The sequence below is a fragment of the Alligator mississippiensis genome, chromosome 1, assembly GCF_030867095.1.
Source record: "Alligator mississippiensis isolate rAllMis1 chromosome 1, rAllMis1, whole genome shotgun sequence".
NCBI lineage: Eukaryota > Metazoa > Chordata > Crocodylia > Alligatoridae > Alligator > Alligator mississippiensis.
The window spans coordinates 484,253,972-484,305,062 of record NC_081824.1 but is presented as its reverse complement, the minus strand read 5'-3'; the positions used below and the strand labels follow the sequence as shown (position 1 = coordinate 484,305,062).

Below are 51,091 nucleotides of genomic sequence, written 5' to 3'. Positions count from 1 at the left end.
TTGAGCTGTCCATGTTCCCCCCCACATACACGAGTGCTGAATATGCAAGCCTTGTACACTAGCATTTTGGTCTTGATGATAAGCTTTGGGTTGTTGCAGGTTCTTTTAGTTGGTCTGCTGAAGGTGGTGCCAGCCTTTCCGATGCGAACATGAAGTTCTTCATCCAGTGAAAGGTTGGTGGTCACTATGAAGCCTAGGTAGCCGAACTCTTGGACTACTGCTAGCTGGTTCTCATCAATGATGATTGATGGATCTTCCCTGTCCTAGTACAGTGGTTTTCTTTATGCTGATGGTGAGAGCAAATGCCTGACAAGCTCTTGAGAGGCAGTTCATGAGTTGTTGAAGTAGGTCTTTGTCGTGGACTGTAAGGGCAGCATCATCAGTAAATAGAAACTCCCTGATAAGCACCTTTCTAACTTTAGTCTGCCTTAATTTGTGACAGGTTGAAGAGTTGCCTGTCCAATCTTGTGTGGAGGTACACTCCACCTTCCATGTCTTTAAATGTGCAATTCAGGAGTACTGAGAAGAAGATTCCCCAAATCCCAAACCTATAAACATCTATAAATTTTGGCATTTGATTTTGGGTTTTTTATCATAGAGAATCAGGGCTTCCCCTGCCCCCTTTGCTCACCAAGACACAGGTCCAGCTGCAGCTGTGTGGTCCGTCCTCCCTGCCCCATGCCATTGCCCTCACTCCTGACTTGCAGCCCCCCACCTCTCCCATCCCTGTCAGTGCCCCTCAGTCCCAACCTGCCCCCCAGTATGTGGGAAAGGGGGGACTGTGTGTGGGGCAGGGGGTGTGAAGGCATGGGTGATGTCAGGAGGGCATGGGGGGTCACAAGCCCCTCCAGAGATCTCTCTGCCCACAGCAGGGCACCAGGCTGCAGTCTGGCGGGACTGGCACTGGGCAGGAGCCACCTCCGTGGCCCAGCAGTTTGGACTCAGCCTGGGAGGGCAGAGTGGGCCGGGGAGGTGCTCTGCACCAAATGGGCCTTAGTATGGTATAACTTGCAATGCTTTGCACCCTGTTTTACTCTGTACTAACTTCCTGAGTTAGATTCACAGCCCTGAAGTTTCCTGGCTCTTTTCTAGAGCTTCTTTTAAATATCAGAGTCACATTGGCAATCCCCCAATCCTTTGATAGCAAGGCTGTTTTTTGTGATAGGAGGCATGCTACAGTTAGGAGTTTGGTAGTTTCTGATCTGAGCCCCTTCAGTGGCATTCACCCTAAGGTCCTGAGTCCTGGTGATTTGTTACTGTTTAGTTTATCCATATTCTCACAACCTTATCTACTAAAACCTCAGTTTGGGTTAGCTTTACTGATTTGTCCCTGGAAAGGTTTCTTACTACAGTCAAAGTCCCTTCCTGCGACTGGTTTTAAGCTGCCTCTCTCCATGGCTGACCTTCCACTACAGCTCCAGAGGACCAGGACAGTCCTAGAAGAACAGGGCCAGAAGGAACCTCAGGAGGTCACCCAGTCCAGCCTGCTGCTTTTGGCAGGAACATCCCTGTCTAATCCATCCAGCCAAGCGTTATTCTGACCTGCACTTAAACTTCCACTGAAGAAGACTGCACAGCCTCTCTAGGTAATCTGCTCAAGTGCTTAACCACCTTCAGTGTTAGACTGCCCTTCAGTTTAAATCTCCCTGGGTGCTGTCTAATGCATCTGTCTGCTAGCACAGGCAGAGATGACCGTAGCAGGTTGTGGGGCCTGGGAGAAATCAGCCTGTGTGGGGCCTGGACATGGCAGGGGAGGAGGGAGGGTGGCAAACGGCCAGACATACAGCCGGCCTGGCTTCGCGGGGCCCCCCAAAGCACAGGGCCCGGGGCAGTTGCTCCAGTTCACGCCCCGCTAGGGACAGCCCTGAGCACAGGAGACAGGTCAAGCTCCTGTGAAAATCTTGGCTCCCTGTGGGAGCTTCTCAAAAGGGTTTGTTGATCATGAGTGCAAAACTCAGCCCTTTGACTTAGTTCTCCTTTGATTGCTCCTCCCGCCCCAAGAAGGGACATTTCTTCTGCTGGCTGACAAGAAAAAGAAACAGTCTTTTCAGTTAGTTGCTAGATGCAGCTTCTGTAGTGGAAGCTGTCAGTATGTGGAATTGTGTTTGAATGGAGGCGTTGAAGTGTTCTGCGTCAGGTTGTGTCAAGAATCGCTGAGGTAGCCTGCAGAGAGGAGAGCTATTAAACACAAAAGCTGAACATTGACAGCTGTGTCATGTCTGGCTGGAGACTGAAGGGAAGAGGAGAGTGGAATACGACTTGGGCTAAGGCAGGGTCAAACTCATCTGGCCCACAGAGCGTGGGGCTGGTCCACAGCCGGGATTGAACCCCCAGGCCAGCTCCACACATCAGAGCCAGTGTGCAGGGCTGGGCAACTTCATGTAATGTGTGTCCTGAACCAACCCTGCCTGCTGCACACGGTATGCACCAGCACCGTTCCTGGGCTTGTACATAGAGCTGGCATTGGGCGCATGCTGTGTGAGGTGGCCGTGGCCGTGCCCAGGGGCAGATCTATATGCTGAGAAGTGGAGTGCAGGTGTTGTGGCACAGGCGGTGAGGCACATCATCACACAAAACACAACGCACATTATTCTTCAGTTCCAGTTCTCCATGTTCACTGATTTGCTAGATTATGTATTAAGTTTAAAAAACTACAACAAACAAGGCACAAATGGTCAAAAGATATCATGCAATTAGTCCCGTGAGTAGCCATTATAGTCAAACGTACATCTCTTATTCAGATTCATAAAACAAAACCTAGCCTTCTTGAGTGTTGTGATACTGCCTCCAGTACTTCAGTGCATTCAGCCCTGTGTGCCACACGCAGCATGCGCTGGACTGTCTCTGCACGCTGTCTCCGGTGCATAGGGACGGTCTCCAAGACCTGATCTGGCCCTGGAACAAGTGCACAGGGCTGGGCTGACATGGTGCCACGTGCAGCGACTGCCAGACTGGCTCCACAAACAGCACTTTTGGTCAGTCCGAGGGCGCCATCAATCCCAGGGCGCCACAGCCAAATTTGGCCCATGGCTGTATCTTTGAAAATAAATTAGATTAATTAATAAATGAAGTTAAAGAAAGGAGAGTTATGACTTGGTCACGGTGTGTCTAAATCAAAACAAGGATCTAGTTATTAGGCAACATTTTATCTGCTCTCTGGTTTTCCAGCCCGATCCCATTTGTCTTGTACTTGCCCTGCCTAAGTCTTTGGTTGCAAACTCTTTTGGGAGCACTTTTATTCTGTGTGCACAGTGCCAATGCAGTTAGTGCAGGGGTGGGCAACGTATGGCCTGTGGGCCAGATCTGGCCCTCCAAATGACTTTATCCAGCCTATGACTGCTCCTCTGAAGGAGAATTGTATCTGGCCCATGGCTGCCCTGGCTTTCCGTGCTTCTCACTCTTTTCCCTTCCCCCTGCCAACCGGCTACAGCAGCACCAGCCATTCCCCTTCCCATTGGCCTGCCCTTCCCTGCCCTCCAGCCCCCAGTGCACACTCCCAGGCAGGGGACACTGAGCCCCTGGCCAGGCTCCTGCCCATCGAGGCTGCCTGCTTGCTGCTCCAAGCCTGAGGCTGTTCACAGACCAGAGAGCCCGGCCCCAGCAAACGTCACTCTCCACTGGCAGGGGTGAGGGCGCGGGGGGAAGAGGCTCAGGAGCTGCGGGTTATCCAGACTCTGCCGGGTCAGGACCTGGTAGGGGTGTAGGCGTTGCTAACATGATGCCACGCTGTGTTCCCTCACAGCTTTGGGCTGCACCATGTGGGCCCAGCTGGAGTGGCTGGTGCAGCTCCTGCCCAACCCCAAGCCCTCAGCAAGTGGCCAGGTCAGATGGGAACCATGTCAGATGCACCCACATGCCCCGAAGTGGCACCTGGGCCCAAAGTGGTACAGCATGGCACTGGCCTGGCCATGTGCCAGAGACTTTGGGCAGGGGAGGGGATGCAGGGAGAAGGACTGGAGCTGTGGGTTATCCGGGCCTGGCTGGGCCGGTGGCACACTCTGTTTACCCCTTCTCTCTGCACCCGATCCCCCGCCCTAAGTCCCCGGTACATGACCAGGTCAGGCAGGAACTGTGCCAGCTGTGCCCACGTGGCCCAAAGTAGCATGTGGGAATACAGGACAACATTGGCCCAGCTGTGTGCCACAGACTCGGGGTGGGGGGAGGTACAGGGAGCAGGGGGGGACAAAGGTTAGCTTCCCCTAACCTTTGTTCGCTCTGCCCTTGGATCGGTGGCAGGTAATTATTTGGGCTGCAGGGCCACTTAGGGAGTTTGGGTGAGCTGTTGCCAGGGGGACCTGGCCCATGACAGTTTACCCAAACTCCCTAGGTGGCCCTGCAGCCCAAATAATTGCCCGCCCCTGAGTTAGTGCATGGGGACTCAGTAGGTTTCTTTAGCCCTGATGCTGGGAAAATGAATGGCTGCAGTTTTTATCTAAGGATAGATGTCCCTGTGCTTGGTTTCTATTTTCCCCCACCAGTTTGGAGATACTGTCCCATTTAGAAGTGGAGAGTGAGTCTGCCAGCCTCAGACATGCAAATGTGAATTGGAGCCTCCAAGTTACAAGAGTACATCTCTTTTTGGAGTCTCTGTATTTGCTCCGGTGTTTCAAAGAATGAATTTCAAGGATTCGGAATTGTTTCCAGCCACAGGAGTGAGGAAGCTAGCGTTTTTACTGAGTCCCCTAAGGCCTTGCTTTTTGGAAGGACAAACAAGCCTTTGATTTGGTCTAGAATCACACTGTGAGACTTGGGGTGAGGCAAAATGGGAGTGAACCGGGGCCATCTGGGTGTGATGCAAGTCAGGCTGAGGCAGCAGCTTGACTTGGATGTCTCTGAAGAGAAGACATGACAAATGCTTTTAACTACAGAATCAAAGCGTGCTTTCCCCTTTACTGTGCCAAGTGGAGTACAAACAGAAGGGCAGAGGGGAGTAAATAGGACAAACTGCCTCCCCTCTTGTGGAACAGGATAGGGGCTGGATCTGGATGCAATCAAAAAGGAGAGAGCTGGGCTAAGGGTGGATTCAAAGACCACACTACCCTTGAAAGCACGGAGGGAGCTGCACGCAACTGCCACCATCAGTGGCTCAGCGGGTCTGAAAATGAAGAGCATGAAGGTCAAGGGAAGCTGGGTGTGGAGCAGGGTGCTTGTGCCGGAGTTGTGGGACCAGGACTGCCCGTGGCACCAGGGCTGCCATGCACAAAGTTCTTACTGACACAGCAACCTTAAAACTCTGGATTTTGTGCTGCAACGTGGAGCAGAGTTACATCAGCTGGGCGGAGAGGTGTACGTGCTCCTGCAGCCACAGGGAAGAGCTGGGCCTGACGTTACATCAGCCGCAGGGTAGCTCTGTCTGTGCTGCTGGAAGGGACGTGGCTTGTGCTGCCAGGACCTCGGATTGGCGGCTGCTGAGTTGCATCACGCCTCGGCCGAGCTGGCAGAAATTCGGTCTGTGTCAACTCCTGGTTTCACAGCAGCTGCTGCTTCTGTCTGAAATCTTTCTCATCAGGCTTTCAGCCGGAAGTGTCAGGTACAGAAGCCTCTGCACGGCACACAGTGAGTGGCACCTGCACGTGATGCTCTTGCTATGTTGCTGCTTGCTTTTGCCCTGCGTTCTGGATAGCGAGCTCAACTGCTTGACTATGCCAGGGAGGGCACTGGTGTTTGCCCCCGTGTCAAAGCTTGTCCCACGCAGGTCATAGAAGACCATTGACCAGGGATTGGGGCCTGATCCTAAATCTACTGCAGTTGGCTATTTGATTGTAGGCATATTGCTTAAACCGCTCCTGCCAGTTTTCCCATTTATAAACAGAAATAATGCTTAACTTGCAGCAGAATAGTCTTGTCTATGAGATGCTTGAATTGAAAGCGCATTGCAGAACCTCACCATCCAAATTCTCTAATGGAAAAGAAACATGTCTGTTTGGGGCATGCTTCCTATTCTGCACTGTCCATTTCTGGCCAATTTAAACCATTAGGAAACCTGGGCAAACTTTTATTGACTAGCTGCAGGTCAGATCAAGCTTTCTTCTGAGACCTGTTTTTGGGTGGTGATAACTTTGTTTATACAGCTAGCTTTAATAGCTGACTTTTCTCATTTGTCTTGGTGTAGAGCAGGCTGTCAAGGCAGTGATTCTCAGGCAAGGGAGTGTGGCATGTTGGGATGCCTTGAGACCCTTTCAAGTGTCACAAGGTGCCACACAATGTTAGCAGTGTAACTATTGATAGTGAAGGGGGGGGGGGGGGGGCACAATTTGGCTGTCAACCTTTTTTTTTTAGTCCCAAACCCCTAAAACTGGGGAATGGATCTTGCTGTCTTGCAGCACCTTCAGATCCCACCTGAGGCAGCGGCAGAGATGGGATGAGGCGCCGCTACCTGGCCACGCTCTGTTCCTGGTGCTCAGGTGGCCTCTGGCCGCGGGGGGAGCTGCAGCAGGCTGTGCCTGCTGATATTGGGCTGCCGCCTGCTGCTGCTGGTCTGGCCACAGGAGTATCTGGAGCAGCAGCAGCACAGCCACCTTTTGTGGATGCTCCACAGACCCCCCAGAAATTGGGGGGGGGGGGGGGCACGCGTCCCCATGTGTTCCCCGAGGTGTCACCTGTGCTGTTTGGTGTTCAAACATGATTCAGAAGATAAACCCAGAGATTCCAACCAGGAATTCAGAGTGTTAAAAACATTGTGGCCTGTTGTTGTCTTCCTGAGTTCTTTTCAGCAGAAGACTTGCTGTTATTTTTCTGCAGTCAAATAATGAGTGAAAACTAAAAGCTGGCATTTTCTGAGGTGTACCTCAAGTTTGTGGAAGGGTGTCTCGCATCTAAAAAGGTTGAGAACCACTTAAGGAAAGGATTAATTTTTTTGGTGGCATGTGGCCCTTAAGGTTACTTGCTGCACCTGAAACAATTGGGACGTTTGCGATAAATGCAGGTTTGCTTGTTTGTAGGTGCTATTTTCATTTTGTGAATGTAGACAAGGAAACTCAGTGCAATGCAACTACTGCCACATGAAGGTGCAGTTTCCACGTCAGGAAAAACTAGGTTTCCAGAGACATTGGGTTTGCTTTGCTGCTGGAGAGTAGTACAGTGAAGTTCTTTGTGTAGGAGATTGGTGATCCTGTGATTACGGTGCTGGCTTAAGACTTGGCACTCCCAGGTCTTCTTCTCTGTTTCCCCAGACTCCATGCCTGGCCTTGAAGATGCTTGCTTCTCTCAGTGCCTCCATTCCCCATCTGCAAAATAAAGGGCAACAGTGCTGCCCCTTGCTTTCCACTCCGAGTGGGACAGTATCTGCAAGAGCAGGTAGGGACCAGTGGGAAGAATGCTTCTGATTACAGCGGAGCTGCTGGCGTTCGTTTTGCCAGTGTCAGGACTCCAGGAGTCTCTACGCAGTCCGCAGCAGTGATGCATGCCCGTGCAGCCTCAGTCCTGACATGACTGTGTTGGGCCAGGCGTGGTGCCCGTGCAGAATGGAAAGTGCATTGAGATATTGCTGAGGACTGCAAATACCAGAGGTAATCAGGCTTTGTCTGACATATGCTCAGACACGAGGGCAGCTTCTCCTTCCCTTTCCCCTTATGTACCCTAAGAGTGCCTGCCTGGGTGCTGGCTGGAGCAGCTGTCCTGGGTCCCTTCCCACGTGGCTGAACCTTTCTCCCTCTGTCTGTCTGTCAGTCATGCTCTCTCAGGTGCAGATGCTTTTTTTCTGGTGTAGCTCAGGGAATCGGAATAACCTTCCTCTGCCAGTGCCATTCTGCACTGACCCTCTTGTACAGCTGAAACTCAGGTTTGGGGCTGGAGAACAGACTGGGACACTAGCCTTGAAGACATGCCTTTCCATGCCTCCATTCACCACCCCAGGACAGTGTCTCAGGAAGGGGTACCACTGCTCTGCCTCTGACACCGGCCTGTATGTCAGGACCTGGGGTGTCTCACTGCTGTTCACCAAGGACAGTCTCCTATTGGCTAGCACTCATGTGTGAACCAGGAGAGGGCGTGTTTCCTCTCGGGAAAGTGTATGCCGTTCACTGTAGTACCTGGGCAGCGTGAAGGTGCTTTTCACTAGATCAGTGGGGGCCAACCTTTCTGGCCAGCAAGTCCCAGATGAGCCCTGTGCCCTCTCTGACTGTCACTTGAATCCCCTTCTGCCCAACCTGCTACTTTGCTGTGTGCTCCCTGCCTGATCTGCTCGGTTTCCTGCTCCCTCCCTGATTTGCCGTGTGCCATGCACAGGCTGCACATGCCACTTGTGGCACCTGTGCTGCATGGTGGCCACCCTGCCCTAGACTGTTTGGAGCAGTTTACTTTGCACCAGACTGACAGGTGATGCTGGGGGCTCGATGCAGAAGGTGCCATCTGAGATTGTTGGCTTGTTTGGGCCGGAGGTCAGACTGGATTGGTCAGGCTGACTGTACCGTAAAAGAATAAATATGTCAGTGGTAACAAAATATGCACAACTCGCGTGTGTTGAGAAGGTGACAGAACCCGTGACCGGGAAGGGGTGAGCAGGGAGCAGAGGAGTGAAAACTAGCAGTATTTTCAGTGCCTGATTACTTTCCTGGGCCCCTTAGGACCCTGACTCCCCAAGTGGGAAAAGCTGGCCTAAAGTTATTATGACGCTCTCTTCTGATCCTACGCATACCCTTGGGGTAGTTCCAGCCTTCAGCAGAGCTGTCTTGGGATGTAGCTGGTCAACATTTGGGGGCTGGGGGGTAGGGCAGAAATGCACAAGCCCAGAGCCCTTGACCCAGGTGTGGGAGGCTGCAGAGGATGTGAACTGAGAAGCCCCCACCCGCAGTAGGAGTTCTGAGTCCTAGGCCACAAGGAGCTTGTCAGCATGTCACAGCTCTTCTCTTAGTGTTGTTCAGCTCTGCTCCATCCAAAGGAAGGGCTCCCAGTCCACTCCTGCCTCCCTGTTCCCTCCCCCCTGGCCCTTCCTTGTGCTGCTCATTCACTTCTTGAGTTGAGTGCGTATCGTCCAGCCAGTCTGCGTCTGAACCACTCCCCCACTTGTGAACATGTTGTGTACTGCAGAGGACAGCATGCAAGTTGGGATACGTTGGTGTGCAGGACTGAACACGGTTCCCTATTAGGGATAGGGAGGCAGGGTCACCAAGACTAATGAATCTCTCTGTCTCTCCCTTGCTTTATTTTGTAGGCATCAGTAGTTCTCGTGGGTGTCTCATGATGCTGTGTCGAGCTGCTCTGAGCCCCTGCTTCCACGCCCCTGGACGGTCCCTTCTCTTCTCACCATGGTCCATCGCAGCTATTGCCCGCCCTTGTATGTATCTCAGAGAGCATTCTAGGGCTTGTTTCTAGCAGTGCCAGTTGGGGTGCTCACAGATGTTTAGTTAATGGTATGATTGGATCTGATCTGTGATCTCAATAATCATGCCTCCTGCTGTACCACATGTGTGGCAGGATGTGTGGTTTTGGGGATCAGGGGGCACACCCCAGGCATGCCCTGCTTCTCAGTGCAACGGTTGGGGGACAGCAGGCTCCATCTGCACCCACAAAGGCCCCAACAGTCAGTCTGTTTGAGCTCTGTTGTGGTTCTGATACTGCTGCCCATCAGCTGATAGTGCGGTCCACCTGGCCACAGATTCATTTTGGGGTGCAATTGAAATGCCACAAAATTATTGTACATTTTGTGTGTGTGTGTGTGTGTGTGTGTGTGTGTGTGTGTGTGTGTGTGTGTGTAATAGTTTTGTGGTTGGTTTTGTTTTTTGCTGCACCATTACTTGCATGAACATGTGGCTGAGTTGCACTTTATGATGTGATTAATTGATTAATTGTGCCTTAAATATAATGTCTGGCAGGGGCCTCAGTTAACTCCACACTGCAGTTAATGCACTGTTTTCCCTTCATTCAGCTGTGAAGGACAGTGGAATGAATCGCAGCCAAAGAGATCAGTGCAGCTTTCCTTCCTCAGTCCAGTGATAATTCAGCCAGGTGCTGCAGCTATCGCTGTTTTCATTCAGACAGTTAGAAACTCCAGCTAACTGTTCTACAATACAGAAACTGTAGGGATACCATGACATTTCCTCTCTTCAGCCAGTTAAAATTTGGCTAGAACTTCAGACTTAATTTCCTGACTGTTGCAAAGGGACCACTGGATATTTACAGACACGACAGCTAGTGAGGATTGTTGTTGCAGCACCATTTAGCTCTGATGTATTTGCAGTGCCCCTTAACACTGTGCTGACCCAGTGGGGTAGTGCTGTTTTAGAGAGAAAAATGCTCCCATTCCCTGCTTCTCTTCTGCCTTAGCCTTATCTAACGGCTGACCCAGCTGGCTGCAGTTTCTGATTTCTATTGAGTCAAGTTGCATGCATCACCAAGCACTATAGCTAAAGCAGTTTCCAAAGCCATCTAAGTTATGTAAGAGGCACTCAGCTCAGTAGCTTTTCAACAAGCCTCCTCATCTGTACCTCAGATTCACTTGCCAACATGTTGCTTGGGAATGACTTACGCTCAAGCAGTTATTTGGAGGATGAGTGCATTGAAGTGGCTGGGTGGTAAGCCCTGAGTGTGTGCTATGGACCCCTTAGATTTGGGGAAGGGGAAGTTTTTGGTATGTAAGGGGTGGTGAGAGAGGGGAGGGGTCCATACCTAGGTTCTCCACATTGTGGGTTCTGTGGCTGGGAAGTACAGGCTTTTCTCTAGTCTTCCATGTTGTTTTGAAACCACAGCTCTCCCTGCCCACAACTGGGTGCTGAAGAATGGCTCTGTCCGCTGCTGGAGCAACATCCCATTCATCACTGTGCCACTCAGCCGGACGCACGGCAAGTCGTTTGCTCACCGCAGTGAACTGAAGCACGCTAAGCGGATCGTGGTGAAGCTGGGCAGTGCTGTGGTCACCCGTGGAGATGAGTGTGGATTGGCTCTTGGGCGGCTGGCATCCATTGTTGAGCAGGTAACTTAGTGACTAAGAATGACTTGTGCTTCTCAAGCTGGTTAGTCGGCTTCCCCTTCCAGCTGTAAATTACACCTCAAAACTTCCACACAAACTTCTGCTGCTCTTGTAACAGGGCACAACTGAAAACTGTACTAGAGAGGAAGGGGCAGCAGGGACAGCCTGTGCCTTAATATGTGTAAGGGAAGCCTAGGGGATAAAGCAGAAACCCCAAGGGAGTTTCTGCCCAGTGCAGAGGAGGGAGGAACCATCAGGAAGGGGGGAAAGGTTTTGGACTTTGCTAAAATGGGAAGAGATGATCTTCTGTGCCCCTTTGGATATTGAAAATTACCATGGATTAGAGTCCTAGTGAATGTTGGTCAGGGCATCACGACCTATGACATGTGGATAACTTTGCGCCTGTTCTCTGGGCAAGCAGGTGGTTTTGGGCTTCAGAAATCATTGAGCTTGTGGTACACTCAAACTGTGTACGGTGGAAGTGGGGGAGGGACATCTTGGCAAGCCGGCAGCTGCCCTGTTCTGGGCCTGATCTCCCTCTTTTCTCCCTGCCTGCAGGTGTCGATGCTTCAGAACCAGGGCCGAGAGATGATGATTGTCACCAGTGGAGCCGTGGCTTTTGGCAAGCAGCGACTGCGCCATGAGATCCTGCTCTCCCAGAGCGTGCGACAGGCCTTGCACTCTGGGCAGAACCAGCTGAAGGACATGGTACATGGTGAAGGCAGGCACCTGGCCTCTGGAGGGATGTGAGGCAGAGGTTGCTCGTGTCCCCACCTGTGTGCCAACTGATGGGCCTTCTCTGGTCTTTGCAGGCTATCCCGGTCCTGGAGGCACGAGCTTGTGCAGCTGCTGGGCAGAGTGGACTGATGGCTTTGTATGAGGCCATGTTCACGCAGTACAGCATCTGTGCAGCTCAGGTGAGTAGGTGCACTTATCCCATGATGCATCTTGACAATCCTTCCAGGCTGTTTTATTGCTCTGACTTCTTAGAGTATCTGTGTTGCACTTACTCTCATCCCAGACCTCTGCTGCAGTCCCACTTGTGCAGGGTTGTAATGCAGTGGGAGTGACAGCTGGCACAAGAGCTTGTTCAGCTAAAGGTAACTTAGATCAACTTCTCTACTATAAGTAGGGTGAAATAGCATTGTGTCTAGATTTTTTTTCTAACTGCTGAGATGAGATTAGGGCAAGGACCTAAGGATCACAAACAGAACTGGGACTGCCATGCTAAATGTGGAGAGTACCCATGTGGAGAGTCCCTCTAAAATGGACTGAACATTTAGACAGTCTAATATGGACTGTCTGTTCACTGAAACCTCTCCACTGCATATACAGGCAACCCCTGCTTAGCACTCTTCACTGGTTCCTGAAAAACTGAGCGTTAAGCAAAACTAATGTGAAGCAAAACCGAAAGTTTTAACAACCCAAAACAGCGACCGCAAGTGTTTTTAATGACCCAAGATGGCGACCATAAGCATTATAACAAAACTCGCTGAGCGCTAAGTGGAATCAGGTATCAATTTAAAATGAGCATTATAGTGACTTAGTGCTATGCGAAACAGCGTTAAGCGGGGGTTTCCTGTACCTGGCCATGGACATCTGTAACAGATAGTGGTACACTACTGCTTGGACTACTATAGGAATGTGGGCTTTGTCTGTTTATCTTGGATAGTCTGCAAGGGTTACGCTCAAGTACAGCACAAGCCTGTGTAAACACCTCTAGGTTCTTGTATCAACCACATCCCTGTGGTAGTTGAGATCTTTAAAGCACCATGTCAGTCAGGTGACTTCTGCATGTTCTGTGAAGTAGGATGTGCTAAATTCACTCATGAAATAAGTATCCTGCACTGCAGAGTAAATGCAGCCATGCAGAAATAGGCTGGATTCTGTCCTGGCTGGTGTGCACATGGGTCTTCTGTCCTCATATGCAGAAAAATTAAATTTCTTCTATTTAAAAACACTTGGCTAGTTGTGCAAGCAGAACTCCCAGATGTTCTTCTGGTCAGAGACTTCTGCAGCATTGCATGGTGCCTCCCAGTCCTCATCAGCCAGTTTTCAATGCCTGGTGAGAAAAGAAGGGTGTAAGGCAAAAATCTGCCAGAAAGGCCATGCACAAAGCTCCTGCTGGAAGTCTTTCCTCCTTTCAGATCTTAGTCACCAAGCTGGATTTCCATGATGAGCAGAAACGCCGGAACCTGAATGGGACATTGCACGAGCTGCTGCGAATGAACATTGTCCCCAACATTAACACCAGTGACGCTGTTGTTCCACCTCCAGAGCCAAACAGTGATCTGCAGGGGGTAAATGTGGGTAAAGTATTGCAGGGGGCAGATCCGGTCTGTGGCCCTGCTTGGAGCATGAAGGCTTGGCTCACTAACCTCCGCAGGGAAAGCTGCAATGTAAGAACTAAAGAAAAGCATGGCAATGCTGGGGCTGAACAGAGACACGTAGAGCACACCAGAACAATGGGGGCAGCAGAGCAGGGGACACGGTCTGCCATGGCTGGCTTCTGGCAGGGCTCAGTGAGGGAGAAAGGATGGGACGGAGATATGGGCATGACGTGGTTTGGCTGTTACTTGCTGCATGCCAGTAGTGTGTTCAGTTACCTACCAACAAGGATGGCATCCAGAAAACTTGGCGCTGCATGGAGAAAGCTTCTCAAAGGTGCATGGTAGCACTGATGTGGCTTGTCTTTGTTGGGCATGGCTATGGCTCTGCTTGCTAGCTTCACCCAGGTAGCATTGCTGACCTCTCAATGCATTCCAGGTCTTTAGCGTGAAGGATAATGATAGTTTGGCAGCACGACTGGCGGTAGAAATGAAGACCGATCTCCTAATTGTTCTCTCGGACGTGGAAGGTACGTAGTCCTTCAACTTTGACTACACAAGTAGTTTTTTCCCTTAAAATCCCTACAGAGGTCATAACCTGCAAGATGCATGCTGATGTTAATCTCCTTCACTTTTGCCTGTATATTGTATCCTTATTGTTGTCTGTATATGCTCTCTGTGAGAGTAAACTCTTCAAGGCTAGGACTAGGTGGAGCTCTCCAATGAGTGGAGCCTAGCACTGGATAAAGTACAATGTTTTGCAAAGTGCTGTGTCATCCCCTTTGGATCTCAGGGACAGTGCAATTGAAATTCAGAAACGACGTAGTAAGACAAGAAAGGGCTGTTTGCCCTCTAGAGTTTTGGGATTTCTCTGTAATATTGGTTAAATTATTTTAGATGGGTTGGAAATTACTTCTGTATGTCTGACTGCCAACTTGAGGTTAAAAAATACAGCCTGGGCCACTAGTGTAAAAGTGGGCTGAGGGTCCAACCGGATCCTGCTGTAGCTCCATTAGCATATGAGCTGTCCTTCTGCATTGGAGAGAGTCCAGCGGAAGGCAACAAGACGGTTGGGGGGCTGGGGCACATGACATGTGAGGAGAGGCTGAGGTAACTAAGCTTATTTAGTCTGCAGAAGAGAAGATTATGGCGGGGTTTAATAGCAGCCTTGAACTACCTGCAATGTGGTTCCAAAGGGGATGGATCTGGACCGGTCTCAGTGGGGGCAGATGACCGAACAAGGAGCAATGGTCTCCAGTTGCAGCAAGGGAAGTTTAGGTTACATATTAGGAAGAACTTTCTCATGAGGAGGGTAGTACAGCACTGGAACAGGCTACCCAAAGAGACTGTGGTTACTGTCCTTGGAGGTTTTTAAGACCTGGCTAGACAAAGCCTTGGCTAGGATAAGATGCTTGGGGATGGTCCTGCTTTGAGCAGGCAGTTGGACTAGATGACCTCCTGAGGTCCTTTCCAGCCCTCGTGTTCTACGATTCTGTGATTCTATAATTGTTCGTATTTTAACTCCATCCTGGGGCTCCTGAAGCTTGGCTCAGTGCAAGGTTTTACCACAGTGACAATGGTGTGTATATGTGCCAAGCATAGCATTGCACAGCCCTGGGCCCAAACTCTGATGTGCTGAGACACATTGACCAATAGCTACTGTCCTATCACCTGGTCAGGAGAGCACAGGAGAGGGAGGGCATGATACATTTGCAGAGAGCCTCTTCCATAACCAAGGTGTGATTGGTCACTTTTATCTACCCAGCTTCATTAGAAGTGTGGATTTGATATGGGTGCCTGTTGGCTGATGATGTATGCATGCTTAGGATCCCTGGTGAAACTCGGAGGCTAATCTACTTTAATTTGGGGAGTGGCTGGACAAGTCTGCTCTTCCAGAAAGCATTACCCTTCCTGGGGCTTGCAGACATTGCCAGTTTTAGAGATCCTTGACCCCTTCCCAGATGCTCAGAACTTGTGCCTTTCTATTTTCCAGTTCCTTGATCAGAATTACTGTTTTTTGGCTGAGTGACATGTTCTGTTGTAAACAGTGACCCATTAGGCACTGACTTGCAACCTGTTCACTTTTGGATGATGAAATGTGTTACAGTTCAGGCATGAGCTGTGGCAGTATTCTCTCTGAGTCTTTCAGTGGATGCTTCCTTCTACTGACAATCCTGCACCCGTGTTTGAGTGGAACCGCATCATCCCTTTGCTCTCCAGGCTGTGCCACCCTGTTTACTAGTTGCATTTACCTTTGGCAAGTCCTTCTGCAAACAGCAATTGGTAGTAAAATCAGTGATAGAAAACAGCTCGTGCAAAATACGTATGTATTTAGCACTAGTACTGTTGGGCAGAGAATACAGCTGAACATGAAGCCTGACCTGGCAAGGGCTTTGCCCCAGCCCCCAGCAGGTGGAACCTCTGAGCTTCTGCCCCCTGGGTCTGATTTTCTGGGTTGCTGTCTGGCTGGGGTCCTTGCTTGCCCTGTAAACAAAAGCAATGAATAGTGAACAAAGGTTTGTGCCTGGACTTTTCCATGTTTCTTTGGCGTTGTCAGTTAACCTGCTGGCTAGAGTGTGGTGAGAGTAACCTTCAAACGACAAACGTGTGTTTGTGTCAGGGTCTCACAGAGCCCCAAAGCCACATGTTAACTGTTGGGCTTCCTTATAGCCAGTCTTCACTCAGTCAAATAACTAGAGGTTCCTGCTGTTCACTTTCCAAAAGAGGAAAATATTCTTCCCACAAAGAACAGCCTACCAGTTACAACAGTTGGTGGCCCTTACAGAAAGGGAGAGTGAATTGCCATCTCTAGATGCTTTGCAGCTCGAGTGCTGTAGCTCGTATCCCATAGCCCACTCCATATTGCTGATCCTTCTACTGTCTTTTCAGAAAAAAACCCTAAAATCCATAGCAGATCATGATGCCTTTCCCTCCTGAAGAATTTAGTTTTACATGTGCCGACTGGTTGGTGCTTGCTAAAATTAAGCAAAGGGCCAATATCAAGTTTTACACTTATGAGAAGTGAAGAGGAAAGATAAAGAGGCTGGAGGTGCTATTAGCGAACTGATTATTTCAAGAAAGAACCCCAGCCCTAATTATGCACTCCCTCCTTGAACAAGTGCCCCCTGCACAGCCCTCACCTTTGCTTCATGCTGGTTAGCTTCTGCATGCACAGATGTGTTCTGTCACTGCAGACTTGCACCAGGGTCATTCCATTGACTTCAGTGGATTTAGGCAAAACTTATCTAACCACAAACCAGGAATTTACTGGATCTGTGCTTCATCCATCATCCTCCACTTGCCTACTGAGCAGGGAATAAGGAGAAGGTCCTGCAGCACAGGCTGCATGCATACATGCAGAGTGCATATCCCTGCGTGTGCTGCTTTAATGATTCTCTAGTGGGTGTTTCTATGGCATTTCTGGTGAGATGGCAGTAAGAGATGCTTAAAGGGGCAGAAAACTAGAAGTCAGTCAACTTAAAATGTCATTTCTTTTTCAAGCAGACTCGTTTGTGTATTCTGCTCTTGTGTCCCCTGGAGCGGTTGGCATTACTTGACCTTTCATTGCTCTTCTTGGAACTATCTCCCACCTGTAGACCTCTGTGAAACATGGTGCTCTGCTGCGTTGTTGGAGGCCATGGCAGTGGTGCCTGTCCCCTCCCTGACTTTGCTAATGTCTTTCCATGTGCAGCTTCATACTGCTCTGTTGCAGGCCTGTCACACTGCAAGCTCATATCCCATTTTCTGTCATCTCTTGCTCCATTGCATCTGCCAACATCACTGCTTCTCAGGCTTCCTGCTATCATTTCAGATATGTTGTCTTTCTCTTTTTTATGCGTTTAGTTCTCTTTCTTTTAAGCTTAACTTTGAAGTTCTTCATTTTTGGGGACAAGCACCTCCTGGTTCAGGCTCACAACCTTGTCCTGAGCTGGGTTTGTTGAGACCTGCACAGGTGTCCTCTTGCAGTGGTAAATAGTCAGTGCCCATACCTTTGTAATGGAGAAGAGCTCCCTAACCCTCCCAGTTCTGTTCCCCTGAACGACGGAGTCCAAAGATATACAGAGCTAACAAATAGATTTAAATTTTAGGACTCTTTGACAGCCCCCCGGGGTCAGATGATGCAAAGCTTATTGACATATTTTACCCGGGAGACCAGCAGTCTGTGACCTTTGGAACCAAATCCCGGGTAGGAATGGGAGGCATGGAAGCCAAGGGAGGAGAAAACTCTAGAGCCTATGTTGCTTGCTTTTCATATGGGAAAAGCAATGTTCTGAAATGGTCTGAGATGCACTTTACCTTTGAGCCTTGCTCTAAGTCTGTTTTCGAACAAACGTGCACATTGCATTGAGTTTAACCCATTCTCTCTGTCTCCTTCCTGTATATAGATGCATTTCTGGCTTCTGAAAGAGGAACTCTGGGGTATTTTAGTCCTTTATCTGCGCATTTGTTGCATTACAGAGAGGTTAATTTTGCTACCGTGCACATGACCTTTTCATTGTTTTTTGGGAACTTTCTCCATCTCCAGTGTTCCTTTTCCTGCAGAGATTTGTTTTTAAATCCCATGCAAAACAGAACATTGGACGTGTCTGCAAGAGAAGCTTACTGCGCAGTAGTGTGTTGGTCAAAAACTGTGCTAATGCGCTATTGTGCAGTGTTATTAAGCTCTTGTGCAGTAAGCACCACAAAAAACATGCACCAGTGCTACTGCGCAGTAACTAGTTACTGCTCATTTAGTTAGTACTTCATTAGGTAAGTACTAAACTAAATGCTCAGTATCTAAGCTCATTAATGAACGTATAGACATACCTACCCATTGTGTCCTTTGGTATGGATGTAGTGAGGAGGGGCATCTCCATGATGGGGATGAGCCAGTTCCTAAGGAGGTCTTAAAAGCTACAGTATTTCCAACTGCTGGAAGGCTCAAGTTCAGTGCCTCTTCAGTAGCTTTATTTAAATAGTTCCAGTTGCATATACAGGTTCAATAAGACCAGGAGAACTTCAGAATCTAAATGCACAAATGGGAAGAGGTATAGAGAAAGGAGTTTTACATTTAATGAAGTCCCAAATGTAACTTTGTGGGGATAGGAGAGCTAAAACAAAATAAATTCCACTGTATGCAAAGTGTGGCTGTCTTCTGGCATGAAGAGCTGGTGGAAAACTGTCCATTGCATAGGAGCACTCAAATTGACCAAAGCACCAGCTGGGATTGTCAGTACTAGAAAAAAAAAGTAAGTGCGAAGATCCTAGGAATGGGCAAGGTGGGGATGGATTATTGCTGAAATGAAGTGAACTGAGATCAGGGAAATGTCCTGAGAAAATTATGGGATGCCAGATGAGCACCCTACATGTCAGTATATGTGGCGAAAAATCCATAAACCCCTCTATAGTAGTGAGAGACTTTTTAAAGGTGGGTTGGGGGGTGGGGGGAATGAGAGTCCTGCAGTAGAAGGGGAACGTAATGTAATGAGCATATGGAAAACTCAGTCTCCCAGTCCAGGGGGGTCCTGTGCATCTGCACTGGAGGACAGCTATAGAGCTAAGGAAGTGGAACTGTATCTGAAGGATTGAACAGGGTCTGAGAAAGCTTCCTCCTTATATGCACAGCAATAAGAACAGACATACTTACAAATATACTCGTATTGTCTTGCCTGCAGCCCATTTAGGAAAAAAGTGATGGCGAATGGATTCATGTCAGGGTAATAATTTATAAACAATGGTATCTCAGGATAGGGAAGTTTTTGTCAAGAAGTCACTTCTCCAGTTGAAATGATTGCTTTGGAGTCTGGGAAAAGGTGATTCTGTCTTAAAAATTAAGGATCACACATGAGCTGCTTCAAGTAAACGTTGACCCATAATTTAATTGCATTAAACATCGTAGACATCAGAATTTGTGCTTGGCCACTAAACTGCAGACGGGAGACTCCCACGCTGCCCCGCCCATCTGCAAAGAGTTCCCTGTTCATATCTGCAAAGGTCCCTCCTTTTCATCCCTCTTTCAAACTCTCCTTTGACATGAAGTGTACAAGAACTCAGAAGCAGTTGGGCGGGCAGCGGGCTAAGGCTGCTATCCCAGATCAGCAATATTGTCTCATCATTTCCTTTTGTTACCCATCTGCCTGTTCAACATGTTGAGTCCTTTTCCCAAGCAGCTTACAGTTTTTCCATGTTTGAATAGCACCTAGCATAGGGCACTTAGTAATAGACACTGAGGAAACATGTGGAAAGGGTGTGAACCCAAAAATGAAAAAAATAGAAGGCCTCAGATTAACAAACTGTATGTGGTATGGCCATGTCAGAACACGCATTCTTGCATGCAAAAGGAAACTGAAAGGCAAGACAGCGATCCAGCCCCAGTGAGACTGGTGTAAAGGAGTACAGCACATGAGGTAAATTGGGGAGGGAAATCAAAGAACTAAAATCACTTTGAAGAGCCATTACCAAAGAGATAGAAACAGTACCCAATCCTTCAAGATCTGAAGCTGGAGACCCTCAGAAAATCACTGGTGTCACTGGACTTCAGGGGGGTAATTTAGGAAGGTAAGGACATAGAAATCAGGTTTATTGTCTATGATGGTGCCTAGGAACCAAACAAGAACAGGCTGTCATTATGCTGGGCACAGGACAGACAGCAGCAGACAGTCTCGAGAGTCAGCTCTTCATCCTTCTTCCTTGTCACCGCCATCACCTCGGTATGTGCTGTTTCAGAATTGACAGTTCCAAATTACCAAAGATGAGAGGATAAAATCCAAGAATTGTGGAGGAAGGATGTGGCTGAACTTTTGACAGATGTGCTGCCCATCATTAAATCACCTGCTGGTTTTTGGTTGGGCAGCGATGCCTTAAAGGCATGTCCAGCGGTGCTGAGAACAGACACCAGTGACCCTTCTGCTGGCAGGAAAAGTGGTGGAAGCCAAAAGTTAAAAAAGGGACTCCAGACACCTGGATGAGCATGACACGATGGGGACAAACCAGCAGAGCTCTTGTGAAGGAAAACGGTCTCTTCCGCTCAGCACAATGCTTGCTGTTGTGTGTCAACGAAATAGCGGTGCAGGAAAAGTTACTATTATGATTTGTATCTTCAAAAAGCCTCTGTCAGCATGCTGTCAGGCATTTCTTTCTTATTCTGGGCCTTGGCTAGATTCCAGCCCACAAAATTTAGCAGGAATAAATGATCTATTTTCAACCTGGGTTAGCCTGTGGTAGCTCCTACACTGTGTTTGTATGCTCCCAAAGGTGTGTGAGGAGATGGTTCCTGTCATGAAGGATTTACAATCTAAAATACTACAATGAAGCAGGGATAATCTCTGAAAGAAGATGCTTGCTTGGCATGAAGATTTTTTTCCCCCAGTGTTTGCTTTCTTCCTTCTAGGTAAAGGCCGCTCTGTGGGCCCTCCAAGGGGGCACTTCTGTGGTCATTGCAAATGGGACGCACCCAAAGATCTCTGGCCACGTCATCACGGACATTGTGGAAGGGAAAAAAGTTGGCACCTTTTTTTCAGAAGTGAAACCTGCAGGTAAGCTGGTATGCGGGGCAGTTTGGAGATGAGGACTGAGTGAAGGGCTGAAGGTTTCTGGCATCTCTAAACCAATGGTGGCAGATGCCAGGGAGAGCATGGCAAGGGATGGATCACTCTAGATCTACCTTGTAACATATGCTGTCTGTCTCCTGCCTCTGTCAGAAACAGACGACTGGGCTAGATGGACAGTTGGTCTGACCTGGCATATGTGGGTGACTGGTGCCTCCTGAGACTGGGGGGGATGACAGTGGGTGACAGTGTCGGTGGCAGGGTGGCGAGCAGCGACTGCCCACAGAAGCTGGCAGCAGCGGTGGGGTGGGGGCGAGCAGGACTGCCCACAGAAGCCAGCGGTGGCGGCCAGTCTCAGGGGACAGGGGGCACGTGCCCCCCCACCAGTCACCTATGCTGGCATGGCACTTCTCGCATTCTTTGTAGATATTGGGGTTTGGGGAAGGCTTCCTAGGGGGATGAAGATGGGTTACAACTTTATCTATAGCTGTAAGAAACTGACAAAAATGTACTTTGTGAGGCTAGCAGATCATTTTTAAAAGATGTGTATCCATCTGTAGGGTCTGTAGCTGTGCTGCGGCAGTGTGCCTGCTGGCCTCCTGGGGCTAAGGCTGTGGGTTCAAGACCCCTGGTTTCCTTGGCCGGAGGGCATCTGAGGTGTGTGTCCTATCCTGAGCAACAAAAATGATCAGGGGCCTGGGAGATGAGACTTATGAGGAGAGGCTGAAAGAAACTCAGGAGAAGAGAAGATTGAAGGGGGATTTGATAAGTCTTTAAATACCTGAAGGGCAATTACTGAGAGGATGGAGATAGGCTTTTCCCTTTGGCCATGGGGGACAGGACTAGGGGCAATGGCCTCAAGCTACAGCAGAGGAAATTTCTGACTGTGAGGTGGTCAAGAGTTGGAATAGGCTGCCTAGAGAAGTCGTAGACTCTCTATCCATGGAAGTTTTCAAGAGTACTTTGGACAGACACTTGCCTGGGATGGTTTAGTCAGCGATGATCCTACCCTGAGCAGATGACCTTGTGAGTTTCCTTCCAGCCCTACTTTCCCATGGTCCTATGATCTGATAGAGTCCCTTGCATGCTCCTTGTACGACCACTGATGGGCTATAATTAAATTGTCTTTCAACCTTTCTTTAGTGAGTTAAAAAAACTGAACTCCTTAAACTTCTCATCTTAAGGCACACTTTTGTAGAGTGTAAATCATTTCTGTAGCTGTTCTCTGGACCTTCTGCCATTTTCTCTTATCCGTATAAGATGGAGACACCAGAACTTCCATACGGGGTTGGAAAGTTACCTTGGCACGGCATTGGTAAGACCAAGATCTCTTTCTAATCCTACTTGGTGGTCTCCTCATAGTACATCAAAGCATTGTGTTAGCTGGCTATCCCAAAACCTTGAGCTTGGGAGTGAATGTTCAGTTTGCCTTCTGCAGCAACACCTGAGCCTTTTTCAGAGCCACTGCTTTTCAGACTACAATCCTTTTTTCCTATAGATACAATCTATGTTCTCTGTTCCTATGTCTTTGAAAAAGATATGTTGCCTTTTAGGTGATCAGATCTCTTTAGTATTGACTTATCCTTCTTTTTTGCTATCCCATGTGTCTGAGAGAGAGTCATTCCTTGGACATGAATGTATTATTTCTAGACGCTGATTTAAAAAATAATTGAACGAGAGTGGACTGAGAACCAATCCCAGCAGTGCCCCAAAGAGATATACTGTATTAACTGAGAATTCCTTTTTTGAGCTCTGAAAGTTGTGCCTTGCCTATTTTAATAGTGGTCTTTGTAGTTGTGATGGCTTAAGGAATATGAGAGAAGCTAGATTTGTTTTGGCAATTTCTTAATGGAACAACTCAGTAGTAGGAAGAGATGTTAGACAAACATTTTAGGTACAAATGCTAGTTTGTCTGACTTCTTTCCCAAATACACTTGGTCCTACTCCTCTCCTAGTGCTGGGAATGATCTTAGGAGTCCAGGCTATCTCCTTACTCTAACCACTGCTAACAGATTGCACTACTGTGGATGAAGACCTAGGCCAAAAAGTGACAGGAGGGAGTATAGAAGTCCTCTGCAGGTACTTGGAATGACAGAGATCATTTGGGGAGGGCCAAAGGATTGTGAAGAGCCTGAGATATTGGGTTGTGGGGTTAGAGGAGACGAGGAAGAAGCTGAGAACAAAGGTATCCTCATGGGTCAGCTACACTGACATAGTGTATCTGGCTCTGCACAAGACAGCAGGGAGATGGTCAGAGGAGGAACACATCAGGAAAGGTGGATATGCTCCCGGCTCTTAACGTTTTTGTTTATGGTTTTTGTCTGTTTACAAGATTTTTACCACTCTGATACTGTCTTTACCTAGGAATATTTTTCTGTCTCTTTCTGTTGCTTGCAAGTCCCCAAGCTTACCTGAATATATTTAAGAGGCAAGGATTCCTTAGGGTGACATCTTTTAATGGACCAACTATGTAGCTGGGAAATGAGATAGACAAGCTTTCTTTTGAATGCAAGACATTCTTCCTCAGGTCACTAAACATGAATATAATTAGGCATGATTTTGATGTCACTTTCTGCATGGGTATAGTTGCAGCTTCTTGGATGTGCACATGAAACCGCATGTGTACCCTTCCATGTGTTGAGAGAAAGGGTGAGAGGTTTTAGCCAGTGTATCTTTTCTTGCCTGGTGGATGGTCACTGTGATGAGGAGTTTTAGTTTTTGTATATGCTCTAACTTGGAGTTAAAATTATATCCAGTGTGCACACTCTTGTTTTCATAGGCCCTACTGTAGAACAGCAGGCTGAAATGGCTCGAGCTGGTGGCAGGACCCTGGCAGCATTACAACCTGAACAGGTAACAGGGCTACATGACCTCAGATCTTACTAGAATCCACAAATGTGCAATATGTTTTCTGGGAAACAGTTAAGATGAGTCCCTGCTCGAAAGGGCTTGTGTTCTTGCTTTTCTGTCAAGCTCATCACTTAGTAATGTATTAGGAGAGGGGAAGGGGCATGGCATGGTGGATGGGCTACAGAGCTGTGGTTAGGAAGTTACGCATGTTTGAATCCTTGTGTTTTATATGTATTTCATCATCTAAATAACTGCTCTATTTTAATACAAACTCTCACAGTCGGTAGGCAATGCCTCAGACGCACCTAGGAGCGGGCTGCCCCAGCTGCTCCCGCTAAGAGAATTCTCACAATGTCCGTAGGGTGCCCCTGTGTGCAGTTCTCCAGTGAGCGCACCATAGCATTACAGTTGGGTTGGATCAAGGGGAGCCACCATGAAGAACAAGGCTGCTATAGCTGCAAATAGGAGTGTCTTAAAGGGAGAGGTTCTTGGGGTTGGGAAAGAAGGCAGAGACCTGAAAGGCAGAGATGCAAAGGCCAGAAATGGAGTTGGCAGAGTAAGTGATACAGTCCCGCTTCTAGCAAAGAGAAAGCTGAGAGCCGTCAGCTCTCTGAGGGGAACTGGGGGCCAAACCAGGGAGGAAACTGTGAGGTCCAAAGATGTGCCGTTCCGAGCTGGAAGGGACCAGAAGCCAGAGTACTATGAGCTACTTCAAGTTTACCCTGATAAGAGGAATTCCCTTTTTTATTCCTGTTAGAGAGCTGATATTATCTATCATCTTGCTGACTTACTGACAGACCAGAGAGAAGAAATTCTGTTGGCAAACAAGAAAGACATGGAAGAAGCTGAGAACAAAGGTAACATGTGCCAGCTACATTGACATAGTGCATCTGGGTCTGCACAAGAGAGCAGGGAGATGGGAATGTTCTCTGCTTCGGGGCTTGAGGAATTTGGGAATGAGCTCTGTGGGATGACCTTCCTCTTGGCTGCCACTGAGGAGCAAATCCAAGACCTTGAAAGCCCTGAGTGCAGGCAGCTGTAGCTCTGAAAGTTGTAGGAAACACTTTCTCTGCATTGGACACCACAGCCAGGTAATGTGCTGAACAGTGACGTACAAAAACTGACAGTGCTCCAAGTCCCCATGAGAGCGATGCCATGACATGGCGAACACCTCATGTTCCTTAGCAGTGGTGGCCAACACAGGATGCCGTGCCCCATGGAGGTGAATTCCATCTCTTGTGGCCAAGCCAGCTGTGACGCAACGCTCTCCAAAAAGAGCAACATCCGTGTACTAACTAGGCTCAGTCTACTTTAAGCAACTGGTGCAATGCCTTTAATCAGCATCAGGTTATTATTCTGAGAAGTCTGAGATGGACTGAATGTGGGACAGGTGACTTGTGCTCACATCATGAATCGTTTCTACATTATACTCCTGCATCCTTCATGAAGGATGCACAGAGGTGTGCAAAGTGTAGGTTGGGGCAAGCAGTGGGTTTGTGCCTGGATGTATCCATTCACAGCAAAGCCTTTCTACGAGTTTATTGTTTTAGCAGCATCAGGAATTCTTTAAAAAGGGCAGAAACATTGAGCTCTCCTGTCATGTCTGAGATGTCAGTAAAAGTGTCTTGCTTTAAACTTCACCTTCAGAGCGTGAGCTATGCATGCAGCTGTGCTGAGCACACTCGCTGCTAAACTGATAGAGCCAAAATAATCTCACCCCCAGGAAATGACCCACCAATAACAAGCACGGCCAAGGTAGGGGTGTACTCCTATTGCCCGTCTCACCCATGGCTGTTTTTCTTGAGCTTCCCTACCTTATACTAGTCACTGTTAGACACCTAGCTCTGTATTTGGCTCTTGTGCCACAGTTGCTGCATTGCCCTTCAGTGAGTCGGGTGTCACTTTCTTGATATCTGTCCTCCTCCTCCTGCAGTGACCCCTCAGTTTTTCCAGGGTAGACCCTACATGCATCCCTAGCAAGAGCATCTTTGCAACATTTGAACAACAGCTAGCTGCCTCTATGGTAGATACGTCTACAAGGAACCAAGGACCAGCCACTGTTGTCCTTTAAAGCTCACACTTAGTGGTTCCTCCAAATGCATAAGTCCAGTCTCCAACAAATGTGGTGCTTGTTCAGAATGGCTAAATCGCTTTCCCCTCTTCCAGGGAGACTGGCGCTTCCTTTGATGAAGAGACTGAGTCTGTCTACGTCCAAGCTGAACAGCTTGGCCATTGGTCTGCGCCAGATTGCAGCATCCTCGCAGGACAGTGTGGGCCGTGTCATTCGTCGGACGCGAATAGCAAAGGACTTGGAATTGGAGCAGGTGACAGTGCCCATTGGTGTCCTGCTGGTGATCTTCGAGTCCCGCCCAGACTGCCTCCCACAGGTACGTAGCAAGAGCACGTGGAACTGCTGCAGCTGCCTGTTGTTACCAGGGGAGGAGCCGGGGAGGATTCTCTTGATGCAGGGGGTGGTCAGCCGTGTGCCTGAATGTTTCCTGAAAGGTTCCCTTGCTGGGACTCCTCTAAACTGAGGTTCTGGCCTCCTGCCTGCCTGCACCAGCTGCTGCTGGGTCACAAAGCCCCTGAGCAGTGCGGGGCCCGGTGCTTCCCTCTGTGGGTGCGGCCACCTGGGAATGGCTGGCTTGGCCCTGGGGCAGAGCAGCAAGGTGGCAGGAGGGCAGTTGGGTGTGCTGGTGGTGGGAGAAGGTGGTGGGGACGGTGCACGGGTCGGGTTTCAGCGTCCCATGCACTGTTGCACTTTGTTAGGTAGCAAACTAAAACACCACAAAGGTGTTTTACCTTGCTACATTACAAAGTCATTTACAGTGGAATACACTGCTGAGCGTGCAAACAGCAATGCCATTAAAGCGATGCAAAAGGGCATTTAAGCTGCTTTAAAGGCCAATTTTGTGGTGTATACAAAGACCCTTGCAGTTTAGGCACTGTAGTAGAAGCAGGACTTCTCCTTTCGTGGAGAGCTTCAGTGATTTCGGGCAGCTGGAAGGACTGATTGGTGCAGAGGGGAACCAATGTATCATTGGTGATACATTGGTGTCCCCTTGCAGTGGGACATCCATCCACAGCTAGCCCCTTTGCCAGCACCACCTTGACATTGGAGACTTGTCCATGAAGTGTATTTAGCTTTGGAGCTGTGTGCATCCTATGTCTGTCCAAATAGCTCCCTGGGCAGAGTGGCCTGGAAGACGGTATGACTCCAACAGGGTCAGCATGGCTGCAGGGGGAATCTGGTACTTGCTCGGTGGTGTCTGCATTATGCTGATGTTCTGTAGTGCTCATGCCTTCTCTCCCTTTGGCAGGTGTCTGCTTTGGCCATTGCCAGTGGAAATGGTTTATTGCTGAAAGGCGGAAGGGAGGCATCACATAGCAATCAGATCCTTCACCACCTGACACAGGAAGCACTTTCTATCCATGGGGTCAAAGATGCAGTGCAGCTGGTGAGTACTGGAGGCCAGTCTGGAATTTGGCAGATGTGTGCATGTGCTGTAAGTGAAGCCCATTTGTGAATGCTTCAAGGCAGAGATCCTGTGAGCTTCCTTTAGTCCTCAGAAACCTGCTGCTTATTTATTACAGGTGAATACCAGAGAGGAAGTAGAGGACCTCTGCCGCTTGGACAAACTGATAGATCTGATCATTCCACGCGGGTCATCTCAGCTTGTTAGGGACATCCAGAAAGCAGCTAAAGGGATCCCAGGGATGGGGCACAGTGAAGGGATCTGCCATGTATATGTGGACGCAGATGCCAGTGTTGAGAAGGTCACAAGGATAGGTAAGGTGGGAGAGGCTTCTTGTGTTTGAGTTCAGCTGAGATGTCTGTATTGTTTTAAGACATAGGTTCATAAGTACATGATACTCAGGCTTGCTCATTAGGAAGGCTTGAAAGAGTGTGCAAGGAGCAGCTTGTAACCATTGTCCATTCTTGCACCGTAGTCAGAGACTCAAAGTGTGACTATCCTGCTGCTTGCAATGCTCTGGAGACGCTCTTGATTCACCGGGACCAGCTGCGAACCCCACTGGTTGATCAGATCATCGACATGCTGAGAGTGGAGCAGGTCAGTGAGCACCGCCTGTTTTGCTATGGACAATTGCTAGCCTTTAGGAGTCTGGTTGGGACATTAGAGGCATTTGCAGTAGCGCTATGGTATACAGAAATGGGCTTCTGGGGCCCTGCTCCCCCAACCCTCAGGTTCTGCCTAGAGATGAACCTGGTGTTGCTGAGCTGTGATGTGCATCGCGGTCCTTCTCTGGTGCTGCTTGTATTCCCTTTCTCTGCTGTGTCTGGAAGCAGAAGCTTTTGGTCCCGACTCTTCATGTCCTGGTGCTAGTCCACCAGATCGGCCCCTCTTGTGCTTGAGGTTTGTCACTCGTCTTTATCTTAACCACACTCAAGTCCCTTCTTTGTTTTTGCCCCCTGTTTCGCACTGTTTCCTCCCCCCAGACTTACCCCACACCCATGCTTGTCAACCTGTCCTTGGTTCTGCCTGTTCTGCTTTCCTCGTGTCTATGCAGGATCTACAGAGCGAAGCTCTCGAACGACTTTCTCGGCATCTTGCAGACATTGCAGTTCCAGCAGGATCTGTGCAGGAGTCTTTGTAGTTGTGTGCTGAATTTCTCTGGGCTCCAGAGAGCTGTAGGATTAAGCCCCCAGCTCAGACCTTGAATGCTAATTAACAGGTACTTGACACAGCTGGTGCTATGTCACTAGGACACGCAGGCTGTGGGTATTTGTGCAGAAAACACAGGGTCAGAGGGAAAGATGGGACCACATGTGTTGGTGACAGGGGAGCTGGGGGGATGTGTCCAAGGGAAACCATGTGACCCAGAAAGCTCCCCAGTGAGCCCCACTGGCAGTTCTCCACAGACTTGGGCTTCCCTTCTGCAAGCGGGAAGGGGCTGTTAAGCTAGTGTAGTGTCGGTCTGTCACAAAGGATGTGAAGTTTCATTCAGTATTTGTGTATCAAACAAGTGGCAGTTGAATAAATATTAGACAGACACCCAGCTCTGGTTCTGCAGGCTCCCAGCAGCATTAGTGCTTCACGACAGACTCAGAGTAGCTTGCCTTGTTTTGCTTGACACAAGTACTATGTTTTCTTTGCAGGGCAAGACCAGGAACACTAGCAGTTACGGTGGTGTAGCTGATGCTCTGTGTTCACTTATCCAAGCTGATCTTGCAGGGGCTTGTTCATGCAGCCAGGCCGTGAACTGAAATCTCTTCATAATCTTCACTTTGGTTAAACTAACTAAATTGCATTTGAGTCTCTGTTGTAAGGGATCTTCTCTGTATTTCTGATTCATTCTTTATAGCTCTCCTCTGAAGTCTCTCTAATTCTTAACATTCCTTTTAAAGTGAAGGTACCAGAACTGGACATGTGTTCCCAGAATGGTTTCATCACTGCTGTACTGGGTGTACTCTCACCTCTCTACTCTTGCTTGATGCATCGTTAAAGGAATACGTTACATCTTCTAGCTGCCATATTGTGCTGGCAGTTCATGTTCAGCTGGTTGGCAGCCATGACCCAGGTTCAGTACCCTGTTGCTAATTCCCTGAGCCATAAAATTCCCAGAAATGGCTTTTACATTTTATGACCTGAAACTGTCTATAGGGTCTACATAAGGCAAGAAATCTGTGCTGCAGCCAGCTTTTTGTTTCTAGGGAATATTTAACTTGGGGGCAGCTGTTCTGTGTGGAAGGTATTTGGACAGGTGAGTTGATGCATATTTTGTCCTCGCAGGTGAAGATTCATGCTGGCCCTAGGTTTGCATCTTACTTGACTTTCAGTCCTTCAGAAGTGAAGTCTCTCCGTACAGAATACGGAGACCTGGAATGCTGCATCGAGGTGGTGGACAGTGTCCAGGAAGCCATTGAACATATCCACAAATATGGAAGCTCTCACACAGATGTGATCGTCACAGAGAATGGTCAGTGCCCTGCACAGTAAAGTGCATCAGCTCGTGCTGTCAAACTTCAGGCACTGGTGGTTGATGTGCACTTTCATGGCATGTAAGGCTACCAGGCCCAGAAGCTACTTAGGACAGAACCTCTCTTGATCGTTCTTACTGTCATGGCTGCAGACCTGTAGAGTTGACATCTGTGTGCTGTGGTGAAAGGGCTGTCAGTATTGGTTTGGTCATGACGAATCTGCCTAATGCTGTGCTGCACAACTTGGTTTGTGCAGGTTCTTGCACTGCGCACATAACTGAAGATCTCTGAACGCTCACATCAGTTTGTTTCCCTCAGAGAAAACGGCAGAGTACTTCCTGCAGCACGTGGACAGTGCCTGCGTGTTCTGGAATGCCAGCACCCGATTCTCCGATGGATACCGCTTTGGGCTTGGTAAGGGAGCAGGAGCAGTTCTTTTGCTCTGCTTGGGTTGCAGATTTGAATTTGGGATTTGTACACCTAGCAGATACCTGCCTGAATCCTGGAAGATGAGGCTGTACCTTCTCTGCCTAGAGCTTCCTGGGAGGATTTTAGAGAAGATACTGTAGCAGAAGTAGACATTTGGATCTTTCAGCTGAAAGGATTAGCAGATAAAAATCTGGTGGGTGTAGTTAAGTTTGACAGGAGCAGAAAGTACACTGTACCACCTGGATTAATTAGGAAGGCGAGTCAGTTAGGAAGGGAGAAAAGATGTTCTGTTGTGGAACTGAGTAACCTCTAAAGGCCCTAGCCTTGAGGCTGTGTGGTGTTAAGTTTAGTTTAGTGCATGTGCATAGCAGGAGAAGACCCTAAAATGACCATGCTTAGATAACATATGGTCTTCACTTCAATTCCAGAGGGGATTCAGTGGTCTCTTCCGTGAGGATCATTAGACCTGGAGATGAATGAATACCTCACACACATGTGTACGCATGCAGTCTGGCATAGTGCAACACCTTTTCACCTGCATTCGCAGGCTGGGCTGCTGACCACTACAGTCCCAGAATCGAAAGGGGCTGTGTATGTGGGGGTGTGGTATCCTGAGAAATTCCAGGAGCAGTTCCATTTCTCTCCTCTCACAAAGCCTTGTGGGAGTTGCAGAAGGCTCCCAGTGCGAGCCTTCAGTGTGAGGGAAGCACTGTTGCTTGGAGCAGCAATGCACAGGATGGCCTTGGTCACAAGCTCTGTGGATGTCTGTAGGATATTGCTCAGTTACGGCAGCTGCTTCCTGCTCTGAGCATCCCTGCTGTATATCCTGGCAGAGCTTTTTACAGAGCGTGAAACTTTCAGAACACAAACTGAATCTTGATTCTGCTTTGTAAGGATGTCACTTCAATTTCTGAAAAAAGCTTCCAGCTGGCTCCATAAGGGCTGTTTCACTCCGGAAAAACAGGTTGTAGACAGAGAGACGTTACTTTGCCTCCCTTTTTAAAAAAAAATGTAAGCTGAGTTCTGCTTGGGGGAAATGGGATGGAAAGGATGCACTATTGGCTGTTCTTCGTCTTGGAAAAGATGCAAGAACTGTGTAGCACTGAAGCAATAAGAGAAATTCCTTCCAGCAAAGAGCCAACTGTGCACAAAACCCAGCTTCATCTTGTGCTCCTATCTCCCGCTGCTGCAGGGGCCGAGGTTGGAATCAGTACTTCTCGTATCCATGCCCGTGGACCGGTGGGGATCGAGGGACTATTAACTACAAAGTGGCTGCTGAGAGGGGACAATCATGTTGTGTCTGACTTCTCAGAGCATGGGAGCATGAAATATCTTCATGAGAACCTCCCCATCCCTCAGAGGAACACCGACTGACAGCACCTGAGAGCCCAGGGGTGCGACAGGTTTACTGAGGATGCTCAGGCTCCAGAGCTGCCTCTGGGGAGGAGTTTGTACTTGCCCTCAGGTGAGTTGTCTGCTCTGGCTCCCCCGGGGGGTTAGACACTGTGCAGTAAAATGAAGAAAAGACAATTGTGTCTGTCTGAGAGTTCCTGCTCCTACTCGCCGTTAGCGCCATGTAGCAACAAACATAGAGGCTGCAAGTAGACACCTGTTCCCAGAGCTGGGTCCTCAGACCATCCCAGCTGCACAGTGAGACTCTCCCCTTTGCATCCCTTTCTCTCCCTTGCTCCTTTGGTAAACCACCTTTACTTGCTTTGGGGTGGACCTGTTCCTTTCTCTTAATATCTTCCTGTGGCACTTGGCCATCTCATCCTGGTCTGAAGGGCTTTGTTTCTGAGAAGACTTTGTATTGCCGAGCGTGTTCCCTTTCCCTGCAGTCCTAGCATCTTGGCAGCTCTTGGAAGGGCTGGAATGTTCTGACACTTACTTTGCGCTTAAATGTTAGGTAAATCGATGAATAAATGTTCCAGCGGCAGAATGCTTTGACCAAGAGATCCTTTTTAATGTTTGATTTCTTTTAATTACAGATAAATGTAGATAAATTTCACAACTGTAAATGTGGATTCCATTACCCTTTTATGAATATTTGTACCAAATATTTTTGTTCATTGTGTTATATGAAACTTTATCATCCCCACAGGAGAATGGAAATGGTATTTTAACTCCATGTTTTTCAAAATAAAGTTCTTGCAAAATGATTTTCGGTCTTCAAGTGTGTGATTATTTAAAATGAAATTGTAACTTTCTCTAGAGAAGACTCCCCTAGTTAACAATGGCAAACACTTGGAGGTCGGCAATCTTGCAATTTTTTTTTCTGATTTTTTCTTTCATTTCATTAACATTGTCACTTTTTTCACATAAAATGAGTCGCACGTTGTACGAATTGGCTATGTCCTTCCGTGGAAGTGGGGCTTAATCGCAGAAATCCCAAATGTGGTTTCCTCTTTTAATCTAAATTCCAACACTAGATGTAGGATCCTTGCCCCAGTCTGTCATGGCTTCATCTGGTGGCCCAATGCCTGTGATTGCTCTGCCTGTTTGAATACAAGAGACTAGTTTAGAACAAGAGGGAGAATTTGAGAAGCCAAAGGCAGTGACTGCTAAGTCTAAGTCCTGTGTCTTTTGGGCCATATCCCTGCTGGGATTACTGTGGCCTTTTGTGTGCGGAGGGGGCCCTATATTCTCTTCCAACTCTACAAAGTTGTGTAAATAACTATGATTTTTTAACATCCTCTCTTAGATTCATAGTTGTCAGGGGCTGGAAGGAACCTCGCAAGATCATCGTGTCCAGCCCCCTGCACTAGGCAGGAAGGACAACTGGGGTCAGGTGACCCCAGCAAGGTGACCATCCAGTCTCCTCTTGAAGATGTCCAGGGTAGGTGATGGCACCCAGTCTGGAGAGAGTTTATTCCAGAGCTGGACACCCTGATTGTGAAGAAGTTTTTCCTAGTGTTAAGCCTGAAACGGTCTTCTGGAGTTTGTGGCCATTACTCCTACTTTTCCCCAAGGGTGCCCTGGTAAACAGTTGTTCGCCAAGCCCCCGATGTAGCGGTAAGCTGCTACTAAGTCCCCTCTCACCCTTCTCTGCTTTAGGCTGAAGAGCCCCAGGTCCCTCCGCCTTTCCTTGTATGGCTTGCTGTGCAAGTCTATGATCATACGTGCGGCTCTTTTCTGCACTCTCAAGATTTACCACGACCTTGTTAAAGTGTGGTACCCACGTGTGTGTGTGTGTGCACAAGTGTGTATAGAGTTATTTTGGTTAGTCTATAAGGTACAAATCTACCCTTCCTTCTATTTGTCTGAAGACTAACATGGCTAACTATGTTTCAAATGTGATCCTCAGCATTTGGAGTGGGGGGGAAAAGGGTGGTTGCATGAGGCAGCATTGTTGCATGTTGCAGCCAGGCTGCTGTGGGTGTAGCAGGGGCGGAGTGGAGCTACAGGGTGATATGGAGCATCAGGGGCTGGCCTGGTGTTCAGCTGCATGGTACAGGTGCAGAATGGATATAACAGTAATAGTAGTAGCCTGGTTCATAGTTTCTGTCAAGTACCGGTGATCCAGGGGGTCGGCAGCAGTCAGGCCTGGAAGTCTCTGCTCCTTTCCCTTATGGTGCCATTTGGGTCAGCAGCGGGTGAGGTCCATGGGCATCCATCTGCAGTCCTCCCTTAAGGTGCCATTTGGGTTGTCTGTGGGCAAGGTCCACGGGCCTCCATCCGCAGCTCTCCCTTACGCACCATCTGGGCCTGTAGCGGGCAAGGGCCGGGAGGTCTCCGCTGTCTGCTCTCAGGGTCATCTTGCCGAGCTGCGGTGTGGTGCTGCCCTGCTCGCAAAAGGGTCGAGCACTGACAGCCTTTCACACTCTGAAGCCTGAGCTACAGTGTGGCACTGCCCAGCTCTCCCCACTGCGCTGTTTCTCCTCTCTCTCCCGTCATTTCATATCCAGGTTCCCCACATCTGCTGCTGCCCCCGTTCATTTCTGCAGTGGTTCTCTTGTGCCCGCCGCGTGTTGAGTGCCTCCGAGCTGGTCACCCAGGATGCTGACTCCCTTGCTGAAAAGGGATTAATGGGAGATGTCGCTTGTCTTTGCTGTCTGGTTGAACCGGCCACCTGAGGCTTTATCTGCAAATCACATGAAACAGGTCGCCTTTGGGGGTCAACCCCCTTTGCTTGCTGCCAAAAAGAGAAGTGGAGAAGATGGCAAACGCAGGTGTGCGATGCCTTGCTCAATAAGAGACTAATACCATTGATTAGTCGCGGCGCGGTGCCCCGACCCCTGCGCCTCGCAGCCACCAGAGAAGGGCGGGTAACGTGGGAACGGGGCGGGGCGCCGCGCGTTTCTCACAGGGCTGCACGGCCGGGGGAGCCTGGCACGAAACACACCCCGTGGTCCGGAGCTCCGCGCTGGGCCAGCAGCCGGGGGGTGCTTGTCCGAATGCAGCACTGGTGGGTGCTGAGCAGGCAGACATCTCCCAGGGCTTCCTGCACGGCTGGCAGAAATAGAGATGCTTCTGGGTGTGGATGTGCTGATACTGGGACAGGTGGGAGAGATGGGGGAAGTTTTTCCAATACTCAGAGCACTGATGTGGCTTCTCCCCTGTGTGGATGAGCTGGTGTCGGGTCAGGTGGGAGGATTGGGTGAAACTCTTGCCACACTCAGAACAGCGATGTGGCTTCTCCCCTGTGTGGAGGGCCTGGTGCAGGGTAAGGGTGGAGGACTGAGCAAAACTCTTCCCACACACAGAACAACGATGTGGCTTCTCCCGTGTGTGCATGCACCTGTGCCTGGCCAGGCTGCAGGGCTGCCTGAAGCTCATCCCACACTTTGTGCAGCAGTGTGGTTGCTGCCTCTTCTGCACACACCGGTGCTGGGACAACTTTTGCCAGCTGATGAAGTTCTTCCTGCACTTGTTGCAGCGGTGCGTCTTCCTCCCCAAGTGCATCCGATGGTGCTGAACCAGGGAGAAGAAATGGGTGAAGGTCTTACCACATGTGACACAGCGGTACTGATGCTTCTTCCTGTGCACATGTTGTTTTTTGAGCAGCTCCAAGCTGCGCACAAAGCTCTTCCCCCTTTTGGTGAAGCGGTGGGGGAGCTGTCCAGAATGGACCTGGTGGTGAGCAGCCAGGGTCGAGAGGCACGTAAAGCGCTTCCCACACGTGGCACATACATGGGGCTTCTTCCTAGCATGTCTTATCTTGTGCAGAGCCAGGCGCGAGGGGCAACTAAAGCTTTTCCTGCACTGAGGGCAGGAGTGGCCTCTCCCCCTGGGCTTGGTAGCGAGCTCCTGCCTCACTACCAGCTCCTCCACACTGCCCTGGTTTGCATGCAGTGTCTCTCTCCAGTGCGCCTTTCCTTTCGTTCTCTTCTGGTGTCTCAGCATGACATATTCATCCCTGCACCTTGGGCTGTTTCGGGCTTGTTTCCCTTCTTCACTCCAACGCCCAACTAGAGATGGGACCTCGTTCACTGCTACATTCTCCTGCTTTTGGGGCATCCCCTGACCCTTGTGCCACTGGTCCTTCGCTGGGCTCAGGGAATCAACCTCACCCATACTCCCCAGGGAAGCCCATGGTGGCTCCAGCTTTCCAGGCCCTTCCTCAGGACCCTGCTCCTCGGTTCTGCTCAGCAACCAGGCATGTCCTGCATGGGAGGACGAAACACCAGATTAGTCCCTGCACTGCTGCCAAGGGGCAAGCACTGCTATTCCCTGTGCTGGGATGGGCCTCAGAGCAGGACAGGACTTGGCACTTGTGTTTTCTCTAGAAAACTAGGTATTTCTGCCAAAGGCCCAAGTGCCGGCGGTGAGGCAGTGCCAGGTCCCTGTGCCAGTTTCATCTTCCCTACTCGGTGGGGTTAAGCTGCAGACTCACAAGGGTTTCTGGCCCAGCTCTCAGCCCCATCATCTCAGGCCCTATTAAATTACTATTTAATTACTATTAAACTTTACCTGATACTAAATGGGCAAGGGGCCATGTCAATCCTTGGGGGTCTTTGGCAAAAAGACTACTGACACTTTGAATTTCAGGGCATGGAACAACACTTGTCTGCACACGTGACAGCACAAGCTATTTGAGGTCAGCACCCTGAAATGGCAGCGCAGGACAGGTCTCCAGTTTCCAGGCTCCCTTTCACCCTGGGCACAACGCATTTTTGATAGAGGAGCTGAGTGGAGGGGACAGCCACAACTCACCTGACAGCAGGTCCTCCAGCCTCAAGATTGCCCCACAGTACACATCATCACTGACCCAGAGCTCGACCTGTTCTCGCTGGATGCGGCAGATCAAGTCAGGTGTGGGACCTCGATATCCTGCTTGGGCAGTGGTTAAAGAGAGTTTATTCACTGGTACTGTATTCAGAATAAGTAATTGAAATTTGATGAAAGGAGGCAATGAACTCAAGGATTATACTAAGGACTTGAAGGACAAGGGAGAATGGACATTTAGGATGAAAGGGAAGGCATAGCAGGGGGAAGAGGATGGTCCTTTTCATCTAGGTACTGGACGTATGGTCATAGGAAAGCAAACACCAGTGCAATTCCAGGCAAATGAGTGGAAATGAGTTTCAACAGGACACACTAGGCAGGAGAGGGAGGAAATCAGAATAACTGCCCAAGGAATGGCTGTTAGTGCATTTTGAGGCACAATGAATGGCAAATGATATGATCATTGTGAGAAGGCAAAGGGAAATCATGTTATCAAGGGGGAAGACTCCAGGGAAGGCAGCTGGATAAAATGAAGGAGGAATATCTACAAGTATGAGGTCTGAGAGGTCTGTTCATGGACAGAGCAGTGGGGAGCAAAGGGATTTAATCCCCCGCCCAAACGTTCATGAGGATGAAAGTGTTAATACCAGGAAGAAGGCAGAAAAGGATCTTGGAGTCAGTATTGATGCCAAAATGAACATGGGGCGACAGTGTGGGACACGGTCAGGCCACAGTTGGAGTATTGTGTCTAGTTCAGGGCGCCGCACTTCAGGAGGGATGTGGACAGCATGGAGAGGGTCCAGAGGAGGCCATTCACATGATCGGGGGACAGCAGGGCAGGCCCTACGAAGAGAGGCGATGGGACCTGAACCTGTTCAGCCTCCACAAGAGAAGGCTGAGACGGGATCTGGTGGATGCCTATAAACTTGCCAAGGGGGACCAGCAGGCCATGGAAGAGTCCCTGTTCCCCCGAGCACTACCGGGGTAAGAAGGAACAACAGCCATAAGCTGACTGAGAGTAGATTCAAGCTAGACATTGGGAGGCGCTACTTCACTGTCAGGGCGGCGAGGAGCTGGAAAGAACTTCCAAGGGAAGTGGTGCTCGCTCCAACCCTCAGGACCTTCGAAAGCAGGCTAGGCAATCACCTAGCCGGGGTCGTGTTATCCCAGCATCCCCCCTGGCATGGGCGGGAAAGTCGCTTGATGATCTGCTTAGGACCCTTCCGACCCGACCAGCTACGAAACTATGAAGATGACAACAACACTGCAGAGCTCACATGGCTCCAGGGCAAAGCAAGAACCAGAGCTTTACCCAGGGAAACGAGGGCTTGGTAGTTCCTCAGCATCTGGTCCCGGTAAAGCCCCTTGTCCTCCTCTTCCACCAGTTCCCACTCCTCCTGTATGAAATACACTGCCACGTCCTCAAACACCTCCCGGAGCTGCAGGCACAAGCGTTACAGCATCAGTGTCTCCTGTCCCCGCTGCCCCCAGCCCCCACGGCCCTGTCTGCACGCACTCTGCACTACAGCCCTTTGCACGCTTAGCCAGGACAGACAGGGGTACGCTACTCAGCTGACACGTGACATGCAGGGATCCTGGTTTTGTCTGTTTGAAAACTGCAAGTTCTCTCATAAAAGAAAAAAAAAATTGCTCCCAACCCATAGTCCCCCAGCCCTGCTGCTGCCCCACACTCCCCCCACAGTCACCTGGCCCTGCTGGGGACTCACTCCCTATGTACAGCCCTGCTGGCACTGCTGGTCCCCTCAGTCCTCACCCACAGCACTCTGCCCAGCCCAGCCCTGCCTGCTCCGCGGCACCCTGGCCGTGGCTGCAGCCTGAGGGAGGTGCTGACTAGTGCAGCACAGCCCACGGGGTGGTAGGGAGGGCTGCCAGCTGCGGGCTCAGGCTCCCGGTCCTGCTGCCCGCCTCCTGAGGCCTCCATGGCAGAGAGCAGGACGCGGCGTGGCAGGACAGAGCAGGGTGGGACAGCTTGGTGGTGGTGCCACGAGCCGAGTGCCCCCATGGCGAGGAGCCCTTGCCCACAGCGGGGGTTGTGGTGCAGACTTGTGCTTCCCGCTGCTGCTGCGTGGGCAGGGGGTGAATCACCATGGCGGTGCTTGGATCGCAGCAGCAGCATCTACCTTCCCTGCCTGGCCCCACTGAGTCCTCATCAGCCAGGACACACCATTAATGACCTCCACCTCCTCCTGGCAAAGGAGGGCCAATTCAGTGTCCTATGGGGCACGGACATGTCCTGGCTACCACGCAGCCCATTCTCACCAAGGCACCAGGCCTTGCAACGGAGCCTGATGCAAACACTGCTCCCTCCTCAATGCACACCACATCGTCACTGAGCCACACAACATGGATAGTGGCATCAGAGGGTCATCCACCTGGGCCTCTACTGTTCTTATAGGGCATCCCCTGCTTACAGTGCCCCGCTGCTGTCTACACTGCCAGATGGTGCAATCCCTCCAGGAAAGACTGAATCAACCCCGCTCCAACATCTGGTCCAGGAAGAGACAAAGGCTTGTGGCAGGACACTTTCACCTCCCTGGACTTCCCAGTGCTGGCCTCAGAGCAGCTGTCCTTACACCCAACACTGCAACACAAACCTGAACATGGAGTTGTGCAACCAGAAATCAAATGCAGGCTGGGTTGTGTTATGCACAGTCCACACAGGGACTGTGCAGTCTTCTCTGATTAACTGGATTAGCTGCTGTGTCCCCTTTGTGTGGGGGGGTCTTGGCTTGCATCCCCTCTCCCAGCACTGTCCCCCTTCCCACCACGCTGCCCTTCTTCACTTGGTATGCAAAAGACTCTCTCTATTTAATAGTCTGGTCTGTGCATACCCTTCAATTCAAACCTATCAAATGAGTGTGGAATTGAAAAAACCTGTGCTGTGCCTTTGATTCAGGTCATTTGTAAGCTGCAAATCCATCCCGGCTTCTGCCTCCCCTCACACTAACACACATAATCAGCAGCCAGGTGTGCAGCTCACTCCTGCCAAACTGATGGGCTGGGGGGACCCTGCTGGCATCAGCTGCAGAGACCCTCTGTGCTCCCCAGTCCTAGGCAGCAGGAGAGGCCTTGCTGGGCTCAGCTGTAGAGACCGCTGCCCCGGGCTCCCTGGTGCCTCAGCTCTTAAAATGTCCCATTTCAGGGGTTCTCAACCCTTTGTGTGTCAGGACCCATTTGTATACACCCATGGCCAGTCCCAACCCAGTGCCCCTCACTCCCAACCCGCTGCCCCCCACCCCCAGGGCCCAGCAGCCCAGGCTGTGGGGCAGGCAATGGGTGTGTTGGGCCGGGGGAGCCCCAAGCAGTCTTACAGGCTGCAACTCTGCCAGCCTGAAAACGAAAAGCAAGGTTTCCGGTCTGGACGACACGAGGCACTTCTGCACCCTCAGCCCCTCCTGGGTCCTGCTCCTGCAGCTCCCGCCGGGAAGGGGAAGCCCACGGCTGCCACGGGCTCCAGCTTTGGGTCCGACCTCGCACCCGGCTGGGACCGTGGCGGCGCCGCGAGGACAAGGCCGGGACCCCAGGTGCCCCCCCCCGCGCGGGGCCCGCCCCCCCCACAGCCCGGGGCGGCCCCGGCCGGGACGAGCGGCTGCGGCGGAAGCGCACGCGGACCCGGCCCCTCCCGCCCGCCGCGTCCTGCTGCCGGGGGCGGGGCTCTGCCCCTTCCTCCAATCGTTGCACGGGTCGGATTTGCATATGCAAATCGGACACGAGCCGGCCGCTCTGCCGTGTGCACCTGGCGGGAGGAAGGAGACCTAGCCCCGCCCCGGCCGCAAAGCGCCCTGGGAAGAGCCGGGGCCCCGCCCCCCGCAGGAGCGCCGAGCACGCGTGTGCGGACAGCGAGACCCGCCCCACCCTACCCTCCGATGAGCCTCCCCCACGGGGAGAGCGCTGCACGCCCCCCCCGGGACACGTGGATCCGTCCCCGGGCCCCCGTGCGTGTGAGGGGCGAGGCGGGGCCGCGGGCGGGCGGTGGGGAAGCGCCCGGGCCGGAGCACGAGCTGCCCCGTGTCCCAAAGAGGGGCCCCCGCCCCGCCCCGCCCCGCCCGGAGCCAGGTCCTTGCCCGCCTGCTCGGTGCGCGAGGTCCCACGGGCCCCAGAGAGCACGAGTGCCCCCCACAAGTAGAGGGCGGGGCGGGGCGGGGCACACAGCACGTGCTGCACGGGCGGGGGCAGCGAGCCAGCGAGGCCCCGGAGCCGGGCGCAGGCGAGGGGTCGGGGGCAGGCCTGGGCGGCTGGGACGGGCTGTGGTCTGTCTGGCGGGTCGCGGTCCCGCGTCTTCCTCGCAGCTCCCCGCACACACACGCTCTACGGCTGTTGGCTCTTGCCGTGCGGCCGCGGTCACAGTCGGTGATGTCATTGCCGTGCTAACGATCTGTGTTGTAATAATATCCACCAATGCGAGGCCGGTACAGGCCTCCTTCTCCCCCTTGCGCTGCGGCTGGTGCAGGGGAGGGGATGTGGGAGTCCCCGTGACTTCCAGCCGGTCGGTGCCGGTGCCGGTGCCGTCCCCCTGTCGTGCCCCAGCTCGAGTCTGGGATCGTGCCCGGTATGCAAAGGCCAATAAAGATACCAGGGGTGAAAGTACAAAGGTTTACTGCTAGCAATAAAAGGTTACGTGAAATTATTCCGCTCGCACAAGCACACCAGATCACTCATCTAAGCATCTCTTATACAGGAGTTTTTGAGCCTTCATAAGCATACTTGTTTGCTGATTGCTTATGAGCGACGCAAGAAGTTCTTTACTGAGCGTGTCTCTATACCTGTGTTTTAGCCATGTATCTCATTTGCATACATGTGTGTTTCATTAGCATACTTCTTCCCCACCCAGGGGCGTGATTTTTAGTATTCTAATGAGCCCTTTTAACCCAGTTCCCTGTTTTTTCTTTTTGTTTTCAAGCCCCCTTTATCTAGGACTGTCTCCTCCTTATCATTGCAGATGGGCATTCGTCACATAGCATTCTCTTCCGCTTCGTCTTCGGGCACTGCTTTCTAGGTCACTCCTTACATTCCCCCAGGCCTCCGTCCTGCTGCAGCCCCGGGACAGGCAGACCTGGGCGCTGTCGGCACGTGGATGCTTCTCAAGCAAGTGCCCCGGGCCGGGCGCGTCCCCAGATCTCTGCCAGAGCTGCTCGGCGGGTCTGTGCTCCGACACGTCCGGGCTGTTGTTCTCCCAGTGCCCCGGCAGCATTTCACATGTCCGTGCTGTGCGTTTCCCCGCTTCCCCCCTGAAAATGTGAATGTGACACAGCACCAAAATCGCGGCGGTGTCTCCCCCAGCAGCGATGTCCCTGCCGGCTCGGATGCGGCACTGTGATCTCCACCGGCGCTGGGCTCATCTCCAGCCTCGTGCCTATGGAGGTCTGTTAGGAAGAGCGGTGGGACGATGAGTCTCCCTTCTCCCCCCTCTTCCACACACTGCAGCCTCCAGCTCCCTTCACCCCAGGCCAGTGCAGGGGACGAGCAGGGCTTTCCCCTGCCCCCACCCCAGGGCTCACCTGTGCACTCTCTTCCACCCGCAGGTGCTGGGACCCTGAGCCGAGCGGATCAGCAGCCTCCAGAGGAAGGGCCTGTGAACCTGGAGCCGCAGAGACCCTCCCCAGGGAGACGGGGACAGAGCGGCTCCCTGACACCTGGGCCGGGCCAGCTGCAAGAGGGGCAGGGCAGGCCGGCGAAGCAGGGGCAGAGCATGGAGGTGAGCAGGGCACCAGCTGGAGGTGGGGGTGGGAGTGCAGCTGGGGCAGAGCCCAGGAGGAGCCGGGGTGCTGTCAAGAGTTTGGGGAGCAGAGACCTGAAGAGTGAGACGTCTCTGGTGACAGTTGCAAACCCCCCAGGCTGCATTAGCAGGCGCGCACTCCCGGGTGCACAGAGCCAGGGGTGCTGGCACGGGAAGGCCTGGGCAGAGTCCCTGGAGCTGGGCTCCCTGCCTCTAAATGTGCTGCCTGGGCTGCCTCCAAGGGCCGAGGAAATGGAGCGTGTTGAGCTGGGCTGAGGCCGACACACGAGCTCCTATGTCCACAGCTGCATCCGTGGCTAAGGTGCAAATACTTGTAGTAGAGCGAGTACAGACAGGGCAGCGGGGGCAGGAGACACTGATGCTGTAACGCTTGTGCCTGCAGCTCCGGAAGGTGTTCGAGGATGTGGCAGTGTATTTCACACGGGAGGAGTGGGATCTGCTGGAAGAGGAAGACAAGGGGCTTTACCAGGACCAGATGCTGAGGAACTACCAATCCCTCCTTTCCCTTGGTAAAGCTGTGGTTCTTGCCTCTCCCTGCAGCCATGTGAGCTCTGAAGTGTTGTCTTCTCCCTGGTTTTCAAGTGTCTTCTGCTCATGACCTCCTGATATCAAGCCTGAACCTACTCAATCAATTTGTGGCTGTTGTTCCTTGTTATCCCAGGTGGGGCTCGGGGAGCAGAGCTGCACCTATTTTCCGCTGGTCCCCACTGGTGAGTTCATAGAGGGCCAGCAGATCTCCTCTCAGTCTTCTCTTGTGCAAGCTGAATAGATTCAGGCCGTTTAGTCTGTCTTAGTAGGGCCTGCCCTGCTACCCCTTCACCATGTGAGTGGCCCTTCTCTGGACCCTCTCAAGGTTAGCCACATCCCTCTTTGAAGTGCGGCGCCCAGAACTGGACGCAGTACTCCAGCTGTGGCCTGACCAGCGCCGCATGGAGGGGAGGATCACCTCCCTGGACCTGCCTGAGATGCATCTTTGCATGCACAACAAGGTCCGGTTAGCCTTACTGACTGTCACCCCATGTTCATCTTGGAGTGTATGTTGACTCCCAAGATCCCTTTCAGCTGCTGTGTTGAGAAGGGTGTTCCTCCGCCTTGACGTCGAAGTGTCCTCCTGTACCTCTGCATCCCCATCCACCGACGAACCTCGGTTGAAAGCTGGCCGTAGAACTTCAGCCAACCTGGAAGAGAAACGCACGCTTACCTTTCAGGGAGAGATTTAGCCTGATCCACCCTAGCATGTTTGCTGCGCAGAAGGGCGGGCCATGGTGGAGGAATGCAAAGCCGCCCGGTAACACCAGCTCCAAGTCACCAGTTGACCTCTGCATCCCCATCCACCGACAAACCTAGGTTTAAAGCTCGCTGTACAAGATCAGTCAACCTGGAAGAGAAATGCATGCTTACTTTTCAGGGAAAGATTTAGCCTGCTCTGCCCTAGCATGTCTCCCGTGTGGAAGTGTGAGCCGTGGTCGAGGAATCCAAACCTGCCAGGTAACACCAGGTCCGAAGCTGCCGGTTGACCTCTCTGGTGCAGGCCTTGTGGCACCATCCATGTCTGCTCACCAGAAGAACAGATGAGAAAACCACCTGTGCTCCTGTCTCCGTAAGCGTCATACGTGCCCATATGGATGGGGGTCAAGGGGTAGTGATCAGAGGGCTGGATGAGGTCTGTGATCACGGCCGTGACGTCCTGAATCCAGGCAAGCAGCAAATCGCACGTGCCATGGGATCCGGGCGACAGGTGGGTCCCTCCGTTCCGCTCAGGTGGGAGTTGCCCAGACGAGGACCCGGCGTCTCTTCCTGTGGGTGTTCCAGCATCGCTCAGTCTGCGCCGTGCGTGGAGCCACATCGGCTGCTCTGGAGTCATCCTCCCCTGCCTCCTCCTCCCATGCTGCCAGGGCCTCGTACCTGTTCGCCAGGTGTACTGCGGGGGTCGACACTGCGGGAGCACAACTTGCCCTGGCCCTGGTGGTAACGGTCCATGATACCGTTGGGGCGTTGGGTCCCTCCCGGGATGCCTCTCCACTAGGTACTTGACCCTGCAGAGAACAGAAATTCCCGTCAATTTTGTCCTCGGCAGCTCTGATTTCCCTCAGCCCGTTAAGCTCCACCTGGAGCTCCCTCACCTGCCCCTCCAGGGCCCGAAGGTGGGCACACGTGGGACAGGCGAGGGTCACCGTGCACTCCCCGCACAGCCCACAGAGGCCCTGCCAGACAGCCTGCCACGTCCCTACCATTATTGTAGAGTGACGTGTCTTCCTCTCTCCCCTGTTGGAGAATCGGACCTGGCTTCTGCTTGCCCACCTTGTGCCAATGCCGGCGCAAACACAGGCGCGTCCTTGCAGGGGGCTTGCACTCCTGCCTGCAAACTGCCTGGAAACGGCTCCTGTTGGCAGTCCCTGCTCACTGACTCCCTGCTCACGGGCCATTGCAGGGCTGGGGGGCTATGGGTTTTGTTTTTTTTATGAGAGAATTTGCAATTTTTAAAGAGAAAACCAGGATCCCTACATGTCATGTGTCAGCTGAGTAACGTACCCCTGGCTGTCCTGGCTAAGCGTGCAAAGCGCTGTAGTGCAGAGTGAGTGCAGACAGGGCTGTGGGGGCAGCAGGGCAGGAGACACTGATGCTGTAACGCCTGTTCCTTCAGCTCCAGGAGGTGTTTCTTATGCAGTTATTCTCATTTCCTCCCTCTCTTGCCTAGTGTGTCCTGTCCAAACTCATTTCCACTCATTTGCCTGGAATTGCACTGGTGTTTGCTTCCTGTGACCATACATCCAGTACCTGGATGAAAAGGACCATCCTCTTCCCCCTGCTATGCCTTCCCTTTCATCCTAAATGTCCATCTTCCCTTGTCCTTCAAGTCCTTAGTCTAATCCTTGAGTTCATTGGCTCCATTCCCCAAATTTCAGTTGCTCATTCTGCATCCAGTACCAATGGTTAAACTCTCTCTAACCACTGCCCAAACAGGATATCGAGGCCCTGCCCCTGAACTGATCTGCCGCATCCAGCGAGGACAGGTGGAGCTCTGGGTCTGTTGTGATGAGGACCGTGGGGCAATCTTGAGGTTGGAGGATGTGCTGCCAGGTGAGTTGTGGCTGTCCCCTCCACCCAACTCCCCTCTCGCAAATGCTCCATGCCCAGGGTGAAAGGGAGCCTGGAAACTGCAGACCTGCCCTGTGCTGCCATTTCAGGGTGTTGACCTCATATAGCTTATGCTGTCGTGTGTGCAGACGGGTGTTGTTCCAACCCCTGAAATTCAAACTATGGAAACTCTCGGTAGTCTTTTTGCCAAAGACCCCCAAGGATAGACATGGCCTCTTGTCTGATTTAATATCAAGTAAACTTCAATAGTAATTTTTACAAGTTCCTCCCTGCAATACAACCTGACACGTGGCTCCTTTAGACATTACAGCAGCGGTGTTTGGTGGTGCCGGCCTCGTGTCCTGTGCTGCGTGTGGGAGATGTTTGTTTCTGGCTTTCCTGCTGTTCACGTAGAAATGCACGACCGCTCCCCAACTCCCCAGAGTAAGAGCATGCACACAACAACCTCTTCCTTTGTCCAGTATTTCAGTAACTTCCTCATGCCAAATTGTCTAATCCCCAAGTTCCTTACCAGCTGAACAGTTTTTCACTAGCGATAATTATGTGATAGTTTTTTAAGTTCTTCCAGTACTGAAATGATGGTTTTCTTTGATATTTAAGATGGCAGAGAAACATCTCATGGTCAGAGCTTTTTCGGACCAGATGTGTTCTCAGGAATTCTGCCCCTTTTATACAGTTGGCAACACTTTCCTTGTTCTTTCAAGTGTATTGCTTGTGCCATTGTAGATAATCGTCAAAAGGAAACCAACAAAAGGATGAGAATACAAACAAACGGTCCATCCGCCCTTCTCGGTCTTTGGCGTGACTGATATGTTTGAGGCCGAGGAGGCCATGCTCCAGGGATGTACCATTTTCTGTAGCCACTTTGCAGATATTCCAGAACCCATCCAGAACTTGTACTTACATTTCCTTGTCTAGCATAGTTAACACCACAGCCACTTACAACAATAACGGTACACAAACACAGCCGAGCAAGCAAGACAATGACTGCAGAACGCAGTGAAGCTCAACTCTTCTTTGTACCAGGGAAACTTCTTGAGGATTCACTGCTGGTCCGCATCCTAGAAAACACAGACAGAAAAGGGAAGGGCTTAACCCCCTTTAAGTTTGTTCCTGTCATTGGATCATTTTTGACACTGTGGCTTGGCCCTGCCCCTGGCCCTGGCCCTGGCCCTGCTGGAGCTCCTTCAGAGATTCCTCTCTTTGCAGCTTGAGAGGCTGCTTTTTTAGCAATCTTTTCTACTTCAAGTGACAGCTGCTGCAAGGTGTACCCTGCCACACACTTTCCTTCCTTGGCTTTCACCAGGAGTTTTCTGTTGGGGTAGGCTCTCCCTATCCTTTTCCCAGCCAAGAGTAACCCACAAGGCAGTGGATGCCAAGGTTTTCAGGCACTCTGCACTTGCCTTTCTCAGGGGTGACAACGTGGCATTTCGTAGAGACTGCCCTGCCACAAGTAGCTCCACCACACTAACTAGTCCTAGGAGGGTGTAGTTATGAGGACTTCGTCAGGACTAATCTTTCGGTTCTTCTGCCCTGGTTATCTTCACCCTCATGGGCACAGCCTCTCACTTCTGGGCTTTTTCACCCCCAGCCATTCTTGTTGGACAAGAGAGAGGCTGGGGCTGTCCCTGGTGTCTCCTGGTCTGGTTGACCTGGAGCACGGGACGTGTGTAACCCTGGTCTCAGGCTGCATGAAGTGGGTGGGTGGGGTGGGTGGGATTCAGAAGATTTCATGTTGTGGGAGGAAATGAACCCCCCACTGTTTGCACCAGAATCTCCCCTTGTGATGTTTCCTCTCTGGGGCCCCGAGTGTCATGAAGCCTGAGGCTCAGCCCAGAGTCCGTGTGCGGGTTCGTGCCAAGGCCTTTGTCCCAGTGCAGCTGTCTGTGATATGGAGGCTGCCTGGGATTCATTAGCAGAGGAAAGCTCCATGGGCTCATTCCTTGCACCAGACATTGCCCCAGAAACAGGTAGGAAGCAGATCACTGCTCTCAATCCTCCACTCCCAGAACATTTCTTGGAGGGATAATGCATGAAACGTGATGGGTTTTGCTACCAAGCAGTGTAAGGCAGTGCTCAGCACACACTCCTAACTGGTGACAAGTCCTGGATATGTACCACGAGGCTGTTCACCCTTGTACCTAGATGCTGCTTTCAGGACTGCCAGAGATCAAGGGCAAGCATTGCAGATGGGTCTCACCAAAGCCCTGGGGCTTGTGGAGCATGTCAGCCCAGTCAGGTGGAGGGCTCAGCACCATCAGCCCCTGGACCCACCAGTGCTGTGGGATACAGCAGCCCTTTGAGAGCCTCATTCTTCCTTTGAGCAGATCCCTCTGGTCTCATCCTCAGCCTGTTAAAACATGAAGCCATTCAGGTACAGTCCAAACACACATGTCCCACATGTTTGTTGGAGCAGGGCCTGAGGTGATGGGGCTGAGAGCTGGGCCAGAAACCTTGAGAGTCTGCCTCTTAACCCCACCGAGTAGAGAAGATGAGACTGGCACAGGGACCTGGCATGGCCTCACCCCCAGCACTTGGGATTTTGGCAGAAACACCTAGTTTTCTTGAGGAAACAGAAGTGCCAAGGTCCAGTCCTGCTCTGAGGCCCATCCCAGCAGAAGGAATAGCAGTGCTTGCCCCTTGGCAGCAGGGCAGGGACTAATCTGGTGTTTCTTCCTCCCATGCAGGACATGCCTGGTTGCTGAGCAGAACTGAGGAGCCAGCTGCTGAGGAAGGGCCTGGAAAGCTGGAGCCAGCATGGGCTTCCCTGGGGAGTATGGGTGAGGTGGATTCCCTGACCTCAGCAACAGACCAATGGCATAAGGGTCAGGGGATGCTCCAAAAGCAGGAGAATGTAGCAGTGAACAAGGTCCCATCTCTATTTGGGCATTGGAGTGAAGAAGGGAAACAAGCCCGAAACAGCCCAAGGTCCAGGGATGAATTTGTGGTGCTGAGACACCAGAAGAGGCAGAAAGGAAAGGCCCATTGGAGAGAGACACTGCATGCAAACCAAGGCAGTATGGGGGGCCTCAGAGGGAAGCAGGAGCCCACCACCAAGCGCAGGGGGAGAGCCCACTCCTGCCCTGAGTGCAAGAAGAGTTTTAGCTGCCCCTCGTGCCTGGCTCTGCACAAGATAAAGCATGCTGGGGAGAAGCCCCATGTTAGCACCAAGTGTGGGAAGAGCTTGACCAGCCTCTCTGTGCAGAGGAGGCAGCAGCCACACGGCTGCACAAGGTGTGGGAAGAGCTTCAGGCAGCCCTCCAGCCTGGCCAGGCACAGGTGCATGCACGCAAGGGAGAAGCGTCATCCTTGCTCTGTGTGTGGGAAGAGTTTCACCTGGTCCTCTGACCTGGTCCGTCATCTGCTGATCCACACAGGCGAGAAGCCACATCAGTGCCCTGTGTGTGGGAAGAGCTTCGCCCAATCGTGGAACCTGACCAAGCACCAGCACATCCACACAGGGGAGAAGCCATATTACTGCTCTGTGTGTGGGAAGAGTTTCACCTGGTCCTCCAATCTGGTCCGGCACCAGCTGATCCACACACGGGAGAAGCCACATCAGTGCTCTGTGTGTGGGAAGACCTTCACCCATTCCTCCCACCTGGCCCGGCACCAGCGCATCCACACAGGGGAGAAGCCTCATCAGTGCTCCGAGTGTGGGAAGAGCTTCAGCCATTCCTCCCACCTGGCCCGGCACCAGCTCATCCACACAGGGGAGAAGCCATATCACTGCTCTGTCTGTGAGAAGAGATTCACCCAGCGCTCCCACCTAGCTGAGCACCAGCGAATCCACACAGGGGAGAAGCCACATCAGTGCTCTGTGTGTCAGAAGAGCTTCACCTACATCTCCAGCCTGACACTGCACCAGCGCATCCACACAGGGGAGAAGCCACATCAGTGCTCTGCATGTGGGAAGAGCTTCACCAACCGCTCAAGTCTGACACAGCACCAACGCATCCACACAGGGGAGAAGCCACATCAGTGCTCTGTGTGTCAGAAGAGCTTCACCTACATCTCCAGCCTGACACTGCACCAGCGCATCCACACAGGGGAGAAGCCACATCAGTGCTCTGCATGTGGGAAGAGCTTCACCAACCGCTCCAGTCTGACACAGCACCAACGCATCCACACAGGGGAGAAGCCATATCAGTGCTCTGTGTGTCAGAAGAGCTTCACCTACATCTTCAGCCTGAAACAGCACCAGCATATCCACACAGGGGAGAAACCATTTCAGTGCTCTGTGTGTGGGAAGAGCTTCACCAGCCGCTCCTGTCTGACTCGGCACCAGCTCATCCACACAGGGGAGAAGCCATATCACTGCTCTGTCTGTGGGAAGAGATTCACCCAATGCTCCCACCTAGCTGAGCACCAGCGCATCCACACAGGGGAGAAGCCACATCGCTGTTCTGAGTGTGGGAAGAGCTTCACCCGACTCTCCCACCTGACCCATCACCAGCTCATCCACACAGGGGAGAAGCCACATCAGTGCTCTGTGTGTGGGAAGAGCTTCACCCAGTCCTCCCACCTGGCCCAGCACCAGCGCATCCACACAGGGGAGAAGCCACATCACTGTTCTGAGTGTGGGAAGAGCTTCAGCCGATCCTCCCACCTGACCCGGCATCAGCTGATCCACACAGGGAAGTAGCCACATTAGTGCTCTGCATGTGGGAAGTGCTCCACACTGTCCTTCAGGTGGGCCTAGCCCCAGCATGTCTACACAGGGGACAAGCCACATGAGTGCTCTGTGTGTGGGAAGAGCTTCCCCCACTCTTCCCATATGGTGCAGCAGCAGCTTATCCACAAAAGGGAGAAGCCATATCAGTGCTATGAGTGTGGGAAGAGCTTCACCCCCTCTTCCAAGCTGGCCCAGCAGCAGTGCATCCACAAAGGGGGAGAAGCCACATCATTGCTCTTAGTGGAGGCAGAGCTTCACCTACTCCGGCAGCCTGTGCCGAACACCAGTGCATCTACACAGGGGAGAAGCTACATCAGTGCTCTGAGTATTGGAAAAGCTTCCCCCATCTCTCCCACCTGTCCCAGTATCAGCACATCCACACCCAGAAGCATCTCTATTTCTGCCAGCCGTGCACGAAGCCCTGGGAGATGTCTGCCTGCTCAGCACCCACCAGTGGTGCGTTCAGACAAGCACCCTCATGCTGGTGACCTGAACAAAGAGTTCCCCCAGGCTTTGTCCCTTGTAGGGCACAGTGGGAGTACAGAACCCAGACACTCACCCCCAAGTTCGATTGTGGGGAAGGGGTAAGAAGAAACACCTCAGGCAGAGATCAGCCCCAACGAAGGGGAGATGAGATTTGTTTTTTGTAAAAATATATTTCTCTCTCTATATATGGTTATATGTATCTAAACCGATCCTGTTACAGAAAAAAAAACCCTGCACCCTTGCACCCACACTCCTGTGCACCTGCGCACCCGTACAAAGGCCCGCTGGCTACCCGTACCCATTACAATGTCAAGCCACGCACACAACACACTAAATGCACCAAGTCCTTTCTGGTCTCTCCAACCAAACCTCCCTTCACACCTACTCATGCCCCGTTTCTGGGGTCAGGTACTCTGCTCAACTGGTCTCTTCTTCATTGTCACTGCAGCTTCCACTGGAGGACCCGCTGCTGCTGCTGTTGTCACTGTGGCTGTCCTCCATACCACTTGTCTGGTCCTCTTCTCCGCTGCCGTCGCTCTCTTCTTTTGTTGGTGGGGGTTGTATGGTCCTGAGCCACGTTTCCCTGTGCCAGATAGTGTTTGCTGCGTCTTCTCCATGTGATGAGGAGATGATCTTTGTATCAGGCTTGGAGCCTATGCATTCCCCATCATGAATTAAAAGCAGATAGTAGTCCCAGGGGAAGAAGTGCCTTAATGGTAGGGTGACCTCCCCCAGACCGCTGTCTTCAAATGACACCCAGAGACTTTCCTTGGCTGCCTCCCAGCTTTCTCCTTCCTCCTGGTCCAGGGCTTCTGGCATATGAGCCCCTGAGTTGCAGGGAGGAGTTCATTTATGGCTGAGGAAGAATTCCCTACCCTCCTCCCTGACCTCGCCTTTCCTCACCAGCACATCAGCCCTCTCCCAGAGCT

The 51,091-nt window shown here is 51.4% G+C and overlaps 3 protein-coding genes across 3 annotated transcripts; 2 read left to right on the top strand and 1 right to left on the bottom strand.

The window, feature by feature from the left end:
* The first annotated feature begins 5,419 nt into the window (after window positions 1-5,419).
* On the top strand, window positions 5,420-32,138 carry LOC132249277 (delta-1-pyrroline-5-carboxylate synthase-like). The gene is made up of 18 exons (XM_059723909.1): window positions 5,420-5,556; window positions 9,152-9,274; window positions 10,686-10,909; window positions 11,465-11,614; window positions 11,719-11,823; window positions 13,054-13,212; window positions 13,673-13,763; window positions 17,322-17,470; window positions 20,603-20,747; window positions 23,539-23,612; window positions 24,367-24,466; window positions 25,776-25,996; window positions 26,930-27,067; window positions 27,204-27,399; window positions 27,561-27,682; window positions 29,363-29,549; window positions 29,869-29,964; window positions 31,172-32,138. The coding sequence occupies exons 2-18, from the start codon at window positions 9,178-9,180 to the stop codon at window positions 31,351-31,353; spliced, it is 2,436 nt and encodes an 811-aa protein (XP_059579892.1). The 5' UTR covers window positions 5,420-5,556; window positions 9,152-9,177; the 3' UTR covers window positions 31,354-32,138.
* A 1,863-nt stretch (window positions 32,139-34,001) lies between these two features.
* On the bottom strand, window positions 34,002-43,882 carry LOC132249630 (uncharacterized). The gene is made up of 6 exons (XM_059725197.1): window positions 43,808-43,882; window positions 43,463-43,589; window positions 39,477-39,754; window positions 37,457-37,583; window positions 36,133-36,249; window positions 34,002-34,060 (listed from the first exon to the last, which is right to left on the bottom strand). Exons 1-6 carry the CDS (start codon window positions 43,880-43,882, stop codon window positions 34,002-34,004), a joined length of 783 nt encoding a protein of 260 aa, XP_059581180.1.
* A 3,553-nt stretch (window positions 43,883-47,435) lies between these two features.
* On the top strand, window positions 47,436-50,209 carry LOC132249266 (zinc finger protein 345-like). The gene has a single exon (XM_059723879.1). It carries the CDS (start codon window positions 47,778-47,780, stop codon window positions 49,644-49,646), a length of 1,869 nt encoding a protein of 622 aa, XP_059579862.1. The 5' UTR covers window positions 47,436-47,777; the 3' UTR covers window positions 49,647-50,209.
* The last annotated feature ends 882 nt before the right edge of the window (window positions 50,210-51,091 follow it).

Bases quoted from the DNA above. Each gene is read 5' to 3' on its own strand.
- LOC132249266 (XM_059723879.1), top strand. From the start codon at position 47,778: ATGGGTGAGGTGGATTCCCTGACCTCAGCAACAGACCAATGGCATAAG.
- LOC132249630 (XM_059725197.1), bottom strand. From the start codon at position 43,882: ATGGACCGTTACCACCAGGGCCAGGGCAAGTTGTGCTCCCGCAGTGTC. The intron at 43,590-43,807 runs GTACGAGGCCCT...GCCTGGATTCAG, and splicing joins GCAGTACACCTGGCGAACAG to GACGTCACGGCCGTGATCAC. The intron at 36,250-37,456 runs GTAAAGCTCTGG...CTGCCCAAGCAG, and splicing joins CCAAGCCCTCGTTTCCCTGG to GATATCGAGGTCCCACACCT.
- LOC132249277 (XM_059723909.1), top strand. From the start codon at position 9,178: ATGATGCTGTGTCGAGCTGCTCTGAGCCCCTGCTTCCACGCCCCTGGA. The intron at 9,275-10,685 runs GTATGTATCTCA...TTGAAACCACAG, and splicing joins CGCAGCTATTGCCCGCCCTT to CTCTCCCTGCCCACAACTGG. The intron at 13,764-17,321 runs GTACGTAGTCCT...TTTAAATTTTAG, and splicing joins TGTTCTCTCGGACGTGGAAG to GACTCTTTGACAGCCCCCCG.